This window comes from Vigna unguiculata, chromosome 4 (assembly GCF_004118075.2).
Source record: "Vigna unguiculata cultivar IT97K-499-35 chromosome 4, ASM411807v1, whole genome shotgun sequence".
In the NCBI taxonomy this organism is placed as follows: Eukaryota; Viridiplantae; Streptophyta; class Magnoliopsida; order Fabales; family Fabaceae; genus Vigna; species Vigna unguiculata.
Window position 1 is genome coordinate 26,937,577 of NC_040282.1, and position 72,089 is coordinate 27,009,665.

General features: G+C 35.1%; 1 protein-coding gene across 2 annotated transcripts; it reads right to left on the reverse strand.

Moving 5' to 3' along the window:
* Window positions 1–27,698: 27,698 nt before the first annotated feature.
* On the reverse strand, window positions 27,699–35,902 carry LOC114182304 (OTU domain-containing protein DDB_G0284757). 2 transcript variants are annotated; one of them, XR_003604057.1, is made up of 11 exons: window positions 35,684–35,902; window positions 34,924–35,161; window positions 33,729–33,802; window positions 31,474–31,528; window positions 31,311–31,385; window positions 30,766–30,839; window positions 30,589–30,637; window positions 29,046–29,130; window positions 28,512–28,568; window positions 28,290–28,403; window positions 27,699–27,816 (listed from the first exon to the last, which is right to left on the reverse strand). XR_003604057.1 is itself a non-coding variant. In XM_028069153.1 (10 exons), exons 2-10 carry the CDS (start codon window positions 35,092–35,094, stop codon window positions 28,357–28,359), a joined length of 687 nt encoding a protein of 228 aa, XP_027924954.1. In that variant the 5' UTR covers window positions 35,095–35,161; window positions 35,684–35,902; the 3' UTR covers window positions 27,854–28,356. The 2 variants fall into 2 exon arrangements, 1 of the variants encoding a protein (XP_027924954.1); XM_028069153.1 differs by lacking the exon at window positions 27,699–27,816 and having other exon boundaries at window positions 27,854–28,403.
* Window positions 35,903–72,089: the final 36,187 nt, after the last annotated feature.

Genomic DNA, 72,089 nt, shown 5'->3' on the forward strand with positions numbered 1-72,089 from the left:
TTTTCCAGAACTTGCTAATTTCAGCTTTATTAAAAGGTGTTTGTAATTTCAATCAATTTATTTTCCCACCTTTAATGAGCTTAATCTTAACTTCAGCTGCATCAACAAACGTTAAAATATCCAAAAATAATTTATGCAGCTAAAAATCACTTTTTAATACATTTTTATCACACACGCTCAAATAGCTTAATTATCAGAATTATCAATTAAATCACTCTTTAAGCACATAAATTCAATTAATTACCCAGAATTAAATACTGAATGAGGGCAAAAATACGCACTCATCAGGGTATGTGCAGAAATGTGAGGTATGCTAGAGAAATAAATATCAAACACTGAGTCTTGGAGGGTTGTTACAACCTTTGCCTATCCCTAAACAAATTTGGACAGATGTCTCTATGGACATCATTGGGGAGTTGCCCAAATCAGAAGGGATGGACACTATCTTGGTAGTGGTGGATAGGCTCACGAAATATGCTCATTTTATTGCTTTGGCACACCCTTATAATGCCAAAGATGTTGTTGAGTTATTCTTGAAAAAGGTGGTGAAATTGTATGGATTTTCGGAATCCATAATTTCTGACAAGGACAAGATATTTATGAGTTCCTTCTGGACAGAGTTATTTAAGATGGCTGGAACTAAGTTAAAATTCAGTTATGCTTATCACCCATAGACATATGGGCAGACGGAAGTAGTAAATCGAGGCTTAGAGACGTATTTGAGATGTATGACAAGTACTAAACCCGGTAGTGGCATAAATGGCTTAGTTGGGCTGAATATTGGTATAACACCAACTATCATGTGGATACGAAGATGACACCTTTCAAAGCCATGTATGATCGAGATCCTCCTCCAATGATTAAAGGAGATATGGCAACAACAACCCTAGATGAAGTCTCATTCATGATGAAGGAGAGAAATGAAATGCTAGACATGATGAGAGAGCACCTGGTGCAGGCCCAAAATAGGATGAAGCAACAGGTTGACAAAAAGAGAAGAATGATGGAGTATAAGATTGGAGATGTGGTTTATTTGAGGATACAACCTTATAAGTTGAAGAAATTGGCTAAGATAATTAATAAGAAACTTAGCCCAAGGTTTTATAGTCCATATGAAATTGTTGAAAAGGTGGGAGAAGTGGCTTATAAGTTGAAATTACCGAATTATAGTAGGGTACACCCTATTTTTCAAGTATCTTTATTGAAGTCCACTCTTAAAGCTGATGTTGTTGTCCAACCTTTACCAGAATATGTGATTGATGAATTGGAGTTACAAGTCCAACCAGAAAAGGTGTTAGCAGTGCGTGGAGAAAATGATCAATTGTTAGAAGTACTGCTGAAATGGAAGAATATGCCAGAATGTGAAAATTCATGGGAATCCGTGTCCAAGATGATGGAAGCCTTTCCAGAACTCCACCTTGAGGACAAGGTGAATTTTAAGGGAGGAGAAGTTGATACAAAAATTGAAATAGAAGGGCAAATTAGGAAGGCTCAAAAGGTATACGAGAGGAAAAAATGGAAGCCCATTACTTGGGGTCCACATACACACACTCACTAATTCGGTTGCAACAGAATTGTCTACGTGGTTGTGAGGAGGGAAGGAGAGGGATCATGGGGTATAGGAGAGAGAAGGTCCTAAAGGAAGGGGGGCTGGTTTTTTGAAAGGGGAAACCAAAGGATAGGTTGGTTTGGGATGGGACGAGAGTGTTACTAAACCTCTCTGTTTTGAGAATATTGAAATAATACATTGAATTTTATCTTTCAAATTCCTTTTACTGTTTTATTGGATTCTATCGGTATGTGTTAGAAAAACTCTAAGAAATTGAAAAGAGAATTGTTTGTTATATAGTACCTTACATTAGTTTCTTTACTTACTTGTAGGTTAGTGGATGAATTGGAAACATGACTGCTTTTACCTCTCAAAGCAAGAATGCTTAATGCTTCTAAATTGTTGAGGAAAGTGAAACCATAGCAGCTACCAACAACATTACTGTTCCAGCATTGATAAAAGAGTACAGGGAGATGGGTATTGCAATGGTGAAATCTAAAGATATGATATTAGAGTTTGAGTAAAAAACAAGCATAAGTTTATGCATTATCACTAATAATATTCTAACTTTCTACTTTATTATCACATTTTTCATGTTTAAATTTTGCCAATTGAAAAGGAGGAAATGAGGGGGAAAGTTGAATAATATATGATCTGATTACATGAGATGTGTATTAGATTCAAACAAATAGCATGTAAACAAGTGACATTTACTTAAGTTTTGAATTGATTCTCACTAGTTTTGAATTTAGTAAATATTTTGGTTTGCATGGGCTAGACAAGTGACAGTTCACTGATTCTCAGTATCATTCATTGATGCTCAGTAAACAATTCCCATTTGATTTTTGAATAATAAAAAGGGAAATGTAATGTAATACCCATTTATCATAAGAAACAAGTAGAAGGAAAATAGATATTCATACAATGTTAGATATCAAGCTAGTTGGATGCCAAATTTTCATTTCCTGAAATATCAGTTAAATTCCATGCAGGAATCATAAATGACCCCTCTTTTGTCACACATTGCTACACACCTAACATGCCTTGAAGTGGTCTTGTCCACAATTCCTTCTTCCACTCTTGTTAGTCTTATTCTCATGGGATAATTATAAAATCTAGAAAGTTAGTTTGAAAAATAAATGTACCATTCTTTGGTGGGTTAACTTATTAATGTGTGCATCTGCAACAGATGTGAGACTTGGGAGAAAATAGAAGTAGAGACAACGTTCAGGAGTTGTGAACCTGGAACACAAGTAAGTTATTGACTTAGCATTTTATCTTATTGATTCTTTCTAGCTTTTTATACCACTTGTTTTAGTGCTTTGTGGATTGCCTTTGGACTGCATAACTTCCTGTTTATACATGTTTGTGGTGCGTGAACTAGTTGGGGGTTGTTTCACATTAAATGGGTGTTGTTTCACATTAAATAGGTGCATGTTTTAGGATGGATGTAAGTTTTTTTTTATGCTTTGGGGTCCTTCAAAACCTTGTTATGCTTAACGTCTTTCGTTTGTGGTGTAGCGTTAGTAATAGGAATGGGGTGCAGCATTTGCTTTCGTTTGTTTATTCACAAATACTATACATCGTTTAATCAATTATTCAGCACTTTATGGAATAAAATTTTGGGCATAAGAAACCGTGATTGTGTGTATGTTACAGTGCAATGCGTCTTCCAAATTGTGGATCATGCATTTAAGGGTTAAAATTTTTGTAGAAGTGATGGGACTTGTATGAGGTGGGCACCAGGACTTTTTGTTGGAAGAAAAGTCAAACCACATATAAGTTTAATTATTTCCTTCTCTCATTTGCTCAAATCATTTTCCTTGGGTCAACCTTATTTCTTGAGGTTTGGTGCAATAGGTGCTTTGAATCTTTCCATGGTGACGTGGTGTAATAGAATGAGATCATGAGATCATGCTTTAAGTTGGTGCGAGAAAGCTTTGTCCTCTTTATGTTTTAATAGCACATGTTGGGTATTTGTTAGAGTCCGAAGGGCCCACTTGCTTTTGCTTCCATTCTTTCTTGTTATTAGACTTCTAGAGGTGCAGATTGTTTTCTTCAATCATGTGGTACATGCAAGTGTTTCGTTCTTACTCGAGTGGTGTAGTAGTGTAGCGGTGTGGGTTGGTTTTGATGCTATTCACTTTCACGTGATGTAGTTTCAATGCTACTCATTTTCTTGGTTTTCTTTTGGTCATATGGCTTATTATGTTTTAGAACACTTATTTCTATTAATACATACATGTCTTAGAATGATTTAGTTTTGACTCAAAAGAATGTTTACCACATCTAGGGCATTCTGTAAATATTTCTTTATGAATGTTTGAGAGATAAGAATGTGTAAAAGTTGAAGTTAAGGCAATCTCTAATAGCACTTTATTATGTTTTACTTAATTTTTTTGTTAGTTAAATATATCACGATGTGTTCAACCTCATTCAAGTCAAAACTAACATAGAATATTTGGAGGTTGCTATATTGGAAAACCCAATTTTTACGTCATAATATTGATGTTATGCACACAAAGAGAAATGTGTTCATGAATATGTTTGACATTGTGATGGATATCAAAGGAAAACTAAAGATACAAATAAGGGTCGATTGGATGTAGCAGAAATATGCAATAAAAAAAAGTTAGAATTGAAAGACATTGGTGATGGCAAACTTATCAAACCAAAGGCAGCATATACATTCAACAAATCCCAAAGAGTATCTATTTGTAAGGGGGTTAAAGAACTTACTCTTCTAGATGGATATGCTTCCAATTTACATGGGATGAAAAGTCATGACCGTCGTGTTTCATGCAACGATTGCTTCCAATTGCATTTGATTCATTGCCAAAATCAATTTGGAAATTTCTCATTAAACTGAGCCTTTTCTTTAGAGAATTAAGTTCCACTACACTAAATGTTGAATACATAAAAGTAATGGAAGAAATATACTTATGTTATTGTGTAAAATGGAATAAATATTTCCACCAAGCTTCTTTGATTCCATGGAACATCTTCCAATTCATCTACCTTATGAGGCAAAATTTGGTGGTCCAGTCCAATACTGGTGGATTTATCCTTTTGAGAGGTATAAAATTACTATTCACTTTTACACCGTTTATTATTTATTTCTTCAATATTTTAAATGATGCAATATTATATTATTTCTTAGGTTCTTACACTCCTTAAAAAAGAAAGTAAAAAATAAAGCTAGAGTGGAGGGCTCTATTTGTGAAGCTTACTTAGTGGAGGAAACATCAACATTTGCCTCATTTTATTATCCTAATCATGTTGAAATGAGCAGGACTAGGATCCATCGTAACCTTGAAGTAGGTGAATGTTCTTCATTTACTCCTCCTATTTCAATTTTCTATTACCTAGGAAGAGCAATTGGAAAATCCATCACATAGAATATAAACCAAAGAGACTTTGATGTTGCCCAATTGTATACTCTTCAAAATTGTGATGAGGTTCAACCGTACCTTGAGTAAGATGATGTTTACTCCTTTTACATGTATGTTAGTTATGTTAGTTTGTGTGGTTTGAGTAATTGGTTCTTTCTTTGTAGTATTTATGTTGAATACTTACGAGATTTTAGTCGTACTGCTTTTGATGCTCAAATTGATAAAGACATTTCATCCCATTTTACTACATGGTTCAAACAATATGTACGTTTTTAATTTACCACTTGTACAAGTTTTATTTTCAGACTCATATAGTATAATATATATTCTCTTATGTAGGTTCTTAATCTAGAAAATGATATTCAAGATCCATTATTGGTTAGTTTGGCATGGGGTCCAAAGCAAAAAGTTGATTCATGGCCTGTCTATGTTATCAATGGATACAAATTCCACTCTATTCATTGGAGTGAAGGCATGAATTACTCTAAATATGGTATTTATGTATGAGGAAGTAATGGTCAATTATAGTCATATTTCTATGGAGTATTGTCTAATATTATTCAATTGGAGTTTACTCACTTGCCAACATGAATTTAGTTAATGTGAATGGTTTGATAATACTCCTAATATAGGAACCAAAGTAGATAATAAGTATGGAATCATTCAAGTAAAGCAGTCACAAAGATATAATAAAGCATATGATCCATTTATATTTGCACAACAAGCAGAACAAGTTTATTACACCAAATATCTCGAGGGACACTAAGGTTGGTTAGGAGTAATTAAGACAAAAGCTTGTAGTAGAATGAGCTTCTACAACTTTAAGTAGTGCTACATGTTGATTCAGACTTCATTCATGATTCTCTTGTTGATGTTGATAATGAGGGCGAAGAAATAACAATAAACTTACTAAATGATACAAACATGGATGAAGAATATGAGGTGGATTATATTTCAAGTGGAAGTGAGAGTGACATTGATAATGATAATGATTTTGATGACACATATACCACTTCGGTAATTGATGCATTATAATTGATTGTATATCTCATGTTAATAATGGTTTACATCAATATGACTTTGATTTTAATTGCAGTGATGAGAGGCAAGATAACCAACACATTTTATTGTAGAAAATACAATCAAGTTTGAGTCTTTTTATCATAATTAACTCATTTTTTTGGTTGAAAATTGATTGTTCTAATTTCATACCTCTATCAAATGTTATATATGCAATAATTTCACTTGTAGATGACATCAAGGGGTAGAGGTGGTGAATTGAAAGCTAAGGATAAGACATTTGAAGAAAAGATGGCACAACTTATGTAAGATAATAAGCAATAAAAAGAACGCATATGCCAAAAAGAAGAGCATATGAAACATGTTTTACAACACATCAATTTGAAGAATCTTATTTTAGAGCCTTTTGATTTAGCCACTGGTTCAATCCTCGTCAGGCCCAAAAAATAAAAAAAAATAATTTATTTTTAATCTTTATTATTTTTGTATGTGTTTTTCTATTTTGCTTGATTTTGTGGGGAACAACACATATTTTAAACATCAAATTCTATCTTGCACACTTAATTAAAAAGGGAACTGTCTTAAGATGGGCGTTGTGGGGTGCTAATACCTTTCCCACACGTAACCGACTCCCGAATCCAAATTTGGTTTCGAAGACCATTCTTTTAAGGTTTTTCTATAGTTTTCCATAATAAATTATGGTGGCGATTCCTATGTTTTTTTTAAATTATTTTTGTCGTCCCGTCGCAATCTCGGTTGTGACAGATGGTGACTCCACTAGGGACATGTTTGAGAGCCAATCCTATTAGTTGAATGTGCAAAAGGTATGTTGTTTTAATATACTTGTTTTCCCCTTGTCTTTTGTTCTATTTTATGTATATTTATCTATCTTTGTTTGTCTTGATGTCATCTTTACTTGCTTTGATGTCCTCATATGATTATATTGTTAAAATTATTGAACCTAGAGTAGAAGACAATTGTTATATATGTCTAGGAATTTTCTGGTTATTTTGCAGGTGTGAATTTGGGTAGTCTTAGGTTGCTCCCTTCACACACTACACATGGTAGGCTAGTGCATTCATTTTAATATTGGGGTCCTATACCCGGACCTGAGTTAGCCATAAGGAGTGGAGGTCCAACGATTGTTATGCTAGATCTCATATCTACTTGATTATTGGGAAGACTTCATCTAGAGTTTGCTTCCTTTTGACATGCCACATCTGTTAGGTCGCCTATCGTTGTGGATTATGTCCTGAGGTTGACTTCAACTCTAGAGGTCTATGAGATAATTTAGAGTTATCCTTGGAAGAATCATATGACCTAGAAAATAGATTTTCTCTACACCTTCTAGGACAAGGACATAAAGGGAGCGTGCATTATTTCTTTATTTTTTTTAATCTTTTCATTTTTATAAAATTAAATAGTTAATTTTTAACTGTGTCATATTTGTATCAACGTATAAATAATGGCCTTTCGAGGCGCATACATGCATTACATCCACATCTTGTCTTCATTCATGGTACCATGCACATAGTTTTTAAGGTAAATAACATTTTTACATTCACTTGACACATATCATGGATCCACTCTGGATTCATGTCGTATAATGCATAATATTCATCCTAATGTTTTTTCATGCCACCTTGCATAGTACATACCATACATACACTCACATGCATATGTATAGGTAGTTTCCAAATTGTAGCATCTTGCATTTTCGTGTCACTTTGCATAACACATAACATGCATCAACACCACATTTTAAAACAAAAGTTTCATTATAATAAATTAAAAACTAATTGTTTCAAATTTTTTGTTAATAAATTCATGAAATCTTGCGAAAGGTGAAAAAAAAATAAGAGGAGAAAATAAATTATTCTTTGGTCAAATCAGTTAGTTGAATAAATGCATAATTTTTTTTATGAAAAGTGGCATACTTTTGAAACATTGCTATAATTTGTGTACATGGAATTGCCCAAATTCATTTCTTTTCCTATCACCTTTCCTCCATTGTATTCCATGGAGGTCATCATTAAGGGACATGTGTCTTAGAATGAGTTCAAATTGAAGTAAGTCTTTGAACACAAAAAAAGAAAAGAAAAAATGAAGAAAAGTCTGCTAGACTGAAAATCCAATAGGGCGGTCTAGGCAAAAATAAAGACAACAAAAGAAATAGAAAATAATACCAAACAAAGTAAGGGCAAACAAAGGACAACCTCTAATGTGATTGATTTTTTCCCCTTTGGATTAAAGCTTTTGAAAGTAAAACAATTCATGAGTTGAAATTATGTGTGGCCATGTTTCTTTATCAAGAAAAAAAATGATCTTCCTTTGTTATCCATTTTGAGCCTATAAAAACTTAAAATTTCTTTCTAATTACCAAGAGTCACCTTCCCACTGAAGTTAACATAATGTTTGCATCTATTTCATTAGACTTGTAATTCACTAATAAAAAAATAAAAAAAGTTTGGAAAGACAAAAAAATTAGTTATGCAAAAAAGAAAAGAGAAACAAGAGTTGAAAAGTGAAAAAAAAAGTGGTGAACAGAGGTAGTCAAATAAATCTTAGGTGCAATGTTAGATAAATTTGGGCAATTATTGATTTTGATTGTCAAGCTTACATTGGGGCAACTAATGTGAAGTCTCCCATCGTTTTCAACATTCTCATGCTACCAACAACTAGGACAAGCTAAAACACATTTTGCACCCTGAGACCAATCTATACCCTCATATTGGGGCAAATTTTGAAGTTTCCATCTTTTTTTATCATTAATTGGGACAAACCCAAACACACCTCATGTCCTGAAGTCTTAACTATAAAATTGGGATAACTCCTTAGTCAATTACCTCATCTAATCCCTTCCAAGAGATTTGTCAATTTCATGTATGTCACTCAAATAGTGTTCAAAAAGCAATGATACAGAAAAGAGTTTCTCAATAAACTGATTAGACCAAAGAATATTTTTCAAAGAAAAAAATCAAAACAAAAGGATTCCATAAATCTAAAAATAACAACAAATTGGGGATCAATTGAAATAAGTTTGATACAATGTAAAAGGTGAAAAATACACAAGGGTATGCTTCATGCATAGATTCATATCTAATCATACATACATCATTCATTTTTATGAAAAGAAAAAAATTATCAAACAAAAAAATATCAAAACATGTGTTAGCAAAATTAGGTTCTATGTAGTATTTGGTTCAAAAAAGAAAAAGAAAGTCACATACATGCCAACATATTCATGCATATATCATATTAGCATATTCATGCACATATCATATTATGTTAACATATTCATGCTCATATCAAACTATGTTAGCATATTCATGCATGCATAAATCATCTAAATGCTCAAAAAGAAAAATTCATAACATTTTTTAATCATCATGCATCATAGTTCTTTTTAATGAAATGAAAAAAATTCTTGTCACTTTTGGGACCGAAACCCTCTTCATTCTCATGAACGATTTTCGAATCCTTCTATTTCAAAATGAAGAAAATGAGAAAAATTCAAAATTTTGCTTCTTTAATGTTTCTCTAATTGATGGTCCTCTTCATTCATATATCCTCAAGCCTAGTTGTGTCTGGCCCAAGCCTAGTTTCGCACTGGCCCCTCAAGCCTAGTTTTATCTGGCCACCTCAAGCCCAGCTTTGTCTGGCCGAAGCCAAGTTTATCTGGCCACCCCAAGCCTACCTTTGTCTAGCTCCAAAGCCTAACTTTGTCTAGCTCTCCAGCCTACCTTTGTCTAGGCCCCAATCCTAGTTTCGCATTGGCCCTTCAAGCCCATTTTTATCTGGCCACCTCAAGCCTAGCCTTGTCTAGCCCCTAAAGCCTAGTTTCGCACTGGCCCCTAAAGCCTAGTTTCGCACTGGCCCCTAAAACTAGTTTCATCTGGCCACCTCAAGCCTAGCCTTGTCTAGCCTCTAAGCCCAGTTTCGCACTGGCCCCTTAAACCCAGTTTCGCACTGGCCACCTCAAGCCTAGCCTTGTCTAGCCTCTAAGCCCAATTTTGCACTGACCCCTAAAGCCCAATTTCGCACTAGCCCTTAAAGCCTAGTTTCGCACTGGCCTCTAAAGCCCAGTTTCATTTGGTCACCCTAAGCCTAGCTTTGTCTAGCCCCTAAGCCTAGTTTTGTCTAGCCTACAAGCTTAGTTCTATCTGGCCACCTAGGCCTAGCCTTGTCTAGCCCCTAAGCCCAGTTTTGCACTAGCCCCTTAAGCCCAGTTTCGCACTACCCACCTCAAGCCTAGCTTTGTCTAGCCCTCAAGCCCAGTTTCGCATTGGTCCCTCAAGCCTAGCTTTATTTGGCCACCTCAAGCCTAGCCTTGTCTAGCCTCTAAGCCCAGTTTCGCACTGCCCACCTCAAGCCTAGCTTTGTCTAGCCCTCAAGCTCAATTTCTCACTGGCCCCTCAAGCCTAGTTTTATCTGGCCACCTCAAGCCTAGCTTTGTTAGCCCCAAGCCTAGTTTCGCACTGGCCCCTAAGCCTAGCTTTGTCTAGCCTTCAAGACCAACTTTATCGGCCCTCTACTAGGCAATGGTCGAGTGTAGGTTTTCTTTTGGAATCTCGACCCTCTTTGAGGCACTGGTCGAGTGCAGGTTTTCTTTTGATATATTGACCCTTTACGAGGCAATGGTCGAGTTCAAGTTCTCTTTTGGTATATCGGCCCTTTGCGAGGGAATGGTCGAGGTCAAGTTTTCTTTTGTTATATCAGCCCTCTACGAGGTAATGATCGAGTTCAGGTTTTCTTTTGGGTATCTCAGCCCTCTACGAGACAATGGTCGAGTGCAGGTTTTCTTTTGATATATCGGCCCTCTACGAGGCAATGGTCGAGTTTAAGTTTTCTTTTGGCATAGTAGCCCTCTGTGAGGCAATGGTCGAGGTCAGGTTTTCTTTTGTTATATCGGCCCTCTGCTAGGCAATGGTCGAGTTCAGGTTTTCTGTTGGTATCTCGGCCCTCTACGAGGCAATGGTCGAGTGCAGGTTTTCTTTTGTTATATCAGCCCTCTGTGAGACAATGGTCGAGTTCCTTTTTTTCATTTTTGAAACCTGAACGAAATTAAAGTTTTTATCTTTACTTATCTTTTACTATAATAATATGAAAATTTCACTTTCATGTTATCTAGTCAAATCTAAGTAAAGAGGGACAACTATCAACACCCAATTTCTTTCGGGTAAATGCATTTGTTTTGTTAAAAAAATAATAATAAAAAAAATAATATATAAAATAATAATAATAATAATAAATAATAAAATAAAATAAAAAAGATATGTTTTGATTGATGGTAGGTTTTTTTTAACTTTAATTATACCATTGGAAAAAAAGAACAAAAAGAAGAAAAAACCAAGAGAAGGGAGAATCTAATTTGTTTTTAATTATCACACGCTTTTCATGAGCCCAAATGTTTTGTACATATTTTCACCCCCATTGTTTGCTATTTACACTCTTCACATGACATGTCAGAAAAGGACGTTTCATAATTTCTGTTTTTAGAGAAGGGTATAATATTAACAGCCATTTTTTTATAAAAATTTGAATAAATATCTTGCATTTACACTTATGTGATGTGTTTTTTTTGCGTTGTTAGTCTAGAAAGGTATTATTTTAAATAGAAGCAAATATTCCCAATAATAATGATTTTAGAGAATGGTACGATTTTAATGGTTAAAAGAAAATATTCCTGGTAATAATTAGAATCAATTATATGAAAAATATGTTATGATTTGATCACGATCTTTATGTGACGGAAATATGATTCTAGTAATTACATACAATATTTCGTTAATAATTATAATCAACACAGTGGATATTATGCGACTATTTAATTTCTATAATATGTTTCATCAGGACCAATTCTTTCCTCATATATTTTATTATAATTAAAAGACTACGATTTCAGGGGTACCCCAAGGGGCCTATATAAGCACAAAATTTCTTCCATACAGACAGGAAAAAAAATTGGAAAAACCCTTCTCCTTTTTTATTACCAGAGCACACATGCAAAGGGGGTCACCTTAAGGTAAATTCTCTTTGCTTCTAATGTTATTCATGATTCTCTTATAATATGAAATGTATGATAGATTGACCTGTTGTATGATTAAATGTGTATGGGGTTCGCACGTTAGATGATTTTGGGTTTATCATTGATATGGTCAACCCTTCTCTTTTCTTTTATTTGGAATGCCATTTATCTTAACAATTAAAAAGGTTTATTTTCTTTCATAGGCTTTAATTCTCTCTACAAAAAGATAATAATAAATAAATAAAAAAAGATAAAAAATTATATTATTTCTTTTATATAAGTATTGAATATCATATCAAGTCTCAAACTTGTTTCATAATCAAAACAATCCTTCATATACTTTTAATTCTTTTTTAAAAAAATTAATAATAATAAAAAAGTAAAAATTATAAAATCATTTTAAATATCATGTCAAATCTCGGATTTGCTTGATACCTAAATTTTTTATCATGTTGAATCTTAGGTTCTCTTGATATTAATACAAAAAATATATATTAAAATCTAAAAAATTAAAAAAACAAAATAATAATATCAAACAACCAATTTTTTACAAAGAACTACGTTATCCCTGATTTTTCAAATCGAAATACGTAGGAGCGAGGTACAATCCTCATCGGGCCCAAAAAAATTTAATCTTTATTATTTTTGTATGTGTTTTTCTATTTTGTTTGATTTTTTGGGGAACAACACATATTTTAAACATCAGATTCTATCTTGCACACTTAATTAAAGAGGGAATTGTCTTAACACGAGCGTTGTGGGGTGCTAATACCTTTCCCACACGTAACTGACTCCCGAATCCAAATTTGGTTTCGAAGACCATTCTTTTAAGGTTTTTCTATAGTTTTCCATGGTGGCAACTCCTTTGTTTTTTTTAAAATTATTTTTGTAATCCCGTCACGATCTCGGTTGCGACAGATTGGTTCAGCCATTAGTTTAGCCAGTGATTTAGCTTTCGATTTTACCACCGATTTATTTTGGTGGCTAACGGTTTTGCGACTAGGATTTTCATCACTAATTATTTCTGGTGGCTAATTCGATGGCTAAGGGTGTTTTTTTTCTAGTAGTGTAATTCGATTTTCACCACCCATTTTACCCATTTAACCAACAATTTCGTCGATGGCTAAAATGTTTTTTTCTAGTAGTGTAATGACCAATTTAGACACTAATTCTTTTGTTAGCCAAAATATTGGTAACTAATGTTAGAGATCAATTCAAAGTCTAATTCACAAACTAATTATAAATTTTTATTTATTATAGATGTTGGCACAAGCAAGCTTAAAGCAATCAATTGATAAAGCCATGTGCATGAAGATCTTAAGTGTTTGATCAAGATTGATGAAGATCCATTTGAAGATTATGTTTTAGTGTGTTAAATCTGTATATAGCATGTTAAATGTAATGTGTTAGTGTTATATCTTGTTGGTAGGCCATATGACATAGGTTAGATGTCTTATGTGCCTTAGTGTGTCTCTTTTAATCTGTTAAAATAGGTTTTAACAGGTTAAAAGGCTTGTTGTATATAGTTTCTGGTATGAATGTATTTAGTTAGTTAAATTATTTTTCAATTGATTGATTTCATGTAAGTCAAGTGAAATCAGCTGACTGTACGAAAAATTCAATAGATTGTTTTCACTTAAACTAGACTATATAAGTTGTGTTTTCGCGAGCAGAGGTGCAGATATGAGTTTTTTAGCATAGAATTTTGTCATTCATCTCTAGAAAGCTCTCTCTCTACAATACACAGCTGCAACTCGTGTTTTGAAGATCTTGGTTGATCTTGGAGGCATTTTGGCTTGTGAGTAGCTTGAAGAACACATGTAGGGTTGGCTAGGGACAGCCACCATCAGGTTTGGATGTTCTTCTGCTCTGGATGGTTTGCTTGATGTTTTTTCAGGTCTGCAAGTGTGATTCTTGTAGGGTGTGTGTCTAGATTTGTGTGTGAGTCAAAAATCTTGTGAGTTTTGTTGTTCAAAAGTGTAATCTTGGTGTTTGATTTATAAAAATTTTGAATATAGTGGAAACCAGGCTCAAGTTGTCTTGGTAAACTAGATGTAGCTCTGTGATTGAGTGAACCAGTATAAAAACAGTTGTGCATTCTTCTTTCCCTCATCTCACTCTCTTTGAAACTCTTTAAAAACTCAAGAAAACCAAGCAATTTGATCTTTGGTGTGATTTAATGCGTTCTTGTGTAATTTGAGGCTTTATACTTGTTATAAATACTTATTGGAACATATCTTGTATGTAAAAGATTGTTGTTTGAGTTGAATTTGCGAATTCTGCATTCTACATAATTCTTCAGTATTTTAGCCAACTGATCTGTATTTTTAATCGTCTGTTTCATAGCATCAAGAACAATTTAGTCTGTTGTTTTATATTTTTAATCGACTGAAAGTGTATTGATCTGCTATATTTACATCCAACTTTCCAGTCCATTAGATTCAATTGAAAAGAGGTTTATGCTTTCGAAAAAGTTTTATAAAACCAATTCAACCACCCCCTCTTGACAAAACTCACCATTTCAAAACTAACAATAGAGACAACTTTTAATCTCAATAATTTTAAGTTTATAAATTGTATCCAAATTAGTCACTAAATTATCTAATTATTTTTTGTTTTAGTTTGTATTTACGAATTTTCTTGAAGTGTGTTTATAAGATTTCAAACAAATAACATTGCTAATATTTATCAAAATAATTGTGGTTAACATTAATAAAAAGATAACGATATGAACAAATAAAAAGTCTTAAAATATCTTGCAAGATTTAATTAAAAGTTAATATTAATTGAAAAATACCATCAATTAATATTTTTAAAATTTTAGATATTAGTTACTATTAAAATAATCTTTTGTATTTAGAAATAATTAGTATGCTTTGTTCAAATAAAACATTAAAATTTAGTACCTTTGAGTGACCTTATATAAACATAACATGTAAAAAGATAAAATCGAATTTAATAAATTTAAATTTAATGAAACTTAAGAATTATTTTCTCTAAGTATAATACAAAGTGATACTTTTATGGATCTTTATCATTTATATATAATTTAATTTACTTATTTTTCCCTAGTATGCGACTACAATTCCAACCAATTGAAGAAAGTGTAACGAGTTCGTTATTTTTATGAAGTTAAAATTACGAGAAGACACTGACAAATTCTAAACAACGATATCTAAAATGTTGAGGTTAGAAAGTCTAATGAGTTTGTTATTTTTCTTAGCCAAGATAGACAAAAATAAGAGAAAAGTTTAAAATTAAGTGTCTTATCATACTAGAAATGTGTATTATTATATTATTATATACAAAACGAGGAACGTGTATTGTCTCGTGCCGACAAACATCAATACGTGTGCTTCCCTATTTGACAAAAATGTTGCACCAGAAACATCATTTTATTTTATTAATTATTATTCCATGCATTGGTTTTGTTTTATTTAAAAAAAAAGTAAAAAGTGAAATAGATTTTACAATATAATAAAGGTGTCGACTAATATTAAATGTTATATTTTAACAAAAGAATATTTATATTTCTTTAGCGTAAAATAATAATTGATAAATTGATCAAATCATTTATATATTTTAACGACTTTATATTTTTTTTCACATATGTCATTCAATAAACAAATATTTTACCAGCATGATCTGCTTGCATTCTTCATCTTTTCATTGAAATAATACACAATGTAATGTGGAGGATTATTTGTGGGTAAGATTAGGTAGAATTTGGACAAATTTGTTATTCAATCTATTAAAACACATCATTGGGTTGAATTGTATTTGTTTGAGTTTCTATAATTTATATGTTAAATTCAATTTACGTTCAATCCACTCTCGAGCAGAATGAATTTGACTACGTCAATTGGGTTAGTAATTTAACTTTTGTATAAACTTTTTAAACCTTCCATTTTGAACAAATTTAAAAAGAAATCCATCTATTATTATCATTATAACAAGTGCAAAAAGATTTTTCTTTTAATTGAATTCAACAAGTAGTTTCAAATTCATGATATTAGGATTATCCTCATATCCTTATCAAATACCTAATGTTCTTTGTTTCCAATCAACATCCCATTTAGATTCATATATTAATTACTCAAATATTTAATTGAGGTAATGGTTCCATATAGGGTTAATGGCATTGTCATCCACCATATTATAGTACCTAAATCATTAAAGGAGCCTTTATAGATTTTCTTTAGACTTATTGGCATAGTTTAGATGACTTTCACTATGTAAAATTATTGGGCATTTAATGGCGATTGAACTTCAAAAGGTACGTATTTAAAAGACAAATATAACGCAGATTGCACAACATATTTGTTAAAATTAACAAGTTATAATCACAAAATGAGCATCAACATAAAATAACTATTATCACACTGGAATAATTACAAGCTACTAGAATGTTTATGATCTAGTAATTGAGTGGATTTCAGAAGAAAAAAAAATGTCAATATGAGATTGTCTCTATTAAGAAAAATATGATGTGATTTTAATGGATTTGAGATGAAAGTCTGTAGAAGTTTATATATGATATAATGGATATGATAGATAAAATAAATTATTTAATAGATAAAATTAGATGATTATCATTTCACCTTTTAAGTTTAAGAATAAATATAATATAATATAAATGTAAATAGTATAAATTATGTTAGAATAAAATTGAAGTTGTTATTTAAAATAACAAAAATATAATTGATTATTATTATTATTATTATTATTTTATATTATATTATTTATATTATATATAAAATAAAAAATGATTATATATATATATATATATATATATATATATATATATATATATATAAGAATTAGAATTGATTCCTTGCTACTTTGTCACAGCATTAACCACGTCATAAAATTGATTTTTTTTCATAGAATTGATTCTTGTATTGCATATTACATATACTTGACGTTTGAGAGTCAATTCTCTTGCCTTCAGAAATCTACACATCACGTACGTCACTGGAACCAACATTGAGTAATAATCAACATTCTATTTTGTACAAGAATAAATAAATAATAATAAATAAAAGAATAATTACAAATCAACAATGTCACTACTTCATAACTCAGTTTTGTACTGTCATTCTAAGGCTTATTATATTTTTCAGGTGTTTTTATTCTTCTTATTCTTGATTTTTAATAAATTTGTATTTTTCACAGAAATTGGGATTTGTATAAGATATAGTGTAAATGTTGTATAATTTTGAATCATTGAGTTCCTACACTTTCTATAAGTCTGACTATTTTGCTTCTAATTTTTTCACTTTGAATAGGCCCTACACTTTGAGACATTATTATTTTAGATTTTCTTTTCTTTTCTTATAAGGGTAGAATTGTAATTTCCTAGGATAGTTAGAATAGTTAGTTTTATGTTTTTCTAACTTTTAGAGCTCTCTATTGTTTTCAACTTGATTTTCAATTCTAATAATGTTTCATCGATTATTTTTAGTTTTTTTTTTTTTTTTTTACATTTTGCACCAATTAAAATCCAATTTAGAGTAATTTGTATCCATTACAATTTGGTTTAATGCTTATTCTACTCAATTTCAATTGTCACATTGTTCTACTTAGTTTACACGTATCTATTTACATTTCTAGCATTGTTATTGTCTTTTAATTCAATTATTCATTGAATAACTCATTAGTAGTTTGTCCTTACAATTTCATGTCATTACTTTCTTTATATTTTAGATTTAATTTAATGTTCATATGATTGTTTTAGCAAAATAAGAAATTTGATATCATGTCAATTTTGTTTTCTTCTTATAATTCTTGTTGTTTTCAACTCTTGATTTAGATTTTTTTGCTATAAATGTATAGATTGATTAGTCTATATGTTTCTATAACACTCACGAATTTCAGATTTGATTTCCTTGCATATAAGAATGCAAAGGAGACCATGGTCCAAGTTTGATATTCTTAACATAGTTTTTAGTGTTGTTCTGTTTTTAATAGATTCAATTTAAGTTTTTCTGATTTCAATTCAAGTTCAGTTTATAACATTCATGCATTGCTTCTTACATTATGAATTTCATTTTCTAAGTCTTACTTTCATCTTTATAGTTGAGTAAATAAGCTAAGCATTCCTATTTTGTTTCAATTGTACTTTCAATTTTTCTTTGTTGTTAAGTTTGTTTCAATTACATATATCAATTTTCTTACTTTTAATTGACTACCATGTTCCTATTTTCACATTTATATTTTGTTTCAGCAGTTTCTAATTTTGTTTCAATTTTTAAAAAAAAATCATTTAAATTTTGTTTTACTGCATTTTACTTTCCATTATACAATATTTTCAATCTTTCACAGTTTTTACTTTTTCTCAGATTTCACTCTATATTTCAATAGGTTAATTTCAAGTTATATAGTGTTGCACTTTAAATTCTTTTATATTCTACTGTTCTATGTTTTTACATAGCTCAATCCCCCAATTTCTAAATTGCTAAGAAAGAAAATTAATGGACTTAATTAACATATGTTCCTTGGACTCAACTATGTTAACCTTTTTAAAGTATACGAGCCTCATTAATCAGTACAATTTTGATGATAACAAAACACTCTACTAGAAGAGTAAGTCTCTCGTTTGAAGTGAAGTTGTGTTAGACGACTAAGAGAGATCGTCTAACATATATAGTTATGTTAAGGAATTAATCAATTAATATGATTTGAAGATCAAAATATATGATGTGTATTATTGCTCGTGTGTCCTTAAATGATTGATAATCATACATTGTGTCTGTCAACGAAAGCAAGAAGTTTAATAAATACAAAGGCCAAGTCATAGCATTAGATGCATCAAAGTGTTAGACGAGTTTATTAGTAACAACCATCAAGTTTAAAGGGTTAGACGACCAAGGTGTTAAACAAGTCAAGCATTAGACAACTCAGGTATTAGATGATTCAAAGGGTTAAATGACCTAGCTTAAGCCATTAGACGACCACAGTGTCATAAGACCTTAATTGTTGAAATATTTATAATGCGCTTTGATAATTTGATACATGTTTTCATCTCCGATTTATCATACGAATTGATACACTAATATAAAGGTTTGAAGCAAAGATTAAATTATATGAATGCAATGAATGCAACGATCAAGAAAATTATCTTATGATAATTGCATTTTAGAAGAAGAAAGTTTTAGAGAACTAACGTGAACCATATGACCATAAGGAAATATTTTATATGATTGATGAATGAATTGTTTGATTGATTGAATAATATTATTTCTCTACAATTCAAATGCATAATCAAGTTGCACAAAGTTTCCTTAACAGGACATGTTCTTCACGTTGAAAAGAGCAAAAGTTAAATTAAGTCTGAGCTCAATGTTAAAACGAAAGAAGATATCTTGAAGAGCATTAGTTGATTAACAATGAAAGTATTTAAGAATGGCGTTGAAGATTCAAACTGAAGAATCAAATTGAAGAATTGATTAAGTCATTCCATGTCAAGAAGATTGCAATGAAGAATTGCAATTCAAAGTCTCAATAGCTAGCTGAAACTACTTCTATATCATTTATGTTGAGCCATACGAGAAGGATACAAATAAGAGAAAAAAAATAATAAACAAAGTACTGAGAATTTGTCATATCAATAGTGTGTTAAAGAAATTGGGTTGAGAGCTTGAATATTGTAATATCCTTCATTGAGTGAAGTTGTAACCTAAGTTATTTTATACAATCTTGTTGAGAGAGTGTGTCCTTTGTTTATTGTTCTAATTGAGAGTTCTTGATCTCAAGGAAAGATTGATAAGGATACCTGAAGAGATTGATACTTAGTGTAACCTAAGGAGGTTTGTACTCATGTACTTAAAGAGGTTAAAATCGTTTAACCTAGAGATGGTGATACTCATTACTAATCAAAGGTGTTGATTAGTGGAATTTCTTAAGCAGGTTGTTTAAGAGATTAAATGTAGACCCAAGTAGAGGTGAACTAGTATAAATATGTTGTGTTCATTTTCTCCATCCTTATAACTCTTAGTTTAATTGGTTGATTCGTTTACAATTGTATGTTTGTGTGCGTAGTTAATTGCTTAATCCCTACACCCTTCTAGAGCCACATTATGTCAGCATTAGATTGGAAAATCCCATTAGATGAGTCTAAGATTGAATAGGTTTTGATGATAACAAAACGTTTGATGAAACAAATAGAGATATTATAAATGTTCTAGATAACTAAGAAAGGATTATAACAATATCTTTGGCAAAGTTTTGGACATATAAAGGGCCAGTCAAGAAACAAGCTTCATTAGATATATGAACATGCTAATTCGATGACCCCTAAATGTGTGCATTATCTACTTGTGAATGTGATTGTATGTATGCATGTTTTGTTCAGCTAATATGTATTCAATGAGTTTAAGCCAATCACAATGCAACAAAGGCTTTTTACATTTGATATTTTAGACTTTTTATATCTGAGCTAGGTCAGTCGTAACTGCATATGTAAATTTATGTATAGTAAAATATCATATGTAAATTTATGTCTGGTGCATATATAACAAACGTAAGTTTGTGGTTTGTAATTTTTTTTTTTATTTTTTTGCCAAAATTTACCTCCATCAAAACCATGGAAAATAAATATATAATACAAGAAAATACCACAATGAGTTTCAAAACTTTTAAAGTAGTATGTGGATATGAAATAAATCTTTAAAGTATAGAAAAATGAGTGGAACATACTAAGAAATACAAAACATATCGTAAATGACGGATTTTTTAAAATTCCAGACACCAAACCCCTTTAGAGGTTGGCCACTGAATTGATGATCCCATTTCCAACAACTTTCAGTTTTTGAGCTTCGCCATCTTCGTAGCAAAAGTTATGACCATTTGAAGTTTTTAACCACTAAATATTAGCAACTTCAAATATGACTAATGAATGAGATGCACACACTCTACGTTTAAATACAACCTAATAGAAGTTACTATAAAAAAAGAATTGAGTCAAAATTCATTGTTTACCTATTTTTAGTGAACTTTACAAAATCAAGATCATATAAGTTTAGCTAAAACAGTCACATATAGGGGAGAAGATGAAAAACACCAACCTCATTGACAGAAAACACAACCTTTAGGCAAACAACAATAGTAGAAAATGCAACCTTGATACACAATAATGGTAGAAATATCACATAATGATTTTATTCACACACAATGCTTCATGCTTCTGTTGTGCAATCGAGGTTTTTCTAAAACAAATTTACGTTTGACATATAAGCATCAGATGTAAAAATTATTTTTACGTTTGACCCCTATAAGCATTAGAAGTAAAAACCAATTGCTACGTTTAGCGCTTGTCAACACCCAATTTCGTCTGAGTAAATGCATTTGTTTTGTTAAAATAATAATAATAAACAAAATCATAAATAATATATAAAATAATAAAAAAAAAATGTTTTGATTGATGGTAGGTTTTTTTAACTTTAATTCTACCATGGAAAAAAAGAGAAAAAAAGAGAAAAAGAAGAAAAAACCAAGAGAAGGGAGAATCTAATTTATTATCACATGCTTTTCATAAGTCCAAATGTTTTGTACATATTTTCACCCCCACTCTTTGTTATTTACACTCTTCACATGACATGTCAGAAAAGGACGTTTATAATTTCTGTTTTTAGAGAAGGGTATAATATTTAGGAAGGTATTATTTTAAATAGAAGCAAATATTCTCGATAATAATGCTTTTAGAGAATGGTACAATTTTAATAGTTAGAAGAAAATATTTCTGGTAATAATTAGAATCAATTATATGAATAATAGGTTATGATTTGATCACGATCTTTATGTGACGAAAAATATGATTCTAGTAATTACAAGCAATATTTCGTTAATAATTATAATCAATACCGTAGATATTATGCAACTATTTAATAATATGTTCCTTTCTCATATATTTTATTATAATTAAAGACTAGGATTTCAGGGGTACCCCAAGGTGCCTATATAAGCACACATTTTCTCTAATGCAAGACACAAAAAAAAATTGGAAAAATCTCTCTCTTTTTTATTACAAAGCACACACACAAAAGGGGTCACCTTAAAGTAAATTTTCTTTGCTCCTAATGCTTTTCATGATTCTCTTATAACATCAAATATATGATCGTTTGAATTGTTGTATGATTAAATGTGTTCGGGGTTCTCATGTTAGATGATTTTGGAGTTTGCATTGAAATTAAAAAGGTGTTTTTTTTGTAGGCTTTAATTCTCTAAAAAAATAATAAAAAATAAAATAAAATAAAATAAATATATTTTCTTTATATAAGTTTTGAAATGTCATGTCAAGTCTCGGACTTGCTTGATAATCAAAACACTCTTTCATAGGCTTTTAATGCATTTTTAAAAAAAAATAGTAATAATAAAACAATAAAAAACATTATAAAGTCATTTTAAAAATCATGTCAAATCTCGGATTTTCTTGATAACTTAAATCTTTACATGTAAAATCTCGAGTTCTCTTAATATTAATAATATATATATATATATATATATAGAAAAATCTAAAATTAAAAAAAATAATAATAATACCAAACAACAAATATTTGTATAAAAAACTACGTTATCCTAATTTTTCAAATGAAAATACTTAGGAGCGACGTACAATCCTCGTCGGGCCAAAAAAAATAAAAAAATAATTTTGTTTTAATTTTTAATTCTTTGTATGTGTTTTTTATTTTGTTTGATTTTTTGAGGAATAACAAATATTGTAAACATCAAAATTCTACTTTGTACACTTAATTAAAGAGGTAACCGTCTTAAGATGGACGTTATAGGGTGCTAATAACCGACTCCCGAATCCCGAATCCACATTTGGTTTTGAAGACCATTATTTTTTAAGGTTTTTCTATAGTTTTCCATAATAAACTATGGTGGCGATTCCTTTGTATTTTTTTTAAATTATTTTCGCCGTCTTGCCACGATCTCGGTTGTGACAACGCTTATAGATCAAACATAAATTTTGACAACTAATTACAAAAGAGGCCGCCGTGCATTTTTCAAATCTGATTTCTAAAGGTCAGATTTAAATGAAGTGACATAATAAGCCCATTTTGTGTTAGTGAGATTCATCCTTAGAGAAAGAACCAAACATATGAAAAGGTAAGGGAAAAGTTCAATTCAAAGCATTAGGTGGACAAGGGGAAGGCTGGATCAAATGATGAAGCCATCAGACGACTTAGGTTTTACACAAGCGTAAGACAAATTAGGTTAGTTGAACGCTTTAGAAGACTCTAGACAACAGGTCAGAGCATAAGGACCAAATGACTCAAACAGTGCAAAAAGAAAGATGATGTATCAAACAACTATGTTGACCAAACGAGTCAACCTAGAATAGCAAATCGCTTAGCTTCTACAAAGGAGTAAAATAGTCAAAGAAGAATCAGATGAGTCAAGGCAAGCAAGCAAATAAGTAGAGAAAAAGCATTAAACAAGTTAAAAGCAATAGAATAAGTCAACACAATGCATTAAACAAGTCAATGCAAAGGGCACACAAAGGATACTAGGTGAGCATTTATCAAATGAGTCAACAAGATGTTAGACAAGTCAATGCTAGCATACAAAGACATTAAACAAGTATCTATTAGATGACTCAACGCGATGTTAGATGAGTCAAATGCTAGAACAAAAAGGCATTAGACGAGTGTTTATGCCAGACAAGACATAACCATCTTAAAAGTAAAAGTCAACTCAATGAGTTAAATGTTGAATACACCTATTAGACGAGTACTTCCATAAGATGATCTAATTAGAAGAATGACTACACGATTCAAAGTCAAAGTACTGAACGAGCATCAAATTGATCACATATCAAATTATCCAGAACAGGAAGTATTTCAAATTCCTCTTTGATTGATTATTCTAAAACATTGCCATATCAATATCAAGCAATCACAAGATAGAAAATAGACTTTGCAGATTGAAGACTGCAAGAGAATTTCTAGAAGATTGAGAGTTCTTGATCTTAAGGAGAGTAAGACGTGAGACATGGAGAGGTTAAACTCATTGTAACATGGAGAGGTTTGTAATCATATTCCTAGAGAGGATAAAATCGTGACACCTGAAAAGGTTGATATTCGTTGTAACATGGAAAGGTTGATACTTGTGCTAGTTAAAGGTGTTGATTAGTGAACTTTTTAAGCAGGTGGCTTAAAAGACTAGAGCAACCTCAAATGGAGGTGAATTAGTATAAATCTTTGTGTGCATTTTTTTCTACCTTACTTGTTACGTTATTTGAATCTGTCGTGATATATCTATGCGAAAATCTCTCAAAATGTTTATAGGATCTATTCAACCCTCCCCCTTCCTCTTCTAAAGCCACTTTGCACCAACAAGTGGTATCAAATCCAACCTCTGGAAGAGTTCTTAATAGAACTAGAGGAATGATCTATGTAGACAAAATTAAAAAATTAGGAAGATCTTCAAATTTCCCATTGATGTTCAACAGAGAAAATATAAAATTGTGGAGCTTAATGATAATGACATACATTGATAGTGTAAACATGGATCTGTCATAAATCATTGAAAAAAGCATTCCTAATCTCTTGGATGTGTGGAAAACAACATGGGACAAGGTCTAGAAACAAACATACCATAGTAATGAAAAAGTCGGGCACATTTGAAGGTGTGCCATGATAGAAGAGGATGTTGCCAAAATTAGTTGTAATACATTAGCGAAAAGTATAAGGGAAGAAACGACCAAAGTGCAAAATGTCAATGTCATGGAGAAAAAAGTTCCTAAATCAAAATCAGATAATGGAGAACATTCAAACCCTATGGCAAATGCATCAGATGAATCCTCATCAAACATGGTAATGGAGTAGAGGGAAATGTATTTGATTTAAATTCTATGGCATCTATCTCTAATCCTTATCAGACAAAGGTTTTTATGTGAGTAGAATGATTTCATAATAGTTGAGCCTTGAGAAAAATGTCTAAATTACAAGTGGATGACTCTGTGGATTAGAATTCACTTAGTTAGTAAATAATGCATTAGATGAGTAAATTCTAATCCATTAGATGAACTTGGTGATTAGACAACTCCAAGCTCATTAGACATCTGGTCGTAGACAACACCGATCCATTAGATGACTCAATATATAGTAGACGACCCATTTGGTCAGACAACCTTGGCATTAGGCAACCTTAGCGTTAGACGACCTCGTTATGAAGCGTTAGACAACCAATGGTTTCCAAAACAAAAGTTCTTACTCTTGTTTAAACATGGTTTTCCACATAAGACTTTAGCACGTGGAATTTAGGATGTTACATTCCCCCTTCAAACTTTCTTCACTATTGCCCAATTCCAATTGGCTCATTTCCCTATACTCACTCATACGCTCATCTTCGACCATAATTATTTCAGGACACTATGTCCTGGACTATAGGTGCCTCTACAATTAGAGCTTATTCTTTCCTCCTTTTCATAGATTCAGCATAGGAAAGGTTTCTTATTCCCCTGGTACTTGACCCAACTATCGTGATCCCTCCATTTTTGAAATTCCCCCTATTTGAAAGGGATGCATCTTTTCTTTTGTTACTATCCACAATGGATGAACCCTGCCAGTTTGATCCTTTAGAATTTTGTATTCATGTTGTGATACTCATGCCTCCTAAAGATCAAAAATTGGAATTGGTATTCCGAAAAGAATCAATACTTGATTGAGATTTTTTATAGTTTCTTCCACATCCTGGGCAATCTTCACGGCTCTTATTAAAACTTTAGGCCCGTAGGGTAGTATTTGATTCTAGATATCCAACCCAACTAAAAGTACCCAAACATTTGTTCTTCATCAACCCATCTATTTTGCCTTATTCCCACCAATTTTTTATATGTTGTACTACATTCCTTACCTCTAAACCTTTGATTCAAGGCCACTACGAAATCATCTAAAGATGGATTCTTGGATTTTTATGCCAAAAAATTGAACGAGTGATTAACATTTCCTTCCATACTAATAAATGTTAGCCGTAACTCCTCTTTAGAATTCACTTGTTCCCTCAAAGATAAGATGTTCTACCCTTCGAGTCCACTATTTCTTTCATTTCCTTCCTTATTGTCAAAGTTCTTCGGACCCCTTTTCGTTCTTCTTCATATATTTAAGTAATTCTTTCATTTCTTTCATATCCATCAAATTTTATCTCATGATAGTCATATCATGATGAGTCCATGACTCCTTGTGAGGATGGGAAAACATTCCTGAGAGAGTTACTAGAAGCATGACTAGAAGGGAGGCCTCATTCTTATTGATTCCTTTTTCTTCATTTAGTATTCTTTTTCTTGTGCTTAGTTTCCTTGACTTATATTTTTGTTTGTGGTTGTAGGGTTGCTTTTAGTACCTCCTTGATAGATGGAGATACCCTTTGGAGGGTAGAAAGCTTGAGGAGGGATAGCCCAAGACAAGGAGTACCTTTTGCACCATTTCTTTGAAGAATACACCTTATTAAGGAGGAGAGGAGATTTTGGGCTTGGCTTAAGCTTTGGAATGGCAACTAGAGGAATGGAAGAAGGCTTGGTTGACCTTCAAGATAGTCAATGAGCATGGCATCATTCTTGGGTCGCAAGGAGCCGCCTAGGTCATCCTTACAGAGATACACTAACACAATCAACAGGAAGGACCTCTTCCAACACCTCTACGACTCCAACTGCGTCTACAATGATAAACATATAAAATATGCAGATGCAACAAATTAAGCACATCATCAAGTGTGATGATCATCTCACCGGTAGGTATATGGTAAATAAAGTCTTGTAGCTAGTCCTAGCAAGACCTTCTAGCCCTGGTAACTCCACCACAACTTTTATACGTACTAACTTATTCATCTTGCCAGCTTAAGTAGTTAAAATGCATAATATAGATAACGCAATGTATATTAACATGATTTCATACCACTTCATCCCATAACTACCGAGCAACATGTCCCTCATAATTTGAGAGTCATGAGATTTTCACAGGCCCTCTCAGATAAGCCTCATACTCCCATCATCTAAGGCTCCCCAACTTTTCAACATTCTCCTCTTCGTGATCTTTCTAATGAATGGAACTAGTCCCCACATTCTCTTCGGTTTATAAAGAGAGTTAGATGCACATGAACAGATAGAAAACCAACTCCTCTCAAATAACCATGATTATCTACAAATACAAAAAACAAGAGTATGAATATCATTAGATAAAGTTGTAGCATAAATTAAAAAAACATGTTCTTGAAAACGAAATCTGAAAACATGTTTTGGATTAGACAATCTAAAAGATGTTCTAGAATGTCCAATCTAAAACATGTATAGATATATTGTTTTTTCAGAACTTATTTTTGGTTTGTCATTTCAGAAAAAAAGTGTTCTAGATTGACCAATCCAAAATACCGAAATGCACTACATCTCACCATTCTAGAAAGAGATATTCTAGAGGCTTTCGGAATAACTAATTTGGAAATTTTTTGGAATAACTAATCTAGAACATAAAAAACGATAACTTATTTGTTCTTTCACAACAGCGACAATAGGGTATTCATGTAACGGTGACAAAGGCATTATTTTAATTTATGAGAGAGGATTCATTTTACCTAAATATTTCTTGAAAAAATTACCTAGACTAGCTAATAAACTGGCCGTGATAAGTTCTTGTTGAATAAGCACCAAAATTATTTATCCAAATACGCATTTATAAAGGCTAGTGCATATGACTAGGGGGAAAACAAAGGATTTGGATGGTTCAAACAATTTTTAAAATTTAGTAAATCAATACATCAATACATGATTTACATTTTACAAAGCAATGAAATAAAATACAAATCATGATGGACTGCCCTCCCCCATCGAGCTGAGACAAATAAAATAATAAATTAATAAAAAAATCATGACAAGAATGCTGTAAATAATAATATACAGAAAAATAAAATACAAGTGATTTCTTTCCCCTCAAGTTCTTCTTTTTATGTGTAGGAAAAAATGTCCACAACCTACTGCATCTTTAATACTCTGGCAAATAGAATTTTCAATATTCAGTTCAGTTTTGTAGATTGCTCTCTGAAAAATGTGTAATAGCTACTTTTTGTTCATAATATATTTTGCACATCCAAGGGACTGATGAACAAAAGCTGCAACTGGTAAACAAATGCTTGTGATGGTGTGAAGGTATGATAAACATAAATTGATACAAAAAGTAGATAGTTGTACTATTAAGATGTCTTCCATATAAGAAAACGAGTCTATTCTCAATTGGAAGTTAAGAGGTCTACTTGCCAAAGTCTCAGTCAAATCGAAACGTAGTGTAGTGGACATTTTCTCCTTTACCTATAAATCATATAGAATGTATACACAGCCCTACATCTTAGGACTCTGATGCTTTTATCTACCTCTCCTAGAACAGCCAGTGTTTCCTCTTTGGTTTAGGCTGGATAGGTGCATCTAGGACAAAAGGAGAGGTAATAATCAATCACTAATAAAAGTCATATTTAACACACCAAAAGTAATTGAGTTTCAATCTAAAGAAGGATCAAGTTATGGTGGACAAACCTCGGATTTCATACAATGAATTGTAATGAACCTCAGACCAGAAGCTCAACCACAGTTCTGCATCATTAAGGAAATAAATGGAAACAAAAAAGTAAGAAAGTACTACTGTATACTACTCACATTTTCAAAATTACAGATCGGAGAATATTTCAATTATTATAGGCTTGATTTTATAAGTGTGTCAATTTATGAACATAAATCGATTAGAAGAGGCTCGTATTCTATCTTTGCTTAGGAAAAACCATATTTGGTTGGAATTATGTATTTCTCAACTTAAAATGTTTTCTTCTAGCGGAAAGCTAAGGGGTACCGCCATTTCAGAAACTGCAATGCATACTCTGTTAGGAATGTAAATAATAAAGGTAGGACAATTCTGGGTTCCTAACATACTCGTTCTTCAAACAACATCTATAAAGTATAAAAATATAAATTATGGGGCATGTTATGTCTATTAAGTCCTTCATTGCTTGTAATGAAACTCTCAAGGTTACATGAAGTTATGGCAGGGTATAAGAATGATAATGATGGCCTTACCACGCTGTGGCGCTTGGTACAATGGTAAAATTTCGATAAAACAAGTGTCTCTGAATGATGTTAGAAGGCATATCTTTGCAGCAAACTACATCAGAAACAATAGACGTTATTGGACATTTTGGAAGTATCACACAACAAATATCATTATATTAACAATAGAACAAAGCATCAAGTTTATCAATAGAATATGTGATGTAAAAGTCGGTAATTTGATAATGCAAATTTCCTTTTCTGTGAGAATATAGTCATTGCATCAACATCAATCACATAAATACTTCATTACTATAACATTGTGCATTTTTCTCTTCTATTAAAAATCACAAAATAAGCAAACTCAACTATTTTTTGTTATAAGTATGTTATAGGTGACAATAATTGTCTTGTGAAAGAAGCCAATTGAGCCAAATAACAATAGAATCATGGCACTTAGATTTCTATGCTCTTAAGTAAAAAGAATAGGACCCTGATTATAAGCTATAACTTTTGACCTAATAATAAGTGTTTGATCTAATAACTAGTATCAAAGCAAGGTCACAAGCTCAATTCCTAGCAAGCAATTGTCAAGGGAAAGATTATTTAAGGTCTTCAATAACCAGAATTAATGAGGGGAAAAGCAAATGATGGGAATACCATACAAACTCACTTTTTTTTAAACAAAAATACTGATTACGGTTTCCCACACACATTCTTCCGTGTAGCACATATATTCAAATTCCCCAATGCAATCAAATGGACTAGGCAAGAAAACACAAAATGAAATTTGACCAAAACATAAACAAATTAACTCATCAGGTTTATGGGCCTCTTCCACATTTATAGTCCTATCTTCCATTCCTTTCAAATGTGATTTTTTCTTCATTAACATCTGACTGACACTAGTATTCCCAATAGTTTTGGCCTCACTGTCTTGTCATTGGAATCTTGATAAAATCTGTTCAAGTTAGCTGGCATATCAAATTTCTGATTAATCACATCCAGTTCACCTACATTTCTATATAGCTCATGATCTTCCCTCAACCATCATTTCATAAACATAAATAATATATATTCATTGAAATCCAAATCAAGGCTTGGATCACAACACAAAATATCCTTCAACTAGTAATACAAGACAAAAATTTCCACAAAAACCCCTCCACGAAAAGGGAACAGATTAACAGTCAATCTACTAAAAGGGCCAACTATAAACAAAAGTATAGTAAACACATATATACACATAAATTAAAATAAATAAATAAATGTGTAGATGCAATACATGTTATCTAATACTAATGCATTACTATGCTAATAATAGCTTTTGCTAGGTGACATGACATTTTTTCTGTTCTATCATTCTATAACCCAGTTGGACAAATGTCCACAGTTGAGAAGGTACTAAATTATCTTTTTCTATAAGAATGCTATTTTAGTTAAAATCAAATTGAACCTTTTCATCTTAGTTTGAAAAGAAAATTCTAAATATTTAAGAAAAAATGAATAAAAATAATAATCAATTGGTAGCATCCAACAAAAGTAACAAACTGTTTGAAATAGCAGCACTAACATTATCAGCAGCTGCTTGCAATGTAATATGGTCCCCCCATTCTCCAGATCTGCCAAGCATTAGAATAAGGTAAATATAGCGTGTATCTGATGAAAATGACACTTAAAGAATCCACAAATCAGATGCCTCATTGTAAATACAATGGTTTAAGTGATGACTTATTTGAAAGATACATACTTAGCCATCTTCTTGTGGTATTTTTTGTACTTCATCGGAACATAGCATTCATACAAGGAACGGTGATCTTTGAGCTGGCACAGAGAAACATTATGCAAATAAGTGTCCCAAAGTTTTCATTTGCAATAATATAATTAATAAATTTCATATTGTTTAGAACAAAGGATTTGTACCACTTCCTTCACATGATTTAAAAACAATTTTTATCACTAAATATGCCAGTAATTTAACCTAAATCTTTAATTTCTTCCATTGAGGACACTTCTTCCTGTATACAGTTAGTATTTAAATTAATACATTTTTCTTTAAACAACAATTGTCCTCTAATGTCAGACACTATAAAAGAACAAAATGTTCCTTAATATCTCCCCTCCCCACTCCTTTCTTTTAATATGCTTTCATTGATTCAAAACTGCTCATCTACAAATAAGCATTTTTTAATGTTAACCAAGTAAAACAACCACAAGCCATGAAAACCAATTTCCAGATAGGTTGCCATATTGTGGGGAATTATTCTTTCCATGACAGACAATAGTGCAACATACTTGTTTTACTATCTCCTTGCGAACATGCTTGTGGTGTTCAGGTGACCTATAAAGCTGATCAGAGAGTGCACGGAACTGCAATGTAGGGAGAATAATTATCACAAATTCAAAGGGGTATTGTCATAATGCTTATGCCTCATATGCAGTTGCTGTAATAACCCACCTGACAATTCCCATCGCCAGATACTTTGACTTCACATAAACCATAGACATTCAACCTAGAGAAGTGCAAAGACAATAGGTTTAATACCTATAGCAAAGACAAAATCATTGCAAGAATATAGGCTAAACTTATAGACATTATTTTATAAATCTAGATTCCTGAGAAATCAATATGTTGGTCAACAACAGCAAATGAACAAAGGTTCAAAAGCCCTAATCTTGTGTTATTAATAGTTCAGAATATGTATATAGTCTTTCTATCATTAACAAACAGTACATGTCAAAAAGAATAGAACCTAGTCATTACTTGCATGTTCAATTTTGATAGATGGGACATTATTTGATTTTGAAATATGAACATTATAGTCAAGTGATCATCAATGTATTTCTAAAAAGTAATAATTTCTTCTTCGAATCTTCAAATCTTAGCAATCAATATCTTTTCAGCAACAATATTTTTTCTTCATTGGAATTGACTGAATTCTTTCAATTTCTTATTTGACTTAGGTATTCCTTTTTTTTAAATTAAAAAGGAAAAGACTAACTCCAGAAGTTTATGTTAAAAAATGAGAAAACAGAATCTAGATTGTCTATCTATGACTTGTAATAGAGCTTATACTAGATAGAAAGGTTTTTCTCATACAGAGCTGATGAATGAGATGAAGATGAGTTCATTAAAGACGAAAAATGAGAAAAAAAAAAAAAACATTCCCCTCCTATATGTTACAACTATAATCCTTTTGCCCTAGCGTAGCTCTTTCACAATTAAGAAAAGTCCGGACATCTTGGTTTATTAATTAGAGGAATACTAGTCAATCCGTAATTTTCTCAAATGGTAATAAAGAAAAAAGTATTCTAAAAGGAATTCACAGAATTTTAGGAACTATTTGTATTAAATGATTCAAAAGGAAAAGACTAACTCCAGAAGTTTATGTTAAAAAATGAGAAAACAGAATCCAGATTGTCTATCTATGACTTGTAATGGAGCTTATACTAGATAGAAAGGTTATTATCATACAGAGTTGATGAATGAGATGAAGATGAGTTCATTAAAGACGAAAAATGAGAAAAAAAAAATCATTCCCCTTCTATATCTTACAACTATAATCCTTTTGCCCCGGCATATCTCTTTCACAATTTAAGAAAAGTTTGAAATTTTGGTTTATTAATTAATGGAATACTAGTCAATCCAAAATTTTCTTGAATAATAATAAAGAAAAGAGTATTCTAAAACGAATTCACAGAATTTTACGGACTATTTGTATTAAATGGTAAAGGAATGTTTGAAAACACATCGACAGAACCTTTGTAATGGATTCTATGAAAAAACATTCCAATTAATCAAAACAAACAACAAAGATAAACACATTTTTACACTTGTCCATAAATATAATATGTTTCTTTATTCTAAGTTACTCTATTCCTGATAATCAATAATTTGTTTTTATAAACTCTTTGGTTCAAGAATTTATATAGAATTTAAGTGACATAATAAAAGCTTTTTCTATTATTCTATTAACTTATTTGTGCATTTATGCATAGGATTCCATTCAACCCACGTGTGGGAACTAATTATTGGTTTCGTCATAAAGATTTTGGATTTGCTCAAAATAACCAAATTATATCCTATCTTGTTTAAACTTTTCCAGCCATTTTAGATACAGTTTCAGAATATGCATATATAGTCTCTCTATAATTAACAAACAGTACCTGCCTGACAAACAAAAAAAAAAAAACAGCAATTACTTGCATGCTGAAATCCTGATACAAAAAGGTTGCTAATCGATTTCACCATATGACATTTGTTTTACATTTCACTGATGATGAGTTACTGCAAATCCCTAACATCGTTTATTCCAAGATTTAGAAAGAATGCCAGTATATTGCTCTCAGCAACAGCTTTTTGTAGCAGCTTAATTTTTTTTTATTTTTCCAACCACTACTACATGACCTCCCAAATGTTCTGCTATAACTAAAGCTTGCCTCCAACTCTCTACATGGCTACAAAGAACTTTTCTGTCCCAATTCATTTTCATTTAAGTAATCGCGTTGTTTCTGTTTGTAGTTATTCATATTTAAACATATTTACTTGACTAGTTTTGCTTTAAATTACAAATGGTAAATAATAAAAGTTCTTCTTTTCTGCTCATGGCTATTGTTTTAACATCCATCTTTTACCAAAGGGGTCCATAGAAAAATAAAGTTTTAGAATATTCACATAAGAAATAGTACATTCAAGATAGGAGGAACACACACCTCTGAAGCAGACGCTGGTGATCCATACTGGCATCATTTACAGTGGGGATAAAGGAATTTATCCGGGGAACATGCTGTAATTTCGAGAAGTTTTCATTAGAAGAAATTAAACAAAACAAAAAAAGCAAAACTAAGATATATTTCCCTCCTATGCTTCTCGAGGAAGGGAGAGAACAATTACACAATTTTTGTCTACTTTTCAGTGTGATGACAAAGCTAATTAAGCATAAGTTATTATACCACAGAATACAAAGAAAGCAAAGCTAGAACCGTTCTGTCCTTTCAAAGCATTATATACGTCCTGAACCAATTCTCACAAAAAAGATTAAATGGACCTCACAACTCACCCAAGAACCTAGAGGCTTGAACATAAGGGATATTAAATGGATGTTGGCAATTTTGAATTAAATTATAATGGACATGTGGGGAAAAAACAGTAATCCATTTATTATCTGTTAAAATGTATTAATAAATTCCAACCCATCCATTACCCCCATTTAACAAAAAACCATTCAATCTGTTTCAAGTATATAATTTCATTTTTCAAAAAAACTAATATAAAACGAAGTTCTATATTTATATACTTCTCACACTAAACATGGAAAGATCCAACGCTCATCCCTTAAAGATTTAGGCCCAATCAATGAACTTTAGACTACTTGATCCAATATATTACAAAACATGTTAAACGGTCCATAATCCATTCAATAATAAATAGTGATTTAGTCCTACCAATTCACTAACCTTTACTTTTATATTGGATGGATTGATTGATTGGATTTATATCTAGATGGATTGGATGGTAATCAGATAAACAGATTGAATTTCCGCCCTATTGAACTGGATAATGAACCTATCTATCCTACCTTTTGTTAAAATTGAACTTTTATTTGGAAAGAATGTGAAAAAAGAATCAAAATCTGGACCACATTGTCATAGAGTAACATTATTAAAAGCTTAAGCTATTACTATCTAGAAAGATAAATAGAGTTTATAATGCATGCTTTCATATAAAAGTTAAGGATAGTTTTAGTCTCTGAACTTTAACATGAAATTGGAATTCATTCCTATCCAAAACTTTGATTAATTTTGGTCCTCAAATTTTAAAAATGAATGGATATAACCATAACAAGTCAAACACTGAAAATCTAAAAGTTTTAGTCCAAAAAGTAGGAATTCTACGGGGAATTCTTACAGGAACAGGTTCCAAGTTGGTAAGGCGCCGGGCAACTGCTCCATCTAATTTGGCATACTCTTCTGACAGCACAAGAGCAATCATCTGGTCGTCCTCCACATCCTGCTGACTGCTAAGAGATGTTGAAGCAGAACTTTCACCCGAATACTCGGTCTGATTTCCATTCCTCATATCCTGAGCCGGAACTTGAAGTTTCAAACTAAAGACAAAATTTCACAACAATAAACAACAACTGAACCTGAAAACAAAAAAAAAGTCCAAGGTCATGGAACATTTCACAATCTCGATTTTTAAACCATTGATGATCTCACTGCATCTCTCCCAAAAGTCTAGTTAGAACACCGAACAAAGCATCGCAAACATATAAAATGCAACAATTGAGAGGCGAAATCGGTGACTGTAAAAGCATATATGGGTATGATAAAGAAAATTATAATGCGAAATGTTCAAATACGATTATCAAGTCCAATTTCATGATCCGAATCAACGACATAAAACAACAATTTGCAAATCCTTCAAAGCATACGCCAAAATAACAACATAAACAAACCGATATCTATTGATGATAAACGAATGACATTCAATTAGAGCTAGATAGTTCATAACACGCAATCAGATCAAGATTCTGATCACAACCCATAAAAACAATCACAAAAGGGTTCGTGAACAATCAACGAAATCTAATCCCGTGAAACAAAGACGACAATTTTGTAATTGAAATTATATTTAAGAGAAGAAGAAGAAGAAGAAGAAGAAAAACCTGTGATTGTGATGCGAGTGAAGAATGATTTCTTGATGCAAATCGAGGATGCAATGAATAGGTACGGTTAAGAAGAAGGTAGCAGTGAGGTGTGAGAGTTAAATACAGAAGGTTTCAATTCCGCGTTTTTTCGGTTGGTGAGAGACGATAACTTGAATGTCAATGCAGACGACACGTTACTTTTGTTACTTTTTCGACGCACACTAACGCTAAAGTAAGGGATTAAAAACAGATCTAAATAATATGCTGAATTCTACCGTGAACCACTACGAAAAGTTGTTCATGGTGGCCAATTAATCATAACCATCAGATATATTATACAATATATTGAACGCACCGGATTGAAAGATTATAGAATTAAACAACACAAACTTCATTAGTTAAATATAATTAATTAAACAAATTAATCTAATAATCAAACTAATCACCGTTTGATATGAGGACTTTGTTTCTATTTCTGTAGAGACGGTTAAGCAATTTTCTTATTTCCACCATTAATGGAATATATCCTATTCGTTAAATATTTTGTTATAAATCTGGCGGTCGGTAATTATTGGTTCACTTTCAACCACATGTTCTGTTCTTCGCGATAGAAATCACCAAGTTAGATATGTACTTTTCATTCTATAGTATTGAAGAATTATTTTTTCATGTGATAAAATAAAATATTCTTAATATAATAAATGACTTCTATTAGTTTTTAACTTTGTTAAGAATCCGTTAAATGTGCAAAAAGATATTATACTAATGGTAATTGTGACATGTTAAACACATTTATATTAACAATAAATTTCTGTTGTTTGTCCCTATGTGTTTTACATTCATATAATATAAGATTTGTCAAGATTCAATTGATTTCTAATTTTGATTTTAATTTCATAAATGTAAGTTGATATCACTGAGAACAACATCAAAATGAAAAAGAAAAGATATTTTGAAGGAAAGAATCAATAATTTAATTTGTATTATTTGATCTTAATTCCATTAATTGATCCTTAGATATTTACTAATTTATTATTCAATATAAAAAACGAAAAGAAAGAAGAAAAAAAGTGTCATCATATAATTTCATTTGAATAATAAAAGATTTTTTACAAAATTTTAAAAATCATGTGTTTAAATGGACAATCAAAAGGATTGAAATAAAATAACAAGAAAAATGATGACCCTTTTTGGACGTGTTGGTTGGAATGAGGAGGCCCCATGGAGTATTTGAGCGGAAGCAAATGCATATTAGAAGCTTTAGAGTGTGTTTAGATAGAGCATTTTAATGAAGTAATTATTTTTTTAAAGAATTTAGATTTTTTTGTAATGAAATGTTTTGTTTGGATACAAAAATTAAAAAGCATTTCAAATGCAAGCATTTTTTTGAGGGATTTCAATTAGCTAAATTAATAGAAATTCAAATGCCCTCAAAATAGGTGGAATTTGAAATTCTTCTCACTCAACCTCACATTCTAGACTTTTTGGTAGGCCCGATGACTCAAACGGGACCGACGATTCAGACGGGTCCGACAACCCAAATGGGCTCGATGATCCAAACGGGTCTGACGACTCAAACAGGGCCGACGACCCAGACGGGTCCAACGACCCGAATGGGCTCGACGATCCAGACGGGTTTGATGACCTAAACAAGCCCGACGGGCCCGACGACCCAGACGGGCACGACGACCCAGATGGGCTCGACGAACCAGATAGGTTCAACGAGCTAAATGGGCTCGATAATCCAGACGAGCCCGTCCGTCGACCCGAACGGGCCTGACGACTCGAATAGGCCTTACGACCAGAACGGGCCTGATGACCCAGAATGGCCCGACGATTCGGACGGGGCAAACTGTCCGGACAAGACCAATGATCTGACGGGCCCGAAAATCCAGACGAGTCCGACGACCCCAAACGGGCCCGACGACCCGGATGAGCCTGATGACCCGGACGGGCCCTCCCAAACCGTCGAGTCCGACGACCCAGACGGGCCCGACAACCTAGACGGGTCTGACGACCTAGACGGGCCTGACAACCCGGGCGGACCCTTCCAAACCGTCAAGCCTGACGATCCAGACGAGTCCGACGACATGGACGGTCCCAACGACACAAACGGGCCCAACGACTTGGACGAGTCAAACTATCTAGACGAGCCCGACGACCCAGACGGGCCCGATGGTTTGGAAGGCCCGTCCAAGTCGTCAGACCTGTCCAGGTCGTCGACCCGTCTAGGTCGTCGAGCCCGTCCGGGTCGTCGGATCCGTCCGGGTCGTCGGATTCGTCCGTGTTGTCGGGCCCTTCTTAATCGTCGGGTTTACAAATTTATCATGAACTCAAAACATGTTTGGATGGAGCATTTCAACAATGCTTAGAAATTGAAATGCTTTGCATTTGAGTTCCTTGAAATTAAATTTCATTCATTTTTTAAATAATTTGTTTGGATGAGGAAATTAAAATACCTTACATTTCAATTTCTTGTTTGAAAAAATTTTGAATTTATTGTGAGATAAAATTTAATTTTAACAATATTATTTTAGGCTTAATTATGTTTTGAGTTCATGATAAATTTGTAAACCCGACGATCAAGAAGGGTCCGACGACACGGACGGGTCCGACGACTTGGACAGGCCGACGACCTGGACGGGTCCGATGACTCGGACGGGCCTTCCAAACTGTCAGGCCCGTCTGGGTCGTCGGGCTCGTCCGGATAGTTTGACTCGTTTGAGTCGTAGGGCCCGTCTGTGTCGTTGGGACCGTCCATGTCATCGGGCCCGTTTGGATCGTCATGCTTGACGGTTTGGAAGGGTCCGTCTGGGTCGTCGGGCATGTCCAGGTCATCAAACTCGTCTAGCTTGTCGAACTCGTCCAGGTTGTCGGGCCGTTCGGGTCGTCAGGCCTGACGATTTGGAAGGGCTCGTTCGAGTCGTCGGGTAGTCTGTGTCGTAGGGCCCGTCCGGGTCGTCAAGCTCATCCGGGTCGTCGGACCCATCTGGATTGTCGGCCCCGTCAGTTCATTGGTCTTGTCTGGATAGTCTACCCCGTTCTGGCCGTAAGGCCCGTTCGGGTCGTCGGGCTCGTTCGGGTCGACGGAAGGGCCCGTCTGGATCATCGAACCCATTCAGGTCGTCGAACCCGTATGGGTCGTCGGACCCGTCTAGGTCATCGGGCTCGTTTGGGTTGTCGGACCCGTCTGGATCGTCGAGCCTATTTGGGTCGTCAGCCCCATCTGGATCGTTGAGCCCATTTGGGTCGTCGGTCCCATTTGTGTCATCGGGCCTACCATAGAGTCTAGAATGTGAGGTTGAGTGAGAAGAATTTCAAATTCCACCTATTTTGAGGGTATTTGAATTTCTACTAATTTAGCTAATTGAAATTTCTCAAAAAAATGCTTATATTTAAAATGTTTTTTAATTTCTGTATCCAAACAAAGCATTTCATTACAAAGAAATCTAAATTCTTCAAAAAAATGAATTACTTCATTAAAATACTCTATCCAAACACACTCTTAGGTAATGGGATTGAGTGGTGGTGGAGAAATTTTGAGAAGTTTGGGTCAATCTTAGAGGATGAGTGCTAGAGGAGATTCTATAAGAATACTCGAGTTAGTTGACTCTCAAAGAATGTTTGTGGAATAAGCTCAACAGTATAACATTGCACATTCAAGAGTGTCTTAACAAGAGGAGGAGACCCTCATTTATAGTAGAAAACAAACTCTTAGATACAAGCTAAATGCTACATGAAATGAGATGCAAATTCAGCCATGCAAAATGAAACATGTGTGTCTAGATCTATATCTAGATCTTGTTGATAGGGGGAGCTTACTCACTCAATTAAAGTTTTGATGATGTCCAAAGTCAAGCAACGTATTTAGGCATTGCCTCTAGTTGTAAGTTAGATATTTCATTTGAATGAATAATGCATGCTTGGAATAAATGTAAGCCAAGCTTGAACTACATGGTCAGCTATCTAATTATGGAATATGTGCAAATAAGCTTTACATAACATATTAATGGATTATCGAAGTGCACTACAACCATTGCAATCAAAATTCAGTCACGATAATCCATTAGGTAAAACACCTAATCCATTAATCTAACCAGTAGAATTCCCCTTTCAAAACAAATCTCAACTGAGTTTGAAAAAGACGAGATATTGAATCAAGAAGAAATTTTCGAGAGTTTGAGAAACACTGAGTTCTTGCATTCTTGAGAGATTATCCTGATGGGTATTCAAAGAGATTGATGATGAAGCCTATCTTAGAGGTCACGCTTGGTACTAGGATCAATTTTCATATCTGCACAAAAATTAGGTATATTTGTCCCTTGTTCTTTTTGAATTACATTTCGTTTCATTATTATTCATTGTGTAGGTGAATGTTCTTGATGGAATTGTGTGTAGCATTGCATTAGAGAGTAATTCTTGATATGGTTATCAAGTTCTTAATGTTATAGGGTTTAGAATTATTAAGGAGTACTTGTAATTCTTGTAAACTCTTCGATATAGTGAAAATCTTCTAGCTCAGGTTGCTAGAAGATAACTAGACGTAGATTCGTTTATAATCGAATCAATATAAAAATCATTGTGTTCTCTTGTTTCTTTCATCTCTTACGCTATTCCTAATTGATTGAACTCCATTAACACAGAACTGGAAAATTGATTAATGGGTTTATAAAGATTGAAAATAAAATCAAGATTTTTTTAAATCAGTAAAAATCTTACAGAACCAATCCACCTCCCCTCCTCTTGGTTGGCATATATTAGACGTATCTAATTTAACATATCTAAGATCCACAAAATTTTGGATCACTTGCCACATGGAGGTGTCACGCCTTCCTCATTTACCACATGTGCAAATGTGCAAGGCATGGCTTAAGCTAGACATAAACTCAGCCTAGGCTTTTGGAATTGGGCTTGATTAGATCCAATTTCAAAAGCTAGGTGAGTTGTGATCCAATCTACTTTTCAATGCTTTTGTACAATTTATTTTGAAAGCATGGCCTAAACACTTGGCCCAATTTAAATCTATACTAATGAGTTATGACATACCTATCATATCTTGATATCTTTCTTAGCTCATGAGAATAACATTTGAAGCCCGTTGGGCTCTTGAAGTTCCATCTCTTATTGTAGCCTTCTCAACATACTTATGGGCCTTTGATTGGGCCTATGTTTATGTCTAAGTCATAATCTCCTCCCTCTTGAAGATATCTAGAGGGTAGATATCTTTCTTCAACACCACATGATCCTTTTGATTCTAGCTACTCCTTTATTGTTGAGCATGGTGTTTATTTCTTCCCAGATCAAATTTCATTCTGTAATAAACACCAAACAATGTAAGTATTTGTACTAACGTGTGGAGAAAGGATACCTCAAACAAGATATGGCTCCTAAGACGTATACACCTTATATCAATTGAATGACATGGGCATTTGTAAGTAAGAGTATTTTTATTGATTGCAATAGTGGCCTTATGTTGTTTCAAAATAATCTTGAATGGATTTTCAACATAATGTGTATGGACGATACTAAAGAATACAGAAGGGTTTATTGTAGACAACTAAACCTTCTTTTGTCTTATTTTATTTGCTAAGTTAGTTTGTTCTAGGTCTTTTAGCACTTGTGGAGTTGATAGAAAACTAAGTACAAACTTATTAATGCAACCATTAAATTTAGTAGGAATTTTAGACAAGTCTTTATCTCTTAAGGTTAAAATATATTTGTTGAGAGACTTGGAAACCCTACCTAGGTACTTGGTGTAACATCTTGGTCGGATATTACTAATTTAAATAATTAAGGTAGGAAATAAGTATAAAATCGCATTTATAATAATTCCTTTTCCCAAAACGCGGGAAAATTACAACATTTATTATATCGCAATAAATCAAAATCCACAAACTATGATTGACGATTACAAACTCTGAGTCTGGTAAGATAAATGTTTACAAAATGTTTAAAATCCAAAGAATAAGAAAACATCACAAAGCCTTTTCCCCAAGCTAGCCCCTCCCCGAATTTATGCTTCACCAGCACCACCTATAACATCATCTCCTCCCGTGTAACGCATTACACGATCATCGCCAAATAGAAGCAGATAAGGTGAGCTCAATAGAATAAAACTGCACTACACAATATAATAAATAACCATACAATATTCCAATAGTTCTAATACTCCCAAGTCTCATCACATAGTATATTATTCTCTCATAACCAACTAGTTTCCTTTCCTACGCCCCAATGCCTACTAGGAAGAGCAAGCAACAACCCTTACCTATTCACCAAAACCTGGTAAGAGCATTACTTTTCTTAAGACTTACAAGCAACCACCCTTGCCTGCTCACCAAAACCCGGCAAGAGCACAACCCTTACATGTTCACCAAAACCCCGTAAGAGCGATGTTTTTCCTAAGACTCACAAGCCAAAATCCTTGATCCTCGACTTCCAAATCTTCCTCTGGACGCCTCTTGATTCTACACCCTTTGATGATTACATTGATCAATCCTTGTTGCCATGAGTCTCTACTCGCCCCTCCGACTACAGGCCACCACCTAATAGTCCACACGTGGGAATAAATTTGCCACGGCCACGATCCGCAACACCAACTGGAGTTTCCCAATACAAATAACAGTCTGTATTTGTCCCAAGACTACCAAACTCGTCGGATAACACCGAGGAGGGCAATCTTCCAGAACCCATCCGTATAAGCCACGATCTCTTACACTCCACTTGACTTCCAAAACCACCAGGCTACAACCTCAAGTGGTCGCGTGTTGCCCCAATACAAGTTGCACTCGTAACTGGGGCCCTATCAAAGCATCGCATCAAGACCTCCATCCAAAGATGTGTAGAATCCCTGGCGTAATCCATCACTGCATCCAAAACCGCCTAGCACAACATCCACATCGCTAAGTTAACTCGTGTTCTAGACCACTTCGTAGAACACTTGGCGCCACCGGGCGCCAACCCACTGGATTTTGGTCCAAGCCCAGTTCTACAATGCAACGCTTGGCGGGACCACTTCCGTCGCCAAATGCCAACTCTCAAGTTTTACTCTAGAGTTCACCTTGTGGCCTATCTCCTAGCGTTTACACCGATTCGCTAGATGCCACACCAGTAACTAGTAATTTACTAGTATTTGGCACTCTAGAATATGTTCCAATGAACCTATTTACACAAGACACTCAATCCACGTAAAATATGCATCCATGACAAGTAAATACACTTTCATATCTTTAAGTTGAACTCAACTACATAATATTACATGGTCATACATCAAACACAACCATATTCTTTTATACATCTCGGAGAATCACAATAAATCCACATAAAACCATCAAAATAAAGTGTTATACCCAACACACAATCCTAGAAAACCAAACAATATACAAACCAGGAAGAATACATAACCATTACCCCAAAATATCGCACGGAAAATAAAATAGTAATAATGATAATAATAAAAGAAAACAACAATAACAATAATGATAATAATAATAATAATAATTAATAATAATAAACGAAACAATAAAATAAAAATAACAATAATGAAAATAATAATAAAATAAAATGAAACAATAATAATAAAACAATAATACTAATAAGATAAAATAATAAGATAAAATAATAATAATAATAATAATAATAATAAATAAAGCAATAATAATAAATAATAATGATAATAAAATCATAAAAAATAAAATAAAACAATGATAATAATAACAATAATAATAAAATAATAGTAAAATAAAATATAAAATAACAATATTAATAAAGATAATTATAAAATAAAATAAAATGAAAATAATAATAATAATAAAAATAAAAATAGTAATAATAATAATAATATAAATAATAATAATAATAATAAAACGAAATTTGAAAAATAAAAATAACAATAATAAAAATCTATAACAATATATAAAAAAGATTCTCTCTTTTGTGTCCACATTTCAAAATACCAATTTTATCCTTTAAAAAATAATTATTTATTAAATTTTTGAAAATTGACCGTTACTTTTACAAGTTTTTTATAGAACTGTCTATCTCTGCTTTTTCTCTTTCTCTCTATTTATCAACAATTATTCTCTCATCTTTTCTAATATTTTTCACTTTATTTTTAAAAATATATTTATTTTATATATTAACTTAATAACATTACATTATTATTACCTACTAATATAATATCACGCATATTTAAAAAATGCGTAACCACAGGCGTTATGACGCTGTGTGCGCTAGTAATAATAAAATAAATAAAACAGTAATATTAATAAAATAATAATAATAATAATATAATAATAATAATAGTAAATAATAATCATAAATAGAAGAAATTCATTTCAAACGGAAGCAACAAAACCAAAAGAAATTGAGTTCAATTTAAACTAAAACAATCATTACATATAATAATATAAATAGGACAAGGTAAATGAAATGGGAAGAGAAGAGAGGCATTGAGAACAAAAAAAAGAGAGAAACAGAAGAAGAAGTTGTGCGTGTGAGAAGGAAGAAAGAGGAAAAAATATATATATCATCAAAGTCTTAGTACAACCTTGGTATAATTTTCACAATAAATAAGGTAAGGGGAGGAGACATCTATCATTGTATCTTTTTACTTTGACTATTTTTTATCTGTTTATAATTAATTTTCTCTTTATATTTACCTTAAGTGAGGTGTCCCTAACCTCATTCTAATTTATATTTAGTTCTCGTTTCTATTTATTTATTTATATTCATCTCCAGTTGTGCACTACTCCTATTTATTCAATTTATATTTACCCTCATTTACTTATCTATATTTATCTCTAGTTACGTACTAGTCCTTTTTATTTATTTATATTTATTTTAATTATTCATTGATCCTATTTATTTATTTATTTATATAAGTATATGGTTTAATATTGAAATAAAATTTATGATAAATAAAGATTTTATTATTGTAGTTGGAGGTATGACCTTGGGGATTTAAATGAGTTAGTATTACTGAAGATGAGATGTTCTTGAGTTACCTTGTTGGCCATAAGGTCATTTATCACGACTAGTCGCTACAAAATTAATCAATATCTTCATAAAGTATAATAAAATCCAGTCTTATGGATTTGGGAGAATTTTCATTTTATTTTATCTTATTATGATATGTTGTATTATTTTTATGTGATATTTGTCTCACTTCCCTATTTTATGATTGTGTGTGAAAAAGAAAATTTTATAACCTTATCATAGATGGTTGCTCCCAACATGCCTAATCCCTTCTTTGCCAACATTGTGGCTATTTTCCCGGGGAATGCATGGCAAACCGATGTTGTGAATAATTCTGTAACATTTCAAGGAACTGGAAACTCTACTATTACTTTTCTCTCTGCTGCAAACGCACCAATTGTCATCGAAGGACAAATTGGAGTTACCTTCTATTTACCCCCAACCGTCCAAGTGAACTTTATTCATAACCTTTTCCCTCCACCTATTTGAAAGCTAGTATATGAAGGGGAAACTGTAAATAAACAACACTTCTTGCTTTTCTAGTATAGGAAATATAAGATGTACTAAACGGTGTAGATATAAGATGCATACAGTATTATAAATATATATATATATATATATACATATATATATGTATATGTGTATATATGTATGTATATGTATATACATATATATATGTATATATATACATATACATACATATATATATATATATGTATATATATATATATACATATATATACATATGTATATATATGTATATATATATATATATACATATATATATATATATGTATGTATATGTATATACATACATATATATATGTATATGTATATACATATATGTATATACATATGTATATACATATACATATGTATATATGTATGTATATGTATATACATATGTATATGTATATACATATATATATATACATATATATATATATATAAATGTGAATATTTTCAATATAATTATATATTATTGTATAATTTTGCCTCTAAATTTTTATAAGTATATTGTAGAAAATAATAATAATAAATAAATAAATAGAATTTTTTTATCGTTGTAACGCCCCAAATTTTGGGATGTGACGAAACGTTAGAAAATTTTTGCATTTAGCAAAAAAGGAAATAAACATTTAAAATGTACTAATAAAACTTTTAATTTAATTTTACATAGCTCAACTCTTCACTTTGTCAAAAACTTCCAATAATACTTGCGATCAAAAGAAAATTACATATACTTTAGTATCTAATTTAAAACAACTAAATAAATATAAAAACTCCCAACTTCACCCCAACCTCTCGTCGATCTACTCCATGCCAAAAGCATCTGCATTATCATCTGCTCCCGTATAACACACATGTTATACGATCATCGCACATACAACAAACATACAAACAAACAAATAGGGGTAAGCTAACCATAAACAATGATATTCATAAAAGAAATGCATAAATAAAATATGTCCAATAATACTCAACATCACATTCAAGTACCACTTAATCAAAATTCAATCAATCATGCCAAACCAAACATAGCATCACATTCATCTCAATTCTTCAAATATAGTGATTATAAACAATCTTTGGTTTTCCGCGGCCTCTCACCCCACAACAACATCTAGTTTCCTAGAACAGATGGTTTGATGTGTCCTGCTTAATGCAGCCAGATTGTCTCCCTTATCCCTCAAGGAATTATGAGTAAAAACATCGATGCATCGCACATCAGGCACTAAACTCACTACGAGCCGAAATAAGGTGAAAACATCTTTCCCCTCCCCACTGCTTCACACAGGCGATAGGGTACAACACTCGAACCAATCCTCTACCACTGCTTCACACAGGCGAAGAGGACCCATTTCCACTGCTTCACGCAGGCGAAAGAGTCTCCACTGGGCTCCTAGGTACGGAAAACCTCAGACAACATTTAATTCCACCAAGAGCTCTTCAAGGAAGGCAAACACTTCCAACATACAACACATGAGAATTACCGAACACCACCACATCATGCTTGAAAATATAAATTTCCATAACATAAACCCTTCAACTTATCAAATAATTCATTCAAGCAATGAACTCTACAAGTGGTTTCCAAACCAAAAGAAGCAATAAATAACTAAAGCACCAAGCCACCATTTTAATTCTTTAACATGCAACTAGAATATTACATATAACCAAGAAAAAGAAATAGCATTGACATTGCAACTATGACTATATGATTCGCGTTCAACAAAATAACCGTCACATTATGTAAGCCAAAAAGTAAAAGACACTCATCTCATCAATGGTCACTAACACACTAAAATATAAGACAATTAATAAAATCCAATAAAAAGCACTAAACCATAAATATGAGAATTTAAAGACATGATTTTGAACATACAATATAAATTTATAAAAGCCACAAGTGGGTTACACATATCTAAGAAAATAAACAAAAACTATAAAGGAATATACTAACATTAAGCTAAAGGTGTGACCCATTCAAATATCAAAGAATAGACCAAAAGCATGTGGTCTCATATTTTTACAAACCTTGTTACGTGAAAAGAGAAATTGTATTTTCATGTGGTCCCACCCATGCATATTGAATCCCATGCCTTCTTACGTGAAAATGTATAGAAAAGGAAAGGAAAGAAAGAGAACCCTCACAACATGTTTACGAAAACAAAATAGAAAGAGAGAAGAGAAAGAAAATGCATGGAAACCCAAGTAAAGAGAGAAGTAAATAAGAATGTGGGTCCATGCGGAAATTGTAAACCAATGCATGTCCACCCTACGCTTTCCAAAACATTTTGTTCTGCAACAACATCTCTCTTCAACCAATGAAAATTCAATGAAAAGCTTAGAAAACCTAGTGAACTACCGCTGCAATGAAAAACCATGCGGCAATTTATTTAACCATGGGTTTGCATACAATATAAAAAGGAAAAGAATAATCATAATGAATGAAAATTGCCTTTGCATGCTGCACCGTAAACTAAAGAAACCAAAGGGTTCTCCAACAAGCCACCAATGTTAATGACTACAACTCCTCCAAAGTGATATGAATAGTTTAAAGAAAAAGAAACAAAAGCAAAACCGTGGCCCCTGTCCATCTCTCGAGCGAGCACGCACACACACATAAGCACACAGTGTTTGGTCAATGATGAAAAACCTGCACCATAAATTGAAAGGAAAAACAAAACAAAAGTCCTATGGGTCCCACCAAGAAACAACCCAAAATAACTCTAACCTAACTTAAGCCTTTACGTGAAAGAGAGAAAAAAAATGGAAGAAAGAGAAACTAACACTCATGTGTTTACGGGAAAGAGAATAGAAAGAGAAAAACAAAATCCATAAACCCATTCTCACACCTGCAACGTGAATAAAGTCTTATGAAAAACTAAGAGCTGCATGCATTGCACCCACCAATGAAAAGCTAATGAAACCCGAAAAGAACCCCTGCACTGCACCGTAACCCACGAAGAAGAAAACCACATTTTTTTTAAGTGACCATGAACTCAAAGAATGCAACAGTTTGCATGCATATAATAAAAACGAAACTGCACCCAAATCAAAACCATGCAAACCACCCCCACGTGATCGAATCAAATGAAACAGAACCACCCTCGTTGCACCGTGCACAACAAAACAAACTCCACATAGCAAACATGTATTATTCACGCACCACATAATTCACGCACCTCATAATACAGCAAACCAAAACCTATATGATTCACGCATTCCTTGTAAAGCAACTCTACACAATCATAGATGAACTGCAACGTAAACACATCCAAACTGCCAACCAATGTACCGTGCATAAGACAGAGAAGTCAAGCTCCAAGCAAAACAGAATACAAAGTTAACTTCCCCTACAGTACACATCCATGCTTTTCAAATTTCATTCATCAAACAACCAGAGGATAAAAGAAAGACAAAAAGAAGGTCGAGCTTTCCCTACCTGGTTCTACAACATTCAACAAACATTTTCCTCCAAACTTCCATCTTCACTCTTCACGGCTCCTCTCTCATCTACTCCGCTCCTCTTTTTCTCACATTTTCTTGAAACCCTAATTTAACTCATATAATATATCCTAACAGCATCACTCTATCATCAACCCGAAACCCTCACCTTCGGTTAAGATTTTGTAGATTTGAAATAAAACAATATCTAGGTGGCCGTTTTTGTTTCTTTGTAATTCGTGGCAACAATGGGGAGAAAAAAAACAAAAAGAAGAAACAACATACAAATCACGTATCTGCAACGAAATTGAGGAGAGAGAAAATTGATTACAAAGTATTGTGGGCCCCACACTTTAAAAGAGAAAAAAAAGATTTTAAACCAACACCTCCGAAAATTAGACAATCAGGTTCAAATTAGGGGTGGTAAAACGGGTTGGACCCAACGGGCCAGCCCGTCAGCCCGTGCTAAAAGGAATGGGTTGGGTTGAAGATTTCAACCCGTCAGCCCGTTCTGGCCCGTCCCGTCCAGCCCGTCAACTTGACGGGTCAAAGTACGGGCTGGTCCGTTCTGGCCCGTTGGTCCGTTTTAAAAAAATAAAATACAATAAAAATAATTAAAAAAATTAATTTTTTAGATTATATATTTTAAATGTAGAAATATATAATAGTATTATAATTTAAATCATTAACACCTACAAATTAAGTTTGAATTATTAGTTATAATTGAATAATTTAATATGTAAATTTAATAATTATTTTAACTTATCTAATTAAAACATTAACTAATCAATTAAAAGTTAAAATAATATTTTATTTGATTAAATATGACTTTAATAATAATTTATATGTATATATAAACAAATTTAAAAAATAAAACAAATTAAAAAATTTGAAAACTAATTAAAAAAATTAAAAAAAAAAAACTAGACGAGCCAGCCCGGCCCGGCCTGTTAATTAGCCCGTCATATACGGGACGGGTTGTGAATATTGGCCCGTTTTTGTTTGACGAGTCAGCCCGTCCCGGCCCGTTTTTTGACGGGCCACATATGGGCCGGGCTGGCCCGTTTGCCACCCCTAGTTCAAACCACAAACCTCGCACACACAGCACATACCACAACCATTAAACTACATGCTTATTCATAATTTAGTGCGCGCTTATTACGTTATAAAACCTCGTTTTCAACAAATCATAATTAGATTAAAATTTAAAAATAAAAAAAACAATAACTTACATCACTTAAATAATTATTATAAATACAACAATAACTTAATCATTCAAATAATAATTATTTCATATTTCATAATTTAATAACCTAATTAAATTAAATAAATCAACAATGTTAATCAAGTCATTAATTTTTTCCAATATGTTTCCTTTTATTCTAATTTTTCCCGGGTCTTACAATCGTCACATTAGATGGTATCAGAGGACCGTTTCATGCGAGATCTGTGAAATGTGCTCATTATATATATATATATATATATATATATATATATATATATATATATATATATATATATATATATATATATATATATATATATATATATATATACTAATGATGTGTTTAGAACAATTATTAGCTGAAGGAGGAAGAATAATTATTACTTGGGATGTATTTAGAACAAAGTTTTTAGAAAATATTTCCCTAATGATGTGAGGAGAGCAAAAGAAATAGAGTTTATGCAGTTGAAGCAAGGAAGTATGACAGTAGAGGAATATGCTTTCAAGTTTAAACAATTATGGAAATAATCTACTTTCTTTTATCACCCAGAGGAAAGGATGAAGTGTATAAAATTTGAAAATGGACTTAAGGATGAATTGAGAAAAGTAGTAGGAATACTAGAAATTGTTGATTTTCCTACGCTTATTCAAAATGTAGATTTTTGGAAGATTTTGAGAACAACCAAAATAACAAACCAAAGCATTTTGGACCCCAGACGAATAAAAATAAATGCAATGAGGGAAAACCTTACGATCACCCATAATGGAAAACCCAATCCAACCAATCTTCATCAGGAAATTCTAGTAGACCTGTATATGATCATATCATATGCTTTAAATGCAAACAAGGTCATCATGCTAAAGATTGTCATCTTAAGGGACCAGTCTGTTTCAAGTGTGGGAAACCTGGTCACCTATTCTTTGAGTGTGGACAACAAAAGCCACATTTCAATCCAGCTGCAACCAAGACAAGACCTACCACAACAGGAAGAATGTACACCATGATTGGAGCTAAAGCTGCTGAAAACCATGGTCTAATTCAAGGTATGTGTTTTATTAAAGGAAAAACTTTAAATGTACTGTATGACTCATGTGCAACTCACTCATTCATTTCAAATTATTGTGTTCAACGTCTTAATATGTCGACCTCTCTTCTAAAAACTAGTTTGGTTGTTTCAACTCCCACAAATGACTCGGTAATTACCAATAGAGTTTGTTTAGATTGTCCATTGTTTATTGAGAATAGAAATTTCCTTGTAAATTTAATATGTCTACCTATATCTCAATTAGATGTAATCTTAGGTATGGACTGGTTATCTTCCAATCAAGTCACTTTGAATTGTGCTGAGAAGTCAGTAATATTTCCAAACTCTGAGAATCTTTTAAAATCACCTACCAATTCAAAAAGTGAGCCTTTAAGGAATGAAATTCAAAGGTACTTGTTATTATCTTCTATGGAAATAAAAGAGGAAGTTGAGTTGAAAAATATAGCAGTTGTTCAAAATTTTCTTGAAGTCTTTCCCAATGATATTCCTAGTTTACCACCCAACAGAGAAATTGAATTTTCAATAAATTTGATGCCTGAAACTGGACCAATATCTATAGCACCATATACGATGTCACCCTCTGAATTAGCAGAACTAAAGAAACAATAGGAGGAGTTACTTGAAAAAAAGTTCATTCGTCCTAGTGTGTCACCTTGGGGAGCCCCGATTTTACTAGTTAAGAAGAAAAATGGAAGTTTTAGGTTGTGTGTAGATTACCGTCAATTAAATAAATTTACTATAAAGAATAAATACCCTATTCCTAGAATAGATGACTTGATGGACGAATTACGGGGAGCCTTTGTATTTTCTAAGATAGATTTAAGGTTATGATATCATCAAATTAGAGTTAAAGCAGAAGACATACAAAAAACTACTTTCAGAACTAGGTATGGCCATTATGAATATCAAGTGATGCCTTTTGGTGTGACCAATGCTCCTACAATATTTATGGATTATATGAATAGGATCTTCCATCCCTTCTTAGATCAATTTGTGGTTGTTTTATAGATGACATTCTTATTTACTCTAAGACTCTTGAGGAACATGAGGAACACCTTTGGATTGTCTTGTAAATCTTGAAAGAAAAGAAATTGTATGCTAAATTATCTAAGTGTGAATTCTGGTCAGAGAAAGTAAAATTCTTAGGACATGTAATTTCCAATAAGGGAGTGTTAGTGGATCTGACCAAAGTAGAAGCAGTTTTACAATAGGAACCACCAAAAACAATGACTGAGATTCACAGTTTTCTGGGTTTGGCAGGATATTATAGAAGATTCATTGAGGAATTTTCTAAAATAGCTTTGCCTTTAATCCAACTCACAAAATATGGCCAAGCTTTTGTGTGGACAGAAAAAATGTGAGAATAGTTTTCAAGAGCTCAAGAAAAAATTAACCACTTCTCCTGTTTTAGCATTACCTGATCCTACTGGGCACTTTGTTATATTTTGTGATGCTTCCAAAATGGGATTAGGTTGTGTTCTTATGCAAGATAGAAGGGTAGTGGCATATGCTTCTAGACCATTAAGAACACATGAGAAAAATTACCTAACCCATGATTTGGAACTAGCTGTCATTGGTTTTGCACTTAAGATATGGAGACATTATGTTTATGGTGGAAAGTTTGAAGTTTTTAGTGATCATAAGAGTCTCAAATACTTATTTGATCAAAAGAAATTAAATATGAGACAAAGGAGATGGATGGAATTTCTGAAATATTATGATTTTGAATTACAATACCATCCAAGTAAGGCAAATGTAGTGGCAGATGCTTTAAGCAGAAAATCTTTACATATCTCCTCACTAATGATTCATGAGATGAATTTGTTAGAAACATTTAGAGACATGAATTTGTCGGTCACCCTAAGCATTGATAAAATGTAATTAAACTCCATTCGGATCACTAACAATTTACAAAAAAAAAAAAAAATCCATGAGGCACATAAAAGTGATGAGTTCATTCAAAAGAAAAAGAAACTGATAAGACAAAAAGATGGAGAAAATTTTAGCATAGATAGGACAGGAACTTTGAGATTTAAGGATAGGATCTGTGTACCCAACAATGAAGAAATTAAGAAAATGATTTTAGAGGAAGCACATAAAAGCAAATTAAGCATGCATCCGGGCACAACAAAAATGTATCAAGATCTCAAGAAAATGTATTAGTGGCTCAAAATGAAAAGGGAAGTGGCACAATATGTAGCAAAATGTCTAGTTTGTCAAAAAGCTAAGATAGAACACCAAAAGCCAGCAAGAATGCTACAATCCTTAGATATACCTGAATGGAAATGGGATATTATAGCAATGGATTTTGTAGTTGGCTTGCCACGAACCATTCAAAAATTTAATTCCATATGGGTTATCGTGGATAGATTAACAAAGTCTGCTCACTTCTTACCCATTAACATCAGGTATTCATTGGAGAAATTGACTAAATTGTACATAAGAGAAATTGTGAGGTTGCATGGAGTTCCAACAAGTATTGTGTCTGATAGGGATCCTAGATTTACTTCTAAGTTTTGGGGAAGCTTACATCAGGCTTTGGGGACTAAACTCCATCTTAGCTCAACACATCATCCCCAAACAGATGGACAATCAGAAAGAACAATCCAATCTTTGGAAGATTTACTGAGAGCTTGTGTGTTAGAATGTTATGGTAGTTGGGATCGATGCCTGCCTCTGATTGAGTTCACCTATAACAGTAGTTTTCATTCTAGCATAGGCATGGCACCCTATGAAGCATTATATGGGAGAAAATGTAGAACATCTTTGTGTTAGTTTGAGGCTGGTGAAAATTTAGTATTAGGTCCTAACATCATTCAACAAACAACAAAGAAAATCCAAATGATCAGGGACAAATTGAGAGCAACTCAAAGTAGACAGAAAAGTTATGCTGACAAGAAAAGATGACCTCTTGAATTTCAAGAAGGTGGTCATGTATTCTTGAAAGTAACACCAACCACTGGGATTGGTAAAGTGATGAAATCAAAGAAACTCACTCCCCGGTTCATTGGTCCTTACCAAATTCTGGAAAAAAAAAATAGGTCTTGTTGCTTATCAAATTTGTTTACCCTCGTTCCTTTCCAACCTTCATAATGTTTTTCATGTGTCTCAATTAAGAAAATATATTTCTGACCCAACTCATGTAATAAGACCTAATACAGTACAATTAAAGAATAACCTTACATTCAACGTAATGCCTGTACAAATTATGGACAAGAAGGTCAAAGAGTTGAGAGGCGGACAAATCCCTCTAGTAAAAGTCATTTGGAATCAAGCTAATGGAGATACTACATAGTAATTAGAAGAAAAAATAAGAGGAATTTATCCTCATTTATTTAGTCCATAAAAACAAATTTCGAGGACGGAATTTCTATAAGTGAGAGAGAATTGTAACATAAAAAAAAACAATAAATAAATAAAATAAAAGAGATATATTTTTTTAGTAAGAATATTTTATGTTAGGAAATTATATTTAACTAAAATTATCTTTTTCATATAATGTTAGAATTATTAAGGACAAATTTAAAATATATCCTAATAAGATTAATTAGATTTTTTTTTAAAATCATTTATATATAAAATATATATTTTCAAATTAAAAAAGAGCTATAAGATTTTATACAATTGAATTAATATTAAAATCACTATTACCATAGAGGAACTTCAAACAAGTATTTCTATTGTACATTAAAGCAAAAGGATAAAAAAAAGGTAACAAGTATATAACGTTAGAGAAGCTAATAATAAATTAAAAAAAAAGGAAATGAAAGGATAAAGTAACATTAAATGAGATTCTATCATGTCACCATAAAGAGAAAAAAAATCCAGGAACAAGTAATTCATTTCAAACAAAAGCAACAAAACCAAAAGAAATTGAGTTCAATTTAAACTAAAGCAATCATTACATATAATAGTATAAATAGGACAAGGTAAATGAAATGGGAAGAGAAGGGAGGCATTGAGAACAAAAAAAAGAGAGAAACAGAAGAAGAAGTCGTGCGTGTGAGAAGGAAGAAAGAGGAAACAAATTATATATCATCAAAGTTTTAGTACAACCTTGGTATAATTTCCACAATAAATAAGGTAAGGGGAGGAGACATCTATCATTTATCTTTTTACTTTAATTATTTTTTATGTTTATAATTAATTTTCTCTTTATATTTACCTTAAGTGAGGTGTCCCTAACCTCATTCTAATTTATATTTAGTTCTCGTTCCTATTTATTTATTTATTTTTATCTCCAATTGTACACTGATCTTATTTACTCAATTTATATTTACTCTCATTTACTTATTTATATTTATCTCTAGTTACATACTGGTTCTTTTTATTTATTTATATTTATTTTAATTATTCATTGCTCCTATCTATTTATATATTTATTTATATAATTATATGGTTTAATATTGAAATAAAATTTATGATAAATAAAGATTTGGGTATTGTAGTTGAAGGTATGACCTTGGGGATTTAAAAGAGTTAGTATTACTCAAGATTAGATGTTCTTGAGTTACTTTGTTGGCCATGAGCTCATTTATCCTAACTAGTCACTACAAAATTAATCAATATCTTTATAAAGTATAATAAAATCCAATTTTATGGATTTGGTTGAATTTTCATTTCATTTTATCTTATTATAATATGTTGTATTTTTATGTGATATTTGTCTCACTTCCCTATTTTATGATTGTGTGTGAAAAAAAAAAATTTAGAACCTTAGCATAAATGGCTGCTCCATACATGCTTAATCCCTTCTTTGCCGACATTATGACTGTTTTCCTGGCGAATGCATGGCAAACCAATGCAGTGAATAATATTGTAACATTTGAAGAAACGGGAAACTCTACTATTACTTTTCTCTCTGCTCCAAACGCGCCGATTGTCATCGAAGGACAAATCGGAGTTACCTTCTATTTACCCCCAACAGTCCAAGTGAACCCTATTCATAACCTTTTCCTTCCACCTGTTTGAAAGCCAATATATGAGGGGAAAACTGTAAATAAATAACACTTTTTCCTCTTCTAATATAGGAAATATAAGATGTACTAAACGGTGTAAATATAAAATACACACTGTTCCTGCAGAGGGACAAATAAGATAAGTTAGGCACGAGCGTCACCTTACTATGTAGTCCGCTATCTCCTTAGTTGGCCTCTTCCCATTCGATACATGCCGGCTTGAACCCAGGAGGGGTTACCTGCAGAAGAATCTCCGAAGCTCAAGTAAGTCAAAGCTCTCAAGAGTCAAATCAGCAATTAATGAATGCGTACCTTTAAATGATGGGGTCCACGTGTATTTATAGACATTAATGACGTTTGACCATTTCATGGGCTGGGCCTTGACTTGGGCTCTAGCTTGGGCCCCAGCTTGGGCCATGAGTGGGCCTGGTCCTAAAGCAGTTTCCAGAGGTGTATTGAAGTGGGTTAGCCTTCTAGGCAAGTAGTCGGTTTTGGCCGGCTACTTGTCTAGATGGCTAGTGCTGGTTGTGTCCGGGTGCTGGATGGTATGTGGTTTTAACGTGTGTACTTATTTACTTGATTGGGCTTGGCTAGGTACAGTACACCAGTCCCCAGCCTTGTCCGATATGGGTTGTCGGTCAAGGATAACATGTGTTGGTGAACTAGCAAAACCGGCTAGGTGTGATACACCAGTCCCCCAGCCTTTAAGTGTGATGAACAGTGTTAAGGCTATGAAGTGTCAGAAGGTAGGTGAAAAGGCGTCAGGTGGTCACATCGTTAAACTTTTGGCGCCGTCGTTTTTTATGTGTCATACATTTCATAATGATGGTGTCGCTTGGTCTGGGATTCCATTTTGGCGGGAAGAGTTTAAGTCGTTTGGGATCGTGGACTATAAATACAGCTTTGAATGCAGCTGATGGTTTACTTGGTTCATTTGCGAGTTTCGAAATCAGAGATCTTGTGCGCAACATCTTGTCCGACTAGTTCCCAAATTCCGCCGACATCTTTCCGTAAAAAATCAAACAGGTATGTCCAGTAGCGATAGTTCGTCGTTATCTACGTCTAGTAGTAGTCAGAGTACTGAGTCGGATAGGAGTAGAGGTGACCGGCTCCGTGGAGAGGGTGTGAATGTTGGAGTTGGCACAAGCGGGGTGCCAATGGAAGTAGTGAGGGAGATCCGAGAAGATCCCCCTGAAGAACTGGAGGAAAGCAACTGGCCGGCTAAGGGTGGTTATGCGTGGGTTGCATCTGATGTTCGTGAGCAGTCATCCCTGTTCAAGTGGTCTCGTCTGCTGAATTCCTGGCTAAACTGTACACCCGTCATCTCTAGAGGGGTCAGTGGAGACATTGTTTCATTGGAAAGAGTGAGCGCCATAGACCGGGTATGCCATGGGCAAGAAGGGGCTACCGAGAAGTTCTTTTACATGTATATGTGCCATTTTTCTCAACTGCATATACGTCTACCTTTCGACGACTTTACCATGGGCGTGTTGCGGGCTTTGAATGTGGCGCCTACTCAACTACACCCTAACAGCTGGGCTTACTTACAGGCTTTCCGCATTCTGTGCGAGTCGCTGTACTTGGAGCCTTCACCTTATGCGTTTTTGTATTTCTATGATACCAGACCCCGGAGGCCGGCTACATGGTTGTCATTGATAAGTCGTCCCAGCATTAGCAGGTTGGATGCATTCTCCCAGTCTTTCAAGCACTTCAAGGATGGATACTTCAAGGTTGTGGTGAAGGAGGGAGGTGAGCAGCATTTCCTGAATGCGGATGGGAGTACAAAGTTCCCTTTCAGTTGGACCAATAACCCTTCGCGTTACAAGGATATGGGGATGGAGGAGTTGTCGTCCGGAGATAAGGAGGTGGTGGGGATGTTGTTAAGATTTGTGGATAAGTTGCCCACTAAGGGCTTAGTTAGGGTTTATAATTCGGTGCATCCGATTATAGATATTGAAGGTATCTGTTTATTACTTAATCTGTGTTAATGATGCTAAGTTGTTTTGATCCGAGTTGTGATATGTTATTGCAGGACATATGGCGCAGTCTGGCAAGAAGAACTTGGCGCTCTTTCAAGCACTGAGGAAGGAGATGGCCGCCAAGGCCAAGGAGGCTGGGAAAGCTGGTGTTCCCAATCTACAGGAGTCCGTGGTGGAAGTGCATGTACATGGCGGCACGAAGAGGAGGGCTGAGCTTCCGGCTCGACTTGGGAAGGGTAAGGATGTAAAGAAGATAAGAGCCGCTATCCTTGGGTCAGGTGATGGGGCGGGATCGGCCAGCGGGGAGAAGGCGCCGGAGGCCGGGCTAATCGAGTTGCCGGAGATATCCGTGAGGAAGGATATCTCGATAAACTTGCCTGATACTGTTGTGAACTCCATCGACAATATGGAGGTTGATCATATTGTGAGGACCATGGTTGAATTTGGGAGTAAGGCATTGGTGTTGGGTAGACGTGTGGGGTCCCTTTTCAGAAGGGAAGTGAAGGAGGTGGGGGAGCTGCAGGGTAAGTTGGACAAGTTGGCGGAGGAGAAGGCGGCGTTGGAGAAGGAGAAGGAAGGATGGGAAGCTGAGAGAAAAAGGTTGGTGTCGTGGAAGGTTCGTTGTCTAGACTCTGAGGAGAAGTTGAATAAGCGGATAGGGGAGATGGAGGAGGACTATGAGGATCTAAAGGATAAGTATGATGGGGCTGTCGGTGAATTGGATGACCTAAAGAACAGTGTTATTCAGGAGCATATAAACGGCTTTGAGAAGGGGTTGCGGCAGGCGGCCTTCTTCTATAACGATGTGGATGCACTGGATTCAAGGTTTGATGTAGATAAAGATGTGGTCGGTGGAAAGCTGGTAGGGGAGGATGAAGAAGGTGAGGAAGGGGTTGGGAGTGAGGCGCCCGAGGCAGAGAAGGAAGCGGATGTGACCGTGGAGGGTGATGGTAACCAAGCAGCTTAGGATGTAGTTTTTATATTGTTTGATTTCGCAATGAATCCTAAGTTTGTAATAACTCGTACAATATTTTGATTTGTTTTTAATATGATGCATCTTGTGGATATATACATGTTTTGTGGTTGTTGATGATAGCATGTGATAGGAATATGAGATATGTTGTATGTGTATTTAAATAAGGGAACGTTGTTGGCGTTTTGCGAATTAAAACACAAGTAGAGGGTGTTCGACCCAGGCCGCTTACTTGTGGTAAGGGTGGGGAACTTAAACGAATTAAACACAAGTAGAGGGTGTTCGACCCAGGCCGCTTACTTGTGGTAAGGGTGGGGAACTTAAACGAATTAAACACAAGTAGAGGGTGTTCGACCCAGGCCGCTTACTTGTGGTAAGGGTGGGGAACTTAAACGAATTAAAACACAAGTAGAGGGTGTTCGACCCAGGCCGCTTACTTGTGGTAAGGGTGGGGAACTTAAACGAATTAAACACAAGTAGAGGGTGTTCGACCCAGGCCGCTTACTTGTGGTAAGGGTGGGGAACTTAAACGAATTAAACACAAGTAGAGGGTGTTCGACCCAGGCCGCTTACATGTGGTAAGGGTGGGGAACTTAAACGAATTAAACACAAGTATCATAGAGTCATAGAGTAGGGAACCACTCATTTTATTGATTGAAATGGGGGTGCCTCGTTAAAACCTCCTTGGCCGAAACCCTCCTTAGGGAAAAAAGACCAAGTGAGGAAAAAGAGTACACCCGTGGTTACAAGTATGGTGTATGTTCAACTGAAATAAAACTTTAGGTGGGATACATTCCATGTGTTGGGGATTTCTTCCCCGGATAGTTGTTCTAGGCGATAAGCCCCACCTCCTGTGTCTTCTCGTATGCGGTATGGGCCGTCCCAATTGGCGGAGAACTTGCCATCCTTCTTTCTAGCACTGCTGGCCATTCTCCATACTAGGTCTCCTATGACAAACGATCTCGGGTGCAGGTTTGCCTTATATTTCCTGGCGGCTCGTTGTTTGGCGGCGAGATTGCGTATTTGGGCTTTTTCTCTGAGTTCGGGAAGGAGGTTGAGATGCAAGGCCATGTTTTGGTGGTTGTGAGCTGGGTCGTATAGTTCTCGGCGCAGGGAAGGTTCGCCAATTTCTACTGGTATCATGGCGTCTGCGCCGTATACTAGGCTGAAGGGGGATTCGTTAGTTGACGATTGTGGGGTGCATCTGTAGGCCCATAGTACTTCAATTAACTCCTCTGGCCATCGGCCCTTAGCGGTATCCAATCTTTTACGCAGTTCCACGAGGATAACTTTGTTTGCCGCTTCCGCCTGCCCGTTGGTCTATGGGTGTTCTACAGAACTTGTGATATGTTTGATGCCCAAACCGGTGTAGAATTTTGCTAGTTCCTTGTCAATGAATTGTCGGCCGTTATCTGTTATGATGGTATGCGGTATACCATATCTGCATATGATGTCCTTCCACCCAAACTGCTGGACTTGCTGGGCCGTTATAGTGGTCAATGGTTTGGCTTCAATCCACTTGGTGAAGTAGTCCACGGCTACGATGAGGAACTTAACCTGTCCTTTGCCGGGTGTGAATGGGCCTAGGATGTCCATTCCCCACTTAGCGAATGGCCAGGGGGACAATATGTGGTGTAGCTGTTCTTGTTTTTGATGTATGAGGTTACCGTGCTTTTGACATGGTTTGCACTTTTTGACGTATTCTTGGCAGTCCGCTTCTATTGTAGGCCAGAAGTACCCGGCTCTGAGAACTCTTGTGGCCATGGTGCGCGCTCCTGAGTGATAACCGCAGATCCCCTCGTGTAGTTCCTTGATGACGTACTGGGCTTGCTCTAGTGTGACACATTTGAGTAGGGGTTGGCCATATCCGCGTTTGTAGAGGTCGTTGCCTACCATAGTGTACCTGGCGGCCTTGGCCATCCAAGTTTTGTCCGCGTCGGGCGGGGGGTTGCCAGTTTTGAGGTACTGAATGTAAGGGGTGGTCCAGTTTGGGCTTTGGGTAGGGGTGAGATTGTCTGATGGGGTGTGGGTTAACGTTTGGCAAGTGTGTGTGACGGAGGGTGTGGATAGTGTTTGCTGTAGCAAGGATCGGTTGCGGTTTTTGAGTTTGGTGCTGGCTAATTTGGAAAGGATGTCGGCTCTGACGTTGTCGGTTCTGGGTATGTGTTCGACGCGGACTAGTTCGAAGGCGGATTGGATGATTGCGCGGACTAAATGGTAATATTGTTGGAGGATGGGGTCTTTGATTTGGAACTCGTCGTTCAAATGACCTACTGTGAGTTTGGAATCGGTTTTACATATTAGCTTTTTGACGCCTACTTCACGGGCTAGGGAGAGACCGGCTAGTATAGCTTCGTATTCGGCTTGATTATTTGATGTTTTGAAAGCGAAATGAAGGGATTTCTCGATGAGGATATCGTTGGGGCCTTCTAGTACGATGCCGGCACCTGCACCTCTTGGGTTCGAGGAGCCATCTACATGAAGCGTCCATTGGTCCTCGGTGGGTGTTTGTTGTAGGTCATTAACGAAGTCCAAGAGACATTGGGCTTTGATGGGGCCGTGTGGTTCATAGCGGATGCTAAATTCGGAGAGCTCCACGGCCCATGACGACATGCGCCTGGCTAAGTCTGGTTTTTGCAATATTTTCTGAATTGGATAATCGGTCTTGACGGTTATGGTGTGGTTTTGGAAATATGGGCGCAAACGGCGTGCGGCGTGGACCAAGGATAAGGCTAGTTTTTCTACCATTTGGTATCTGGTTTCAGGGTCTTGGAGTGTCCTGCTTACAAAGTAAACAGGGTGCTGGGTGCCTTCTGCTTCCTGGACAAGGGCAGCGCTGACGGTGTGATCGGTGGCCGTGATGTATACTAGCAGGGGTTGGCTAGTGTCAGGTTTGCGGAGGATGGGGGGTGAGGTTAGGGATGCTTTGAGCTTAAGGAAGATTTGTTCACAGTCTTCGGTCCATGTGAACCGGGCGGATTTCTTGAGGAGCTGGATTATGGGTTGAGTTTGTTCTGCTAGTTTTGGTAGGAAACGGGATATAGCTGTGAGGCGGCCAATTAGTCGCTGTACTTCCTTGATGGTGGTAGGGCTACACATCTCGATGATAGCCTTGCATTTTTCGGGGTTAACCTCTATGCCGCCCTGGGTTAACATGAAGCCGAGGAATTTACCCCGGTCCACGCCGAATACGCATTTCTCTGGGTTTAGGCGGAGGTTGTACTGGCGCAGTGCGGAGAAGACCGCCTCCAAATCTGTAGCGTGTTGGTGATGGCTTGGGGATTTGACGACCATGTCATCAACGTAGACTTCGACACAGTGTCCAGCGAGGTGGCTGAAGACTTTGTCCATTAGCCGCTGGTAGGTTGCTCCAACATTCTTTAGGCCGAAGGGCATGACTCTGTAGAAGTAGTTGGCATCATCTGTGATGAAGGCGGTCTTGTGCATGTCTGCTGTGGCCATGGGTATTTGGTTATATCCTGAGTATGCGTCCAGAAAGCTAAGTACTTTATTTCCTGCCGCGCCGTCTACAAGGCGGTCAATGTTGGGTAGGGGGTAAGCGTCGCGAGGACATGCCTTGTTTAGATCTGTGTAGTCCACGCACATCCGCCATTTACCATTGGCCTTCTTCACCAAGACAACATTAGAGAGCCAGGTGGTGTAATGCGCTTCATCAATGAATCCTGCGCTCAACAACTTCCCGGCTTCTACTTTGGCTGCCTGTCTGCGTTCTTCACCAAGTTTGCGTTTTTTCTGAGATACGTAGCGGGCTTCTTTATATACCGAGAGCTTGTGAGACGCGACGTTGGGGTCTACCCCTGGGAGGTCGGCGGCTGACCAAGCGAAGAGATCCGTGTTGTTTATAAGGATGGGTGTAATTGTGGCACGCTCGTCAAGACTTAAACCAGTGCCCAAGTTGATAGAATGGCCGTTGGGGAGTTCCAGGGGGGTTGTGTCCTCGACTGGTTCGAGGCGGGCATCTCGGCCTATTCTGGGATCTAGGTCTTCGCCGGATAAGGCTATGCGCAAATTAGGTGGTCGTTCGATGTGGTTTATTTGTTGGATTGGGAGTTGGGGCCTTAAGCTTGCCATGTAGCATTCGCGTGCTAAACGTTGGTCGCAGTGGATGGTTAGGATATCACCGGATGGTGCCGGGAACTTCATGGCCAAATGGGGGGTGGAGACGACTGCTCCGAGGGTGTTGAGGGAAGGACGGCCCAAGAGTATGTTATAGGATGTGGGTGCGTCGACTATTAGGAAGCGGATTGGGATTGTTTTTGTTTGGGTTCCTTCTCGAAAGACGGTATGGAGGTCTATATAGCCCCGGGTAGAGACTTGTTCGCCAGAAAAGCCGTATATGGGCTCGTCATATGGGATCATAGCGGTGTCAGGGATTTGCAATTTTTGGTAAGTGGCCCAGTAGAGGATGTCAACTGAGCTGCCTTGATCTACCAGTACTTTTTTAACGGCATAGTTTTCGATTTCAACTGTGATGACCATGGGGTCGTCTTGTTGGTGGTCGAGGCCGTGAAAGTCATCATCAGTGAAAACGATGGGGGGCATACGTCGTCTGTGATGGGTTTGGGTGATGTGGTTGATAGATTGTATGTGGCGGAGGTGTTTCTTTCTGGCAGATGAGGTGGAGCCTCCGCTTGCGAAGCCACCAGAGATTGTGTTAATAGTACCTCGCAAGGGGGGTCGGCAGGGGTGATGTTGGTGTGGGCGGGTTGTGAATGTTGGTCATTGGGTTGGGCGGGTTGGTTATTGTGGTTAGCGTCGCTTGGTTGTCGTCTGTGGTCGTGTCGTGGGGGGTGGTGGGTTCGAGAGGAGGTGTGGTCATCTCTGCGGATGAAGCGGCGAAAGTGGCCGGCGCGTACCAGTTCTTCGATCTTATCCTGTAGCGCTTTGCACTCTTCTGTAGTATGACCGTGATTACGGTGGTATCGACAATACTTGGTCATGTCTGCGTTAGGAGGGGTGGTCGTTTTGCGTGGTGGGGGGAGGAGGTCAGCTTGGAGGGCTTCGTCAAGGATGCGGGAGCGGGCTACTGTGAGTGGGGCGTATCTGGTAAACCGTGGTTGGCGGGGTTCACGTGGACGGGTATCGGGGCGCGGGTGAGGGTGTGGGGTGGGATTGGGTACGGGGTTGGGATTGGGGGTGGTGGTGTTGGCGGCATAGTCGTTGCAGAATTTAGTGTGAAGGGTTTGCATTTCTTCCATGCGAACGTAGTCAGCGGCACGCAGCTTGAGTTCGTGCATGGAGGTGGGTGGGTGAAGGTAGACGTTGTTAGCGAAGGGTCCGGGTTGCAGGGTGAGGGTCATGCATTGGAGTATCATTTCCTGGTTGAGGTGTGGTGTGCGAAGGGCTGCTTTACTGAAGCGGTCGATGAATGTTCTGAGAGGTTCATTAGGCTCCTGTCTGATGCCCAGTAAGGACATGGTGGTGGTTTGGTGGGGGCGGCTGCCGGCGAAATGTGTGGAAAACATGTGGGAAAGGGTATCGAAATTATCAATGGAGTAGGGTGGGAGGGTAGTGAACCACTCTAGGGCGGGGCCTTTTAGTGTTGTGGGGAAGGCTTTGCAGAAGACTGCGTCATGGGACGTATACAGAGCAACATGTGTGATGTAAACTTTCAGGTGTTCATCGGGATCGGTTTCGCCAGTGTAGCGATCGAGGTTGAATGGTTCCCACTGGGTTGGGAGAGGGGTGTTAGCGATAAAGTCTGTGAATGGGTGGCGGCGTCTGGGCTGGTGGGAGGGGAGAATGTGGGATGGGAGTGGGTGGTTGATCATGGTAGGGAAGGTGGAGGTGATGTTATGAGGGGGGATGTGGGTTGTGGGAAGATATGGGGGGTTGTAGGGTGGGATATACGCGGTGTGGAGCGTAGTGGGTATGTTGTGGGGAACGTGGGTTGTTGAGGGTACGGTAGGTCCCGGGTGACCTGGTGGGAAGTGTTGGGGGTGTGTGGTAGTGAGAGGGGTTTGTTGGGTGGAGGTGAAGGTGTGGGGGGTGGGGTTGTATTCACTTTCTTCCTCTGTAGGTTGGAAAGTCGGAGACTTCACAGCTTCAGAGGTCTCTTTGGCTTTTCCTTTCAGGTCGGCATCTGCCTCGATCTTCCTCCTGAGGCGGGAGTTCTCTTGTCTGAGCGCTTCCATCTCTTCAGCGTTGCGTTTCTTGAGGTTTGCAAGTTCCTCTTGCATCTTCATCTGGCCGTCTAGGATGGCGGCCAAATCAGGGGTGACGCCAGAGGGTCCAGAGGGACCAGCGTCAACTTGCTTGCTAGCTCCAGCTTTGCTGCGGGTAGAAACCATCTTCAGAGAAAAGCGGGTACTAAGGGTGTTCGTCTCGGGCCCCACGGTGGGCGCCAATTGTTCCTGCAGAGGGACAAATAAGATAAGTTAGACACGAGCGTCACCTTACTATGTAGTCCTCTATCTCCTTAGTTGGCCTCTTCCCATTCGATACATGCCGGCTTGAACCCAAGAGGGGTTACCTGCAGAAGAATCTCCGAAGCTCAAGTAAGTCAAAGCTCTCAAGAGTCAAATCAGCAATTAATGAATGCGTACCTTTAAATGATGGGGTCCACGTGTATTTATAGACATTAATGACGTTTGACCATTTCATGGGCTGGGCCTTGACTTGGGCTCTAGCTTGGGCCCCAGCTTGGGCCATGAGTGGGCCTGGTCCTAAAGCAGTTTCCAGAGGTGTATTGAAGTGGGTTAGCCTTCTAGGCAAGTAGTCGGTTTTGGCCGGCTACCTGTCTAGATGGCTAGTGCTGGTTGTGTCCGGGTGCTGGATGGTATGTGGTTTTAACGTGTGTACTTATTTACTTGATTGGGCTTGGCTAGGTACAGTACACATACAGTATTGTAAATATATATATATATATATATATATATATATATATATATATATATATCTATATCTATATATATCTATATATATAGATAATATATATATCTATATATATAGATATATATAGATATATATAGATATATATATTATCTATATATATAGATATATATCTATATATATATAAATGTGAATATTTCAAATATAATTATATATCATTGTATAATTTTGTCTTTAAATTTTTATAAGTACATTGTAGAAAATAATAATAATAATAAATAAATATATAGAATTTTTTTATCGTCACAATAACTTCATTTGGGCTCTCGAAAGACTAAGTGTATCATCTTGGTTGGATATTACTAATTTTAATAAATAACATAGGAAACGAAAACAAAACTTCATTTAATATAATATCATTTACCGAAACGCGGGAAAAATTAAAACCGTCAATTACATCACCAATACTCAAAATCCATAAATTTTAACAACCATTACAAAACTCAATGTCTAGTAAAACATTGTTTATAAAATCATAAAAGAAAATCCATATGATAATAGTCCCATGCTAGCCCCCACTCCGACTTTATCCCTCACCAACATCACCTGCAATAACATATGCTCCCGTGTAATTAATTATACGATCATCGTCAATCACAAGCAGATAGGGTGAGCTAACAATACCAAAATATATATACAATTAAGATATGTAAGCACACACGGATAAGAGAAAATCTATCCTCTAATTCCATATTGCATGGCCACTACCATGTTATCCATGTTCTACATCTTTTGATGGTAACCTCAAGATACCCTTTACTGCCACACCTACAAGCCACAACTTATAGAACACGTACGAGAAACATGCTACGGACCACACTCCGTAACACCAGGTGAATTCCCAACATGAACCATAGTTCGTACTCTCAACACAAGATTGGTACATCATTGGCCACAACCTATGATTGCACAATCGAGTGGAGACCCTTCGTACAATCAATAACTCACATACTCATACTGGCAACACTCGTCAATCCGAGCCACAACACAAGGAATGCTCGTGTCCATCTGCCATCCTGAGCCACAACTCAAGGAATGTCACGTGTTTACCCTTTATCCCGAGCCACAACTCAAGGGATACCATTATGAACCACAACTCAAGGAATGCTCCAACAAGTCCATCTTTAAGGTATCACCCAAAACCTTGTAGACCACGCACATCTAATGCATACAAACATTTTGCTCTTGCATTATCGCTTGGCGCTGCTCTAGAACCACCAGTCAAAATCTGTTGTAGACCGCTTGACGAAAACCATCTACTGCCAAGCGCCACACGCCTCCTAAAGCCTTGATGTTGCAGATACCCCTTGGTGGGACCACCCTCACCGCCAAGCACCATGCATTCTAGTAGCTTTCTGGATTTGTAACTATCGTTTGGCGGTTCGCCTCCCTGTTAGGCGCTACACCAGTAATGCGAATTTACTGGTTTTCAGCACAATAGAGCAGATTACATCCCTAATCTAGGCATAGAAACACACGGTAACCTTCACCAAGTTACTAACATCATATCCTACAGTCTTTATTTACACACTTCTTAATTTATTACCAATATTCCTATTTCCATATAGGTTCACCAACCCAAGTATACCAACCATTTGATTTGTTAAGATCACTCTTGCTAATTCTCAGTAAGCCATTGTCAACTTCATACCACTTATACCCCATCATTGATAGGGTTGTAGGCAGTGATTTTTCTTCCTTGCGTTTTGGTGTGTTGTGATGTGAGACTTGGATCATGAGATGTTGATTGTGTCATGAGCGGGTAGGTTCATGGCTGATGATGAACACATGATGATATGAGCGAGGAGGTTCATATCCTGATGCCCTTGTGTGGGGATACGAGCGGGGAGGTTCATATGTTTCATGTTCACACTTGAGAGTTGTTGCGAGTAGGGAGGTTCGTAGCTGGTGATGGATCACATGTGTTGGACTACGGGCGGGGAGGTCGATAGAGTTGGATTACGGGCGGGGAGGTTTGTAGCGGCAAGACCACGAGCGGGCAGCTTCGTGGAAGCATCATATATCCTGAGTCCATGGTCAATTATTTGTGTGACTTGAAGGTTGGAAAACCTTGGGGCAATAGGGTCTTGGACAAGAATTAACTAGATTAAAGTAACTTGACTGAATGTTTATGTATCACATTATGTGATATTTGTTTATGAGCTCACCCTTTCTATTTGTGTTTGGCGATAATCATGTGTCTTATCACACGAGAGCAGATGATATTCCAAATGATACTGGTGGTGCATAGCGATGGAGAGAAGGATAACATGGGAATTATTTTTGTCATTTATGATTTTTAGTTTCAAACCGTTAAATTGAGAAGATGTAAAACAATTATGTTTTTTTTGGAGTTGCTAATTTAATTTTTTAGGATGTTGTATAACTTATGAATTTTTCCCGCATTTGGGAATAATAAATCATGACATTTGAATTTCAATTATTATTTATTTATTTTATTTAAGTAATATCTAGTAGGGATGTTACATCCACTGCTCTGATTTAGTGCCTGGCAGCAATTAAGGTGCGACCAGGCAGTTCATGCAGTTTTGAAAAAACCCCGAATTTCCCCTGCATATGCGAACCCTAAACTTTCCAACTTATTACGCTGTAATTACATGTTCAAGTCCACTGTTAATTCCTAAAGCTTCCATCGCACAGGGTCTAATACCATTCTTTACGCCATCAAATTATTATTCAAGTCCCAGAACCCCCTATTTTTCAACCCTAATATTCATATGTAACCATTTTCATTCAATTCTCTCGCGCCAAACTACAATTTCACAAATAATTTGTTTTCAAGCACCTTTTAATTAAGAACACTTCTTTCCACTAATCAGAAAAAGTCTAGGACCCACAAACCCTAAATCGGGTCAAATATGCTTGCGTTGTCTGGCAGGTGTTCATCACATCTAGGTCGTTCAAACAAAACCCAAAAAACTGGGTTGGAAGCATGCGTCGCTCGGCGGTTAGTTCATGTCACCAAGTGGTTACTCTTAGGAACCTAGAATTTACACAGACAAGGAATAAGTCGCCTGACAACTTTGAAGGCTCGCTAGACGGTCTCTGGAAAATTTCTAGAAACATGAAATTACACACAATTATCATAGTTTAGGCTTCCAAATAATCATTCAGCATGTAAAAATAATAACACGAATTAAAAATCACGGATCCAGCTCCCCTAACTTGGATTCCTTGTTTAAATTTGATGATTCTAGAGCTTCCCCTTGATCACCAATGGCCTCCTTTGCTACCACTCTTACACCTTGCTGCAATGTTTCACTGATCCCACGTGCTAAAAACACTCCTCTCAATGTACTCATTATTGATAGTCTCGAAAAACTCTCTCTCTTTCCCTCTATTGGCCTCTTAGCCATGCTTTAATTAGGGTTAATGTCAAAAACCGAAAATCACTTAATGATGGTTGTAATTTCCATTCAAGAATCATTATTGGTTGTTTTTCCAGCCCTCTTAGTTGCCCATTTGACAGCTAGGGTTTCTGGCCCTTCACATTCATGCCAAAAAGAATTTTGGCAAAAAGAAAGCTTAATTCATGTTTAACAAGGTTTGAACACATAACCATCCAATTCCAAACCAAGTGCACAACCAATTCAACCATTTCATGTTTTGTGATAATTCTTATAAAATCTAGGATTATATTATCACTCATCATGATCAATCATATTATAAAAATAATACACAATTAAAATAACACACAATTTGGCATACATAGGACTCAAACCCAAGTCCTTTCATAATAACCAAGTACTCTCAACCATTTGAGCTAGTACTATTCAACATCTTAAAAGTTAGCAATAAATGCCATAAAGGATCCCACTATCCGCATTTATTAAATAATTATTTAGTTAATTAGTTAAATTCCTCGGGTCTTACACTAAAAGTGTTATTTTTTTAGATCTAATGAATTTCCTAAAGTCATTGTAAGTGATAGGGACTTAACTTTTATTAATGCTACAAAAACTATATTTCCTGAATCTGACTAAATTCTTTGATGCTTCCATATTAACAAAATTGTTCGCGCAAATGGCAAAATGTTATTGGATTATGCAGAGGTGTGGGATGTTGTGATGGATGCATGGGGAACTATTATGGATTGTATTGATGCAAACTCATTTGATGGTTATGTGGATAGACTTAAAATTCTTTATACTCCATGGCTTTTATTCTTTGAATATGTCAGTACTACATGGATCATTCCTCACAAAGAAAATTTTGTGAAGGCATAGATAGATCAATTATGCATTTAGGGACATGCGGGACAAAAATAGGAGAGGGAAGGGTGCATGGGTTAATGATGTTCTCAAGCTAACCAATGAAGGTGTAGTGAGAGTTGTGAGGAGAACGCCTAGTATTCAAAGATAAAAAATGAAAGTGCACAATAATGGTAGTGGCCTGAGAAACAAAGGTGCAAAGGGAGACGAAAGGAGGGACGACGACGAAATAGGAAGAGATAATTAGGGTTGTTTTTTTACCTTTTACTCAGGAGGTACAATGGGTATTTTACTCAATGACAAAATGCACATTTCAAAAATTTAGAGGGGTGTCAGAAGAAATAAATTAAGTGTAGGAAGTAGAAACCCCTACATCATTGTGTTTTCTTTTTAACACTTTTTTTTTTCAATGGGCTAACAAGCCCAATCTATTTTTAATACCCAAACCATTGCATTTTATTTTCACACTCTTTTTCACAATGGGCTTATGGCCCAACACATTTTATCTTCGCACTCATATTATATTTTCACACCTATTTTTCGCAATGAGCTTGTGGCCCAACACATGTTATATTCACACTCCCTTATTTTATTTTCTAACTACTTTTACACAATAGGCTTGTAGCCAACACGTTTTATATTCCCACTCTCTCATTTATTTTGGCACCCCATTTTCACAATGTGCTTATGTCCAATCCATCTTATGTTCACACCCTCATTTTTCTTTTCATACCTCTTTTTGAAAAAAATGGACTAACAACCAATTTTTGTCCTCACACCCATGTTTTCATGTACTCCTCTTAAATTCTCTCAACTAATAAGTTGGCGGTGTCACTTTTTATTTATAATATTTGTAAATATTTTTACAAAAATGATACATTGACTTAATTTCTTTGACACACCTATGAGACAATTGAAGTGTAATTTGATTTTTCCATTTGCAAAGGGATGGTTGACAGTGGCATTTTCTATGCGCTAGATTTAAGCAAATTTAAAGGGCATGTGATAAGCTTTTGAAAGAGAAGACCCGGTTTTTGCATCCATTCTCTCTTGCTCGCGTAAACGAAATCGCTCATCCCTTCCAATTTCTCCTTCTTGCTGAAACGAAACTGTTCATCTCATTAAAGGTGTGTGTCACTCTCTCATTCCACTTCGTTCATTCTTCTAGTCCCTAGAAAACACTATTTTTGTTCTCTTAATGGTTGCGAGCCTTTGGTTGTAAGACCATTGAAGCTATTATTGTCATTGTCTAAGTCTTGTCTCCTTTTGGCTCAAAGGAAACCACATTGCAGTATTCCATAGGCATTCTCACACACTAGGTTGTGTCAGTCATAAGTACAACTAGGTTTACTGTGTGATTGTTCTCACCCTCATGAACGTCGTACTACATACAAATAATCCCCATTTCATCTCTTCTTGGTAATGATCTTGTAACTCCATTTCCATGGCGATAAATAGGTTTTCATCTTTGTTGTTGTTAGGTTAAAAGTGTGATATTTCTTTTGTCGTGTTTGGGATTCTTTTTGTGATTTGAATGTTTTGAATGTAATGGTTTGGCTGTGAATGATTGGTTGGAATGTTGATTTTGGGTTTGGGTAGTTAGTTTCATGAATTGTAGTTGAAGATAAGAAGATGTTAATCTTCTTACTTATACTATTATTTGAAGTGTTTAACTACACTCAATTTTGCATGCAATAAGTGGATAGGTTAGATAACCTTTATGAATTTTTTTTAATTGATATTTTTAGCGTTTTTAGTTAACATGAGTGTTTTTTTGCAAGCTTGTTTGTAGAATCATAAAGGCGTGGGATATCATTGGCATAGATGTTTTGAGCCCTCTTCCAAAAAGAGTGACATGTTTTGAAGGCTCGAAGGAACATCAAAAGTCATGGTTCCAACGATCTCCATGACAGAGCAAATAGTTGGAAATCTGCATATTTCCACTGTTCAACTTTTTCAATAGGTACGTGGCTTCCATCTTTCTCAAGGTGGTCATGATGACTTTGACCAAGAAACCACATTTCGACGATAGCGGACCAAGATATATAATTTTGGCCATCCAATTTCTCGAAAGTAATGCATGGACTTCTAGAGAATGAAATAACACTTATAGAACTTCCAGTGGCCATTTCAGATCAAGGGGACAAAAGACCCAGAGAGGAGAAGCAAAAA

Excerpts from the sequence above, each read along its gene's own strand:
- LOC114182304 (XM_028069153.1), bottom strand. The coding sequence starts at position 35,094 with ATGAGGAATGGAAATCAGACCGAGTATTCGGGTGAAAGTTCTGCTTCA. Across the intron at positions 30,840-31,310 it reads GCAAGGAGATAGTAAAACAA|CTCAAAGATCACCGTTCCTT; the intron begins GTATGTTGCACT and ends TCTCTGTGCCAG. Across the intron at positions 30,638-30,765 it reads TACCACAAGAAGATGGCTAA|ATCTGGAGAATGGGGGGACC; the intron begins GTATGTATCTTT and ends AATGCTTGGCAG.